The sequence below is a fragment of the Asterias amurensis genome, chromosome 21, assembly GCF_032118995.1.
Source record: "Asterias amurensis chromosome 21, ASM3211899v1".
NCBI classification, from domain to species: domain Eukaryota; kingdom Metazoa; phylum Echinodermata; class Asteroidea; order Forcipulatida; family Asteriidae; genus Asterias; species Asterias amurensis.
In genome coordinates, this window is record NC_092668.1 from 10,423,471 (window position 1) to 10,484,418 (window position 60,948).

General features: G+C 39.6%; 2 protein-coding genes across 2 annotated transcripts; one reads left to right on the top strand and one right to left on the bottom strand.

Annotated features, from left to right (window-relative positions):
* Nucleotides 1-38,098: 38,098 nt before the first annotated feature.
* On the bottom strand, nt 38,099-41,846 carry LOC139953373 (uncharacterized). The gene is made up of 2 exons (XM_071952881.1): nt 40,899-41,846; nt 38,099-38,140 (listed from the first exon to the last, which is right to left on the bottom strand). The coding sequence occupies exons 1-2, from the start codon at nt 41,844-41,846 to the stop codon at nt 38,099-38,101; spliced, it is 990 nt and encodes a 329-aa protein (XP_071808982.1).
* Nucleotides 41,847-50,437: 8,591 nt separating this feature from the next.
* Nucleotides 50,438-52,854, top strand: LOC139953376 (lactadherin-like). The gene is made up of 3 exons (XM_071952885.1): nt 50,438-50,481; nt 51,078-51,246; nt 52,699-52,854. The coding sequence occupies exons 1-3, from the start codon at nt 50,438-50,440 to the stop codon at nt 52,852-52,854; spliced, it is 369 nt and encodes a 122-aa protein (XP_071808986.1).
* Nucleotides 52,855-60,948: the final 8,094 nt, after the last annotated feature.

Consider the following 60,948-nt stretch of genomic DNA (forward strand, 5'->3'; position numbering starts at 1 on the left):
TGCGTGGATTTGGGGGTTGGCGAACTGCTCCCTTTTTGCTGACTAAAAAAAAAAAAAAAAATAGATTGAAAACGACAGGCATGTGAAGTGTAGATGTAAACTTCATCAGTTCCATCAGAGACATGAAGTATTTTTAGATATTGCAAGAGTCCCTGTTAGAATAATAATAACAATAACAACAACAACAACAACAACAACAACAACAACAACAACAACAACAACAACAACAACAACAACAACAACAACAACAACAACAACAACAACAACAACAACAACAACAACAACAACAACAACAACAACAACAACAACAACAGCAACAGCAACAGCAACAGCAACAGCAACAGCAACAGCAACAGCAACAGCAACAGCAACAGCAACAGCAACAGCAACAGCAACAGCAACAGCAACAGCAACAGCAACAGCAACAGCAACAGCAACAGCAACAGCAACAGCAACAGCAACAGCAACAGCAACAGCAACAGCAACAGCAACAGCAACAGCAACAGCAACAGCAACAGCAACAGCAACAGCAACAGCAACAGCAACAGCAACAGCAACAGCAACAGCAACAGCAACAGCAACAGCAACAGCAACAGCAACAGCAACAGCAACAGCAACAGCAACAGCAACAGCAATAATAACAATAACAATAACAATAACAATAACAATAATAATAATAATAATAATAATAATAATAATAATAATAATAATAATAATAATAATAATAATAATAATAATAATAATAATAATAATAATAATAATAATAATAATAATAATAATAATAATAATAATAATAATAATAATAATAATAATAATAATAATAATAATAATAATAATAATAATAATAATAATAATAATAATAATAATAATAATAATAATAATAATAATAATAATAATAATAATAATAATAATAATAATAATAATAATAATAATAATAATAATAATAATAATAATAATAATAATAATAATAATAATAATAATAATAATAATAATAATAATAATAATAATAATAATAATAATAATAATAATAATAATAATAATAATAATAATAATAATAATAATAATAATAATAATAATAATAATAATAATAATAATAATAATAATAATAATAATAATAATAATAATAATAATAATAATAATAATAATAATAATAATAATAATAATAATAATAATAATAAAGCATTTTTAAAGGCGCGCTAAATCTGGTGAAAAACCATTCAAAGGTGCCGGTCCAGATGGAAAGAGGGAAAATTCTCAAGTGTTGGGGAAAGCAAGTGTGAACAGGTGTGTCTTAAGTTGATGCTGAAAGATGGAGATGTCATGTATTTTCCTGAGGTTTTCAGGGATAGAATTCCAGAGCCTGGTTGCTGTAATGGAAAACCCCCTGTCCCCGTAGCTGGCTAGACGAGACCAGGGAACAAGGAGCATGTTGCTGGTGAATCTAAGACCCGGTCTTGTAGTACGGGGGAGTCAACAGGTTTTGAATATAGAGTGGGGCTGAACCTTGGAGTGCCTTGAAAGTGAGAATGATTATTTTGAATTTGATGCGTTGTTTGATGGGAAGCCAATGTGGATTATAAAGAATTGGAGTGATGTGGTCATGCAAATTGTTTCCAGTCAAGAGACGTGCCGCAGCGTTCTGAACAGATTGGAGAATAATGCCTCACAATGACAATTACGCAAGAGTCCATTTTTGTTTGACGTTTAATTAAAACCCTGCTAGCTAGCAACTCTTATCCAAATATAGAATCCGTATACCTAGGATACTACTTGATAGCAACCCACAGTCTGCCAGATGGTCTGGAGATAGTATTTCAACATTCACCTTTCGTACAGGTGGGGTTATGTGTGTCAAAAAAATAGTAATATTATTCTTAAACGACAAACTAAGGCTTGTTTGTGTCCGAGACAGCGGACCAGTACATGTTGTAAAAAACCCATCTGATAATCGACCACCGAATTTTAATTTAAAAATCACTAATCACTGCCACAACATAATATGTTGTAGTGGCACTGAATATATTTGTTATGAATACCAGAGTAGTGCCGCACTTGTCTAGTTGTAGGTACTATTCTTCTGAAATTTTTACAATAATTCCAATCAAAGTTACAACTCAAAGTAGTGACGAATAAACGCTGGTGCTGCGTGGCTGATGAAAACTAAATGATTAAACTAATTATTTTTTTTTGCAAAAGGCTTCATTACTAAAGGACAAAGGAAACCATGGGAACTTTTAAGCCATGCCGGGAAGGGAGAGTGGTGGTTCGATTGAGCCACGTCTTCTTATTTTCTCTCAGACGATGTCAAGGTCGGGCTTGGTTATTCGCCTAAATTATTGGTTGAAAGGTGACATTTGCTAGCAGAACAAAAACTAAATATGAAAGGCTTACCCTGGTGCCCCACTCCTTGTGATCCCTTGTGTTCTGAGTCTCGGGGTAATTGTAAATTAGATTTATGTTTCCAATACTTACGATTAACTTGTGTTATATTGACGGTGTGTTTGTGTTTAGTTTAAACAATTCCTTTGTGAAGAAAAAGCACACTAAAGAAACTTAAAACCGGAGCCCCGAAAGCCGAATCCGAAAAACAATTAAAAGTAAAACAAGGAGTAATAATAAAATCCCTCGAAATATTATTTTATTTCCGTAAATTATATGTTGTTCCCTTAAGAGTTTTCGTTTTCTCACAAGCATTATGAGAGACACGCTTTCGTTTCTTGAAGATACGCACATGTTCCTTCAAGATACGCTTTCAATTTGTCAAGATTTTCACGTTTTCCTTCACCAAGATACGCTTTTGTTCCCTCAAGACACGCTTTCGTTTTCGCGAAATACAATTTTGTTCAGATGAATGAACATACACAGCCTTTACATCGTTTTTATTTTAAGGAACAAAGTAACGTTTCGAAGAGAAATGAAATACAAATTTGGGGGAACGAAAGCGTTTCTTGAGGGAATGACAATACTTTTAGTGAAAACTTACAACATTTTTAGGTAACAAAATGATTTTGTTTGGATCTAGTGTGTATTGAAGGAATCGCTTGTAAAGAAACGAAATGAAATGAAATAAAATAGGGGATTTCATTATTATTACTTGCTGTACCTTCAAAATTCTTTAAATTTTTTGTTAAACTAAACACAATTCCACCGTAAGAAAATCGTAAGTTTTGACAACATAGATTTTATGCAATTAACCGAAAATGCTTCCTACTAAAATGAAGAGAAATACCAAAATAAATGTGCCCTTTCAAGAAACGAAACTAAAGATAAACAGAAAGTCTCGCACGTGACAATCCCCAAAGTAAACTTGTCTACAAGTCCATACAGAGGGCGCACTTGCGATACCTACATTACAACCGATATAAGCTGTAGTTTGTATGTTTTCATTAACATTTTATCTCGAATAAGACTTTATTTCAAAGGGAATTATGTAAAAGAACAAAATGATGTTTATTATTTCTATAAATAAACTATAACGCCTATAAACATTCACTCCACCAATCCCATAAACAAACGTTTGTTACAAATTAAATGTGTATTTGTAATGATTGGTCCCAAATATTTTTCTGATTGAGTAAATCACAAGCTGTTGCAGAGTTGCAAAGGTTTAATAATAAGGGAATCAATGTGTGTTGAAGAGGTTTTCAACTAGTGGTTTAATCCCAACGAGGCCTGGTTCTTGATAATTATACCGTGAAGAAGTCGAGGTAAATTGAACCAGGCCTCGGCGGGTTTAAACCACTAGTTGAAAACCGATTCAGCACACTTTGATTCCCATTAATGAATACCTTTTTGGTTAAAAGGCGTAATAAAGTAAGAAACCCTGTAAAACTTATCCGTTTCCGAGTGCTTGAGCTCTGTATGTTTCCACCTCCACGGTTTGTTCAGTATAGGCCTACGTGTTGAATGTACATGTACGATGTCCGTACGCGTGTGTTTTCCGGTTCCGTTCGTGCGCATGCGCGTATAGTCTTGGTGCATATTAAAGGTTTAATAATTAAGAATTAGGAGTATATGTATGTCAGACTGTCATCAACTGCTGTTAAAATAGGTTAAGACACTAAAAAAACACTCCCTATATTATTGTGAAGGTTTGAACTGTCTAGAGACTGGTATCTACACGGGTAGCTGCGATGAAATAAACAAAGAGGCATTAAACTTCCCCCGTTTATTAGCAGATAATAATAGGGTTTTATTGTAAGCCGTTTAGGGTAACTGTTCCCTGTACGTACAATGTAGCCTCGTGGAAACTGTTTGATGTATACCATTAGTTGAGGATTGCGGTAAAAAAAAAATTGGGATAGAAAAAGCAACGAACAATATTACTTAATATAATTTTTTGTTCAGAAGGTCTGAACCAGTGGACAATTAAATCCAGTACCTAAACCAAAACGTGACTACAGCGACTGATGGCCATGGTTGACTATAATTAAGATTTCACCGTCACAATGGAGTCTATTGTTAATCCCTCTCCGATCAATCCCTTGCAGCAAAGATCGTGTTTCCGATGAATCTGAGCCTCAGGTTTTTCTAACTGTTACGATTTGTACTCAGCATTCCCGTGTCAGTCGCTGATTGGTCAGATTTAATACGTCATAGTGCGTGCGTCAACATCTACAGAAGAAACAAACAACGCTACGTACATCAGTAGATGGTGATGACGTTGTTGATTGAGGGGCACTGATTTAACAGTTATTCCTTGGTACAGCAAATACTCTGGTGGACTCTGACATGGCTCTGTTTCTAACAACTCTTACTCTCTTACTTGTTGCAGCTACCGTTGAAGGTAAGTCTAACGTTATAAAGCCAGTCAATCTAACTGTAATTAATTGTCCTATACAATTATAACCACCCGGTTCAAATACAAAACTGAACACAAAACATAGGTTGACGAATCAATCAATATGAACTTAAATCTCGAAGTTATGCGGTTTGTTTTTATATTTGAAGAAACAAAAATTGTCACGGTTAATGGCACTCGAGAAAAGAGTTTTAATCCGCAGAACTGAGACATTTTATTTATACGAAAATCTTGCAACGTACCCCGTGCTTGTAAACTGTATGTAAATCCGGTATTTTGATCCATTTGTACATGATTGCCTATATACAATTTTTGAATAAAAACATTGTCAAAGTGTTATTTCGAGCCCTCGAAATGACTTCGTTACCACACAAATTTAATTCCTTCCCTTAAACTCATATTTTTCGAGGGTATGTAATAATATATCATCAAAAACGAAGTAGCATTTCGGGGAAATGAAATCAATGTCGAGGTTATAAAAATATTTCGAGGGATGAAAAAGAAAACTAAATTATCTTGAGGGAACATTTCGGTACACCATACTACTTTATAATAAGAGGTAAAACTTGTTTCTAGGGGTGCTCAAATAATCGAGAGCGCATCATTCATCATTTTTAAAGCTCCGAACGCACTGATTATTTGACACTAAAACCACAATAAAACAAAGTATTGGTTTGCAAATATGACGAACCACCCTGCAAATTTTAGTACAATGTTATAATAAGAACTCCCGGCCTGGACCGGAAATACGTTTTATTTGCATCGTGTGTACATGAATACATTAACTATAGGGTATAAACCACGAAAGAGCCACAATCAATTGGGGAATTAAAGGGTAGCGACGAGTTCTTTAACGACCGTTTAAAACAGGCAGGGTTGTTGCCGAGTTTTAGAGGCTCTCGCCTTCAGCTCGGGCCTTTATCACACGGCAAAGACCCTGCAAGGTTTTAAACGGCCGTTAAAGAACGAGTCACTACTCTTTCGTTCCCATTCATAAATGCCTTTTGGTTAAAAGGCGTAATAAATTAAAAAACTCTTTAAAACTTATCCGTTTCCGACGTGCTTGAGCTCTGTATGTACGATGTCCGTGTGTTGCATTGTTATGACTGAGACGCCCAGTTTTCGGATCTGTTCGCGCGCGTTGTAGTCTAGGTGCAAGACGTTCTCGTTTTTCTTTCACATAAAAAATACAGCGCGGCAAACTCACCGACAGCGCCCACATCGCCCATAAAAAGAAACTTCTTGCACCAAGACTAGCGCGTAGTATCTGACTACAACCGATTACGAACAGAGCTCCAGCTGGTCATTATTAACCGTTTAAACACCCCCACCTGACGCGATCTGCACCAATAGGAGAAGCGAAACTGTCTGTGGTATTTATGAATAGGAGTTAATGACTTTACTGTAGATTCAGTAATTCCATTATAGGGCGTTGTTACTAGTGATGCCGTTGTACCAGGGAATTCTGTCCGCTGAAAATACGATGGGATGACTCAAGACTTTTTAATGTGAACGATAAGAGGGTGATTCAAAAGCGGGCGCTATCAGCCCATGATCAGCCACACCGTCACTGACTATTTTTTAATTGGCTGTAAACCCGTTGTGCACAATTACGATAAATTTGAAGGCCAAGGTAGGGTCTAAGCTAGCCCTATAAAAGACTCTTCCTCCAAGCTTTTCACAGATACAGAGTCCTAAATATTAGAAAAAACGTAATGTTTTTGTAATATTGGGAGCTCTTATATAGCGCACGTATCTACCAAACAAGGTACTCAAGGCGCTGAGTATATACAAACTTTCAGAAAGATATGTTATTGAAGTGATGAATTATGAGACCCAAGTATGTAGCACCTTATAAGGGTTCTTTTACATGCGTTACACAACACATGGGACCAACGGCTTTACGTCCCATCCGAAGGACGAAGGACGAACCGCTCGGCCACGACACTTCCCTGTCAGTGTTCATAATTTGTCGCAATATTGGCCCATCATTTTAAACAGTTCTGTCGCCCTGCCTCAAATGCTCATCTTATACAATTAGTGGGTCCATTGCCGGCCCAACGTCGGCATACAACGTTGTACCAACATTGAAATCAACCTTCTTCACTGTTCAATAATTCCCAACGTTGTCATAACCTAAGGGTGCGGTCGTTAGTGTTGCCTGTAAATTAACTGTCATGCCAACATTTGAAATCGATTTGTTATAATAATAAAAGTTAATCTTATAGAGCGCTGGTATCTAAAAAATATATATATTAACTGCGCAATAATATGACAAAGGTTGTGATCTAAGGGTGAGAGGCAAGCCGTTTACGTAAGGGGGCTGCAACCGAGAAACTTCTATCCCCATAAGCTGTTTTTTAACCTGGGAGGAGGAACGGCAAGTTGGCATCACTGGACCTTAGTTGACGAACGCGCTTGTACGGCAGGGGAAGCCTCTGCTGTAACCGAGAAACTTCTATCCCCATAAGCTTTAAACCTGGAAGGTGGAACGGCAAGTTGGCATCACTTGAGCTTAGTTAACGAACGGGCTTGTACGGCAGGAGAAGCCTCTGCAGAATCCTTTCTGAGAAATAATTTCTTACACTGTCCTGGAACCCGCTGTTTCATTTTGGGCTGCCAGAGATTCTTTTCCCGATATTGTAAATTACCATAGGCAGGAACAGGATGATTCAAAGGAGGGCGCTATCAGATGGAGTTTGTACACATTTTGCCGTAGCCTATGGGAGACCGAAACTCCGAGGGACAGAATCTCCTCCAAATTGACCCGGAATCCTGGTCAATTCTGACTCAAGACTTTTTAATGTGAACGATAAGAAAATGGTTCATATTGAATCTTTTCATTATTTTGTTTATTTTATTGCTTCAATGCATAACATTAACTTGCCTTGTTTTGTCTGATTGTAGTTTATGGATGTGCCTGCTACGTGGGTCAGGAACATGATCCAGCTACTAAGCAAAACGACTGGTCGCTAGCCGAGCAGAGACCGTGTGAATGCACTGAGTTTCGTCTGGGTGGAGTGAACATGAAGCCTCAACTTAAGCCCCACGAAGTGAAGATTGGTGAAGATAAACGCGTGTCCGTCAACGGCGTGGGGCAGATTGTACAGTCACCTTACTGCAGTTAGGATAAGCAAAGAAGGAACCAGACTGCAAAAACTGGAATGTTAAATTGATTCTTCCGGGAAGAATCACTTAAACGATTTTCCTGGTATCTATAATGAGACAACACCGTTATGGTACCAAGAGAATCAATTTAACACCCCAGTTTTTGCAGTGCAGGTACTTTTGGTGTCAATGTCAAATGTTAAGGAATTATTTAACTTCAAAAGAAATTCTACTTTTTGCAACACAAAACACAGTGTCCACAGATTTACCTTAAACTTACACCGTTTGAAGATAATGCTAGTAGATAGCTTACCTTAAAATATTAGTTGCTGAGGTGCTGTAGTTTTTAAGAAATTAGAAAAACAATGTCATGAAAATACGTTTTTACCTGCTAAAATAATTTTCGTCTCACGATCACCGAGACGAATTTTTTTCATGACATTGTTTAACTCATTTCTCAGAAACTACAGCACCTCAGCGAGAAGGGAAGCTTTCTACTATCATCATCTTCAAACGGTATAAGTTTAAAGCAAATATGTGGACATTGTGATTTTTTTGTCCTACAAAAAGTAGGCCTACATAGACCCTTTAACTGAAATTATGACGTTAAGTATTATTAACAGATGTAAATATGAATGATTTTTTTACGCCTTGCAGAATGTAATGAAGGGAAATATGGACTGAATTGTTCAGAGTGTTCCTGTGTATCACGTGGTATTTGTAACAAAGTGACTGGTCAATGTACATGTGATCCTATACCTGATTTCAGTGACGCTGTATGTGACAAAGGTAAATAATATATAGGTTTGTCTGCAATACACTTTGACTCTTTGGATCAAATTGAAAAATTGAGAGAATCCTGGATTGATTTAAAGTTCAATTTCTCCACTAATCCTTGTGCCAATCATATCCTGCCCATTAGTATTCTATTTAGACATATGCACCCATTAGAAGGCTGTATTTGAAATTATCATTGTGTTCAATTATGTCACACACAATGGTGTAAAGCGCTTTGAATATTTTTTTATGCAATAAACATATGGGTAGGTTCTTTGAGTTGGGGATGGGATATTTATAATGTGTCGCCTTGCACTAAACAAGTGCGTTTAAACAAACGGCATTGTTATACCTCGGTAACAAACTGTGAAGTTTAATTGGTCGAGAACCATTCATGTGACGCGCAACAGAAACGCATGTAACATGGCTCGACGGGGGCCGGGTAACATGAAAAGTGATGTACACCGGTGTACATCACCTTGATCGTTCCCAGCGTTGGTCAACCGCGGGTTCGAGGGAATTGTTTCTTGTTCGTCTGCTTATTAAACAATGAACAGTCCGTCGTAATAATGTTTGAAGATGACAGCAGAACTTTGAGAAGAGGAATAACAACTATACAAATGTATAACAAACTTGCCGTTTTAAACCTTGTTCCTCTGTACTAACGTTACATCATACAATTGTTGCACGTTGTGACTGGGGTCCATGGGTTTTGTACACCCTCGAGGGAAAATGGCACCCTCGGCTTCGCCTCGGGTTCCATTTTCCCCCTCGAGTGTACAAAACGCCATGGACCCCGTCACAGCGTGAAACAATTGTATGATGTAACGTTAGTACAAAGGAACAAGGTTTAAAATGGCAAATGTTTAATGATAAAATCAACCATGAAACTTTAATGGCGTGTAAACGATTGCTTTCCAGATGACTTTCAGATGACATTGACACGAGCTGATGGTATGACTGCACCTGTTCTTGACACTCAAGCCATCGATGATGTGGAACTCATCTGCACTGTGAATGTATTACCAGCAGAACTGGTTGGCTCTGTATTAATAAGATACCCAGATAGGAATGAATATCCAACCACACTTGATTCCAATCAGCATGTCTATAGAAAGACAGTTATAGATGTACATCCAAGAGATAGTGGTGACTACACCTGTTTCACCAAAATCCAGCCTCGACCATCTGATTCCATCGAAGATAAAACAAGTGTTTACAGTCTCACTGTTGTAGGTGAGTCTGTAGGAATGGACACTGTTGTAACTTGTCCCAAACCCAGTATGATCTTATTAACACTTGACTTCGTTCAGGATTTTCTATTCTTTCATGGCATTTTAACTGTACATTATTGTTACTCTTTCCATATTCGTTCTCTTAACACACCATTGCAGATCTAGATGAGTGTGCAACAACCATGCACCGTTGTGATGTAAATGCCTACTGTGATAATGATGATATGGATGGAGGATACAATTGTGTGTGTTCTGTTGGCTACAGACTTGCTGCTGATGGAGTCACTTGTGAAGGTTAGTCCCGAGTAACAATAGGCCCTACATGTATTTGGTGTTTTCAATAAATGCACCCGACTATGGCAGTCCACAATTGGGTACATTTTGTTATACCATTGTATGATGCAGGAGGGAAACAAACATTACACGAGTAATTTGCGCAATGACATCGGTAACATAGGGCGCGTTCGTTTAGGTTCCCTGGGTCGACCCCGGTGTGTGGCGTTTTTTTTCCTCAAAACGAACGTGGGTAATTATCTGCACACGTTCGTCCTGGAAAAGAAAACGCCACACACCGGGGTCGACCCGGGGAAGCTAATCGAACGCACCCAATGTGGCAAAACTTATAAATCACCGACACTTTGTTGTTCTTGCGTGGACACAGAGAGCAGCTTCCAATCATGCACATGTAGAGCTGGCTAGCATTGGGGATGGCACCATGTGCAGATACAGCACAATCTCATCGTTATGACACCTATTTCTTTTTTTTTTAATAGAAAAATCCTTATCTTGAACCTTTTGTAAACATCTTAAGGTGGTTTTGATGTAACCTTATCTCCATAAAAAATCCATTTGATCTCCATAAAATACTCGAATGTAATTTGTGAATGAATCTTTGTAATACGAGTTTACTTTTTAAATTAATAGATGTAAACGAATGCACTGATAGCTCAAATGGCTGCCACGTGAATGCCTACTGCACTAACACACCAGGCAGCTTTCAATGTACATGCATTACAGGCTACACTGGAGACGGACTGACCAGGTGTACAGGTAAATAACATAATTATACTCGTAATGACACTTATTGCTTTTTGAAAAAAAAATATTGAACCTTTTGTAAACTTTGGGATTTGGGTACTTTTTGCAACACAAAACACAATGTCCACAGATTTACATTAAACTTACACCGTTTGAAGATAATGATAGTAGAAAGCGTACCTTAATATTAGTTGCTGAGGTGCTGTTGTTTTTGAGAAATGAGTAATCAATGTCATGAAAATACGTTTTTACATGCTAAAATAATGTTCGTCTCATGCTCACTGAGACTTCATGACAATGTTTTACTCATTTCTCAAAAAACTACAGCACCTCAGCAAGTAATATTTTCAGGGAAGCTTTCTACCATCATTATCTTTAAACTGTGTAAGTTTAGTGTAAATCTGTGGACATTGTGTTTTTGTCCTACAAAAAGTACCTATCCCCTTTAAAGGTGGTTTTTAGGTAAACTTTTATTTGATCTCCATAAAGTACCCGAAAGTAATTTGAAATGAATCTTTGTAATACAAGTTTATTTATTGATCAATAGATGTTAATGAATGCACTGATGGCTCGAATGGATGCCACTGGAATGCCTACTGCACTAATTCACCAGGCAGCTATTGGTGCGCATGTAAAGAGGGCTTCGCTGGAGATGGACTGACCACGTGTACAGGTATATATCAATATCATCGTTATTACACTTTATTGCTTTTGGTCAACAATACCCTTAAACTTATGCATTCATTTTGCAACATCGCAAACAAAAAGTCATTATTAGGGATTCGGCAAAACTTGTTAGCTTTTGGCAGGTGAGTGCGTTGGATTTGTAACAGAAATAATGACGTAACATATTTGCGGTTTCTTTTGTGCTTCTTAATAAACTTCGACTTTTGCTACCAAATAGTGTAGCAAAAGTCCAAACCAATCAGAAGCGACGGGGGTCAGCGGGTCGTCATACATTAATGACGTTTCAAACTCTATGAATAATTCATCAACAAAACCGCAAAACAAATTGGAAAAGGCCGTTGGCCACTCGCGTGTGTGGTCTCCCGTTCCAGTCGCTTAGAACAGCGGCTCTACGAAGCTGTTCAAGCCACGGAGGTCTTGACAAAAGGCTAGGGAGCGAGTGCCTCGAACTAAACCCACCGACTTTCCTCATTCTGGTCTTCCACGCTGACAATCAGGCGAACTGAAACTACTGGCCTTTGTAGCAGAATTACTGCCCCTCAGTCACTGGTACTGTCACCATATGACGTTACATTGGTATCTTCCACGTCACTTGCAGCCACGGTGAAAGGTTTAACGAACAAGCTTGAGCGGAAATAAGGGCCTCTTTCACTCTGTTGTATAGGACAGAATAAAACATTGTCCTCTATGTGACGTCATGCAGTTGCTTGAGGATGCTGCCCAACGTGGTGATCTTTGCACGTTTTGCAGTGAGGGGCCAAAGAATTAGGCATGACCAATCATGTACCAACAAAATATTTCAGTTTTATTTGAAGTAAAAGCACTGGGTATTTTATTTTACTAATTTCAGAGTGTCCTGTAAATACTTATTCGTGTGCATGGCTGGACCTTCAGCTGCCGATGACGTCACCAATACTAAAGTTCACACTTAACAACCCTGGCTATGCCTATGCCACGGTGTACTTGTCAACCACTGGTCCCGGTAGAGATAACGAACTGATCCTTTTCTGTAAGTTAGTTTAGATTCCTATAGACGATGTGACCTATGTTTACATTCAAACCGCCCTCTGTTGAAAAAACACTGTATACGTCATGTTTCGCCGGGTAAAGGGACACGTAGTCATGGTAAGATTGCGTGTACTTTCTAGCTGGCTGCCAAAACACAAAGGTATGCGCGCGAACCATGTTATGGTTTTCGTGTGACGTCAGAGGTCACATCGTCTATTGGCTCAATCAAATTAACCTTTTCAATATTTAGATATCTAAGTTGATAAACGTACATGAAAGATTAAAAATGAGGGCGAACCCAAGCGATAAGTATAGATCAGGGATATAGATGAGGTCGGTTCAATACCAATCAGTCACAGGAGTGTGCCATCTCAAATGAAACCGTCTGAAATCTGTCCACATCAGTACGTAAAAAATTACCGGAAAACTGTACATCTTTACATAATTCACGCTGAAAGTTTAATACGAGACAGTTGACACAACAGCATACTATTTATTATAACAGTTCATTGATATTGAGGTAAAGAAAAGTAATTAATAGGGATTATTTAAATTGATTCATTCGATCTGTTTTGTTCCCACAGAAATAATTACTACAGAGAAAATAGAATTTCATTTTGGAGGGAACAAAATATTGTTTACAGGAAACACAAAAAATATTTGTTTTACCTTCATGCCTTTGTTCTGTTTAAATATTTGTGTGATACCCATACTGTATTTTCCATAAAACCACACCTAAGACAACTAACAGGAGGATACAACATAATATTTATTCGGAGTATCTTCAAATCAAATAATTACAGACCATGTGGAATTGCTCCTTGGCCATTGCAACGGAATCCAGCACTATTTTGGTTACTTCACATATAATTCTGTTCAGCAGAGTGTGGGTTCGAATCCCGGTCGTGACACTTGTGTCCTTGAGCAAGACACTTATATACAATTGATTCTCTCCACCCAGGGGTTAATGGGTACCTGTGAGGGCAGATTGCGCTATTTATTTGGCGGCACAAGCTGTATACTCCCCAGGGAGCTGAGATGGTTTAAGGAATGATTTAAGGCCCAGTGACCGGGGGTAATAATGTTGAAGCGCCATGAGCGTCACTGCGTGATGGACCTGAGCGCTATATAAGAAGCCACTATTATTAGTTATTATTATGAACTGCTGGACTCTGATTATGGTGGTGTGCCTGATCCGAGCCATGTAGAGCATGAGCGTAATCTGACAAAACATCGGTTGGTTTTTGACTGGTTGGTTGGGGTTGCAACACCAACCGGTTGGGGTTCCAACTTGCAGGAATGTAGGCATAAAAATTAACTTTATTCATTTTCTTTTGATATCTGTTGAACAATGATAACAAATGATTACAATGCTCATGATATTGATTGTTATTATTGTTTGTATTTACTTGAATGCAGCTGTGAGCAGTTCCACTGGTCTCATCAAATATAAGGAATCACCCTCTCACGATTTTTGGGCCACAGGTCAGTTTAAGCGTATCCCCTACACCGACGTACCAGTCATCATCGAGTACTACAACGGTCGCTTTGAGATGTCAATCGAAGGGGTGGAGGATTCTACTCTGACCTATGACGTGCCATCTTCAGCTCAGCCCAGCAGCTGGTTTGTTAGGTTTGCAGGCTTCTCACATGCAACATTTTTTGTTTTCACCGGGCCATGTATTAGTGATTTCGATCCACAGGTCACCTAGTTGCTTAAATGCGTTGACGAATAGATGTAGATGCCTAGGTGTAGACTGGGCACCTGTCTTTATCCGCAAGGATAAAGACATTTACCCGCTACTCAGATCCAGTGATTCCATTGGATACAATGACGTCATTGGATAAACGTGCAGTGTCATGAGCTTTCCATAGATGTCCAAACAGTACACTCCGTTCACGCCCGCCTTAGAATTTGACTGCGTATAATTAAATGAATGCCGTGCATGTACACGCCGGCTGGAGGCCGGTGTCAGATGCAATTGTGTCCGCCATGCAATACTGTCCGCTCCAGACACTTTAGCATATGCAATCGTGTCCGGGGCTATGCAAGAACCGTCCGGCGGACATGTACATGACTGTACATGTACATGTATGTCAAGCGTCAGCGAGCGTGCATGCACTGAACCTACGTATATGCAGCATGAATATTCATGTATTATGATTGCAGCGAATACCCAACGGCCGAACATTTCCCATGTCAGTTATGACATGCACTTATAGCTTGTTCAAAAATGGCGAACGTGTTCCGTCGACCAAGGGCGCTTAATAAACTGCAATGACGGTTTTACATTGCATTATGCATTGCATTACGCAGCAGCGTCCGGGCGGACACGATTGCATATGCAAAACCGTCCAGCGGACAGTATTGCATATGCAATAATGTCCTCCGGATTGTATTGCATAGAGGACATAATTGCATGCGACACCGGTCTCGGGCGTTATTCACGAGCCTGGAAGTGTGACGTCAGATGTTCAGACTAATGTAGATGTCACTAGATTGCCTTATTTCGAAACGACTGGATTTTACTTTGGATTCGGCTCAGGCTAGCTTGGCCCCTCGGTTGTTTCGACAATTGCGCGTGACGTCATTTCGGCAGGGCGCCCTCACCTAGAGGTCAAAAGGAGGTAGCCTGAACATAGGACGTCACACTTCGAGTCTCGTGAGTAACGCTAGAGAACGGCATCAAAAACTGGCGTATGGTTTAACATTTTACCTCATTAATTTCAAATAGAGATACGCTGTCAAATTCTATTGCGGAATTGAGAGCAGTGTACTGATTGGGCATATTGGGTGCACGTTAATCACTGGATCTGAGAAGCTGGAATCTGTCCTCATCCTTGCGGATAAAAAGACAGGGGCCCAGTCTAAAAAGGCGGTTGTTCATTGGCCAATACTGTGCGCCGCGCATACAAATCTGTGCGTCTCGATGGTTTCGTCACCGTTTTCCTTTTAAATGGCGGATTGATGACGTCATTGCATAAGGTCCATACTAACCCGATGCGCTAGAGAGGAAAAGAAGAAGAAGAAAAACATTGATTAAAGAAAACAAAAATGTTAACACTTAGCCGCTCATAATCTTTGAAGGTAATGAAGATCTAATCGTCGGTGCGTATACCGTTTGGGGTGAAAAGAATAGGTAATGTTTTACGTTCCTGTTCTTGGAAAATCTTGCACTTCTTTAAACGAAAACAGAGTTTAATTCTATAATAATTACTTAACTATAAATGTTACATATCGTCAGTTCGGGATCATATAGGTCAAGGCCATTAGTCTAGTTTGATGGGTTTCATAAAAATGTATGCAGATTTTGACACTTCAGGTAAATATAGTTCGTTGCTTTAAATATTTTACTAAAAGTGTTATCTATTCGAAATATATATATTTTTGGATTGCGATTAAAACAAATTCAATTTTTGTTTTGGAATTTGTCACTTCATGCTATATGCAAGATTCATATCTGAAACCATCTCACAGCACTGAGCTGACGATTAACCACGGGTGAAGCACTTAGTTTATGATTATTTAAACGCAAGCATAGATTTAACATTATTTATGATTTCAGTGTATTTCACAAGTCAATGCGTGAGATGTGTTTTGATTTGTCGAAATGGTCCATTCATAGATTGATCGACATTCTATTGGTATGTTTATTGAAAGTTATGTTTTATTGTAATAACATGTCGTATCATTTAAGGGAAAGTAAATGCATTTGTATTGTTTAAGTGTTCGGTTGAAAATTTGAATTCAAATACCTGTTTAGATATCGCCGAAAATCCGGAGCGGTTCCGTCCACGCAAGGAGGATAATCCCAATGACAAACTACACAATCTTAGATGCGTTCATACCAGTAAATGCTAATCATCTTAAAAATGTGGGTCATTAAACTGATGACTTTTTACATAACCTAAATACTTTGAAGTGAAATAACTCTCCAAATGCTTTATACTATCGAAAGCTGCTAGATAGGGCTTCTAACTAACTTCAATTAATTTTTAGAATGATAACCAAAATGTATAACTTCCCTTTAAAGCCATTGGACACTTTCGGTAAACAGTATTGTCCAAAGGCCCACACAACTTATATATAAAATAACAAACCTGTGAAAATTTAGGCTCAATCGGTCATCGGATCGAGTCGGGAGAAAATAACGGGAAAACCCGCCCATGTTTCCACACGTTTCGCCGTGTCATGACATGTGTTTACATAAATCCGTAATTCTCGATGTCGAGAATTGATAATTGTTTCAATGTTTTCTCAAAAATTAAAGCATTTCATGAGTAATATTTCAAGAGAAGTCTTTTACCATTACCTTCTGTGAACCCTGTAAGTTATTTGTAAATCTGTGAACTTTTTTTTTTCTGTTCCGAAAGTGTTTAATAGCTTTAGCGTAGTTAGAAATAACTGGTAGAGCTGGTTAGAAAAATAATTCTTAGTTTCTTGTGGGTTTTTTTGTTTGATGTTTTTGATCGAAATGTTTTCGAGGTGAAAAATATAAGGATTTGTTATTGAGTGATTTAAATTGTAAACGTAATTGTAAATAACCGTTAGTGGTTACACTGTATAAGAACTCCTCGGAAAAAAATTGACCCTCAGTTACTCGTCCTAACTTTGGACTAACCTAATGACACTGGACACTTTGGTAAATGTCACTTGATGTATCTCAACATAAGCATAAAATAACAAACCTATGAAAATTTGAGCTCAATTGGATGTTGAGGTTGCGAGATAATAATGAAAGAAAAACACCCTTGTCACACGAAGTTATGTGCTTTCAGATGCTTGATGTTGAGACCTCAAAACTAATTTTGAGGTCCCGAAATCAAATTCGTGGAAAATTACTCTCTTTTATTCGAAAACTATACATAACTTCAGAGGGAGCCGTTTCACAATATTTTATACTATCAACAGCTACTCATTACTCGTTACCAAGTAAATTTTTATGCTATTATTTATTTTGAGTAATTACCAATAGTGTCCACTGCCTTTAAAGGAACATTCATAAATACCTCAGACAGTTTCTCTATTCCTACTGGTGGACAGCGCGTCACGTGGGTGTGTATAAACCTTTGTTTATGGACAGTAAAAAGTGTTGAAACCTGTGCTAATAAGACAGTTTCTTCATTCCTATTGGTCAAGAGAAACGACCGGGACAGTGCCACATCACGCGATACGCGCGACGCCCACAGCATTCCCTTTTTAGGAGTGTTTACCCGAGGGCGGCGGAGGGCTTTACCATTTCATAGTTGGAGGGGTGTTGTGTTGAAAGAAGTCATTCAACAATTTTATTTTTTGCATTTATTTATGACCAAAAGTGTTTTGAGGTTTTTTGACCGAAAAGGTATTTATGAATGGGAATCAAAGTGTGTTGAATCTGTTTTCAACTAGTGGTTTCAACCCGCCGAGGCCTGGTTCTTGATAGTTTACCTCGACTTCGTCTCGGTAAAATTATCAAGAACCAGGCCTCGTTGGGATTAAAGGAACACGTTGCCTTGGATCGGTCGAGTTGGTCTTTGAAAAGCGTGTGTAACCGTTTGTTACCACCTGATAAATATACACAGACACAAGGATTTGTTGTTGTAGTGAACTCTGCCAAGAGTTAATTTATTCCGTACTCTGAATTCGGTGGTAAAACGCCCATTCATAATAATATAAGGGATTTCCCTTTATTTAATTCCATCCAGTGATATCCACACTCATAAAGAAGTATACCAGTTCCCATTATGATACACTTTGCGACCAATTCGCAAAGGGTCCCAATCCCTCACTTTGCGAACGGTAAATTTCCAATCCGCAAAGGTTCCCACTTCTCGGCGATTTGCCAAAGAAGGTACCAGACTAATTACAATTATTATAATTATAAATGCACTCATTGACTGGAGAAAACTATACAATCTATCTTAACTCCTCGGTGGCAGAATATTCAATGACGGTTCCCAGAAAGACAAGCACCCTTTCCCCAAATGCATTGCTTTGGTTGGTTGAAAAGAACAATGGAACCACGTCTGAATGCGCCCTGACAATCCCAATCGCTTATAGCCCCGACTGTGCAACCTGACTATAATTATGCCTATTTCCTGGTGTTAAATCGGTTTACTGCGTTACGCATTAAACCCTATTATGAAATGCACATGGGTAAAAAGATGTTGTAAAAGTAGAATACAATGATCCACACAAACATGCCTCGAAATTGCACGGTTTTCCTTTTACCTCGTCGACTAACACGGTCGGCCATTTATGGCCGACCGTGTTGGTTCGCACAGTAAAAGGCAAACCTCGCAATTTCGAGGCAAACTTGTGTGGATCATTGTATTCTACTTTTATTCCTCTTCACCACACATTGATTCCCTTATTTCATACTTGGTTTTGTTAACAAAACAGTTGCTTGCAGTGTAGCTCTTTATGTAATCCATATGCATAAACTGACAAGCATTCAGAATGTTGAGATTGATCGGCCATCAGGGCCACGAGAAACCTAGGTTATAAACACAAATGGAGCACTTTGTTTTATTTAACGCATGCACATATTAAAACAAATAATAGTAAATCTTATAGTAAATCTAACAAGTCAATGGGTGAGATGTGTTTTGACATTTTCAAAACGTTCCACTCATAGATTGATTGACTTCTATTTTGGCATGTTTACTGAAAGTTATGTTGTATTGGATACCTTTTCAAAATTTCCACAGATTTTCATTAAACTTACAGGGTTTGGAGATAATGATAGTGGAAAGCCCTTCCCTTCAAATATTAATAACTGAGGTTGTGTAGTTTTTGTGAAATGGGTAAAACAAGTCACAAAATAATTTTCATTTCAAGTGATACGAAAATATTTACGCATGTAAAATCCCATTAGAACCAGTTATGGTATTATACCATAAACATAGCATAACTGGTTAACACGATTTTACATGCTAAAACTGAGACTTATTGAAAACTGAAAATTATTACTTTTACTCATTTCTTAAAAACTACAGCACCTCGGTAAGTAAAATATCAAGGGAAGCTTTCTACCATTATTATCTTCAAACGGTGTAAGGTAAATGTAAATCTGTGGACATTGTGTTTTGTGTTAATGAAAAGTACATAGACCCTTTAATACGGAACGGTTATACGTCTGCACAGGAGAATACACAATCTGAGAAACATAGCTCTTCTCTGAGTCAGACTGTTTGTGCTAATCTTTTTGTCATGGTAGACTTTTCAGATAACACTTGGCTTGTTTGATGGGAAAATGGAAGTTATAGTTGAAATGCAGGTTAAGCTACTAACGACTTTTTAGTTGTCTCTTGGTTTGGACAAAGGCCTGGAAATGTCTCCAAAGGCCCTACTTAGCTCACTGGAATTTTTTTCAGGCGGTTCCACTGATTCAAAAAACGCCGAACTATGGCGATAATGTAACTGTTTGTCATGTTTGGTAAAACAAAAGGTAACCTCGTCAAATAAAACATCGTCATACTTGCCATAGAAATCACAGCTGAAATCTCGAGTGAGATGGAGCATGGTTCTGAAAAGCAAGTACCTGTCTTTGCAGATAAAGATACTAGTGTCACAATTGGGACTCGAACCAACACTCTGTCCTTTAGAAACCACCAGAGTGTGAGTACAAGTGTCACTGGGCTCTAATACGTGTATTTTGCACAAAGCACGGAACCTACGGCTTTACGTCCCATCCAAAGGACGATACAATAATTAGGTTTTTAGCTTTCATAACGCTAGCACAATGTGATAACGGTACCGCGTCTGTGAGCGCAACCGTACGATATTATTGTTTAGCAGGTGTAATAACCAAAGGTTCAAATCACTTACTCCTTTGATAAGCTAACAAAGCTCTTTTTTTTCAACGTCGATCAACCCGGCCGGCTCGAATGCTTGATTAGCTGATAGAAAGTAATGAGATAGCGAATATGAAGCGCAGCGCTGCCTATTGTAGTGTAGTGGAATTGTAGTTATTGCATGGTTGCAATAATTACCAACGGATCATGGGCTTAGTTCATCCTCGGGCTTTAAAGACATTGGACACAGTTTAAAGACTATTCTTCACAGTTGGTGTATCTCAACATATGCATAAAATAATAAACCTGTGAAAATTTGAGCGCAATCGGTCGTCGAAGTTGCGAGATAATAATAAAAGAAAAAACACCCTTGTCACACAAAGTTGTGTGCTTTCAGATGCTTGATTTCGATAACTCAAATTTTAAATCTGAGGTCTCGAAATCAAATTCGTGGAAAATTACTTCTTTCTCGAAAACTACGTCACGTCAGAGGGAGCCGTTTCTCACAATGTTTTATACTATCAACCACTCCCCATTACTCGTTACCAAGAAAGGTTTTATGCTAATAATTTGTTTGAGTATTTACCAATAGTGTACACTGCCTTTAGATCACTGGGGATGAAATACTAATTGCGTAACGAAAGTCTATCTCCCTTTTTCTTTTTTTAAAATCAGAAAATAACCTTACATCACCAGGCTGAAAAAAAACAGATTCTTTAAAACACAAACAACTTGACAAGTCGACTGCGGATGAAATGATCACAAGACCTTTTTATGTTCAGTTAAACTATGTTATCATTGCAAAGCAATTTCCTAAATCACATTCTGTTTCTTTAGAAGCTAATGAATGTATACAAATCTATACAATTATCTGAAACGTAAAACAGAAACTAACAGTCTTGTGCAACCAACACAATTAGTAAATGCAATCGTAGTTACCTACAGTCCATGTAACCAAGATGTGTTGCCGTTCAAAAAAATGAAGAGGAACATAAACCTTATATCTTAAAATGCTAGCATAAAAACATGTCATTGAACAAAAATAGCAACAATATGGGTTAAAAATACACAACAGTACCATACTTCATGTGTTGATTTGAAGGAATACATCACCGTAAAGTTGAAAAGGGGCTGTTAATTGAGTAAAATTGAGTGGTATCTTCTTGCCCGATAACGGTGTTTTCATGGTTTGAGTTTTGTTTTTTCTGTCTTTTGATGAATAAGACCAAACGCAAAAAGAAATATGTTTAAGAATAAGTGTTTTTATCACGACTGGCAAATCTTTTGATTGTCATACTTTCGTGTAAAGATGTTTTGCCAGTGTCCACAATGTTAAAATACTATAGCAATTAAAACAATACAATTACTAGCTGTTTTCATTATTCAACTTCAGTGTAACAACCAAGCAACTCCAGCCGTAGAGCAACGCCATGCATGTACGCTACAGTCTCGATACGCACTATGGTAGCCACGATGCTCTGATCAAACATATTGGTGACTGGGCTCTTAGCATCATCAATATTACCGTCGAACACCTGCAAGTAATACAAATTTAGCATTAGAACAAAATCAGACAGACTGGCAATTTGTTCAGTTGTCAAATCTGGTGTATACAGAATCGTTAACGTTACAATTGAACACCTGCAAGTAATACAAATTTAGCATTAGTGCTAAAACAGACAGATAGGCAATTCGTGCAGTTATCAAATCTGCCATCGATTTCACCAAACTCATCCTAACTTTGGATTAATCTTAGGACTAACGACGAGTTAAGTTCCCTATCTGAAGACGTAGGACACATTGAACCCATCCTAAGTTTGGACGGGCTACTCGACCTAACTCGAGATAGGATTAATCCTAGTGTTTCGTGAAATCGACCGCAGGTGTATAAACTTGTAATTATTTTTTTTATTATACAGATATCGCTTGGGGATTGTTTTTAGTTTGCTTTTGTGGTGTTTCATGGCCAAGTGGGGTTGTCTTTTCATCAGATTTAACTTCTGCTAGCTGAGTCATCAGTAGTGTGTGGGTTCGAATCCCTGTCGCGACATTAAGGTTAAGGGTAGATGTGAAGGCAGAGGCGGGTGTTTGATTCAGCTTAGTGGGCTACAAATTTGACAGCACAGGCTGTGTACTCTCAAGGGAGCTATTAGGTTGAATAATATAAATATAGCCCGTTGGCAAGAGGTAATAATGTTTGAAGCGATATGAGCATTTCTTGGAATTGCGCTATATGAGGGTCGATGCGTACTCTTTAATAATAATAATAAAAACAAGTTCTTATATAGCGCATTTCACAATAAACTGTATCAATGCGCTTTACACTAGTCCCCTGGTCATTGGGCCAATAACATCCCTTTAATCTTTCTCAGCTCCCATTAGGGAGTATACAGCCCCGAGCTGCCGTGGCGCTCCGAAAGCTTTTCATTCACAATATCAACCTCTACCCTCGCAGGTACCCATTTATACCCCTGGGTGAAGAGAAGCAATTATAGTAAAGTATCTTGCTCAAGGACACAAGTGTCACGACCGGGATTCGAACCCACACTCGGGTGAATTAGCACCAGAACTTGAATTCGATGCTCTTAACCACTCGGCCATGACACTCTACATAATACTTTTTCTAAGTATTGTTTGAAGGTTTGAAGGTTTGCATTGTGTGGAGAAATAGGAAGAAACTATTATACACATATTAACTGGCAATGAGGTAACTAGTGTACGTCTATTCCCCCGAGGGACTTAGAGTGACCAGAAGAGTGACCCAAACTAGGCCCCTCTTTTGGTCACTCACAAGCCCGAGGGGGAAGAGACGTACACTAATTACCGAATTTAATAATTTAATGCTAGTCAATATGTGTTTTATAACACACCTCGGTCTTAAATGTGAAACACGAACAAAAATCTGGAAAAGAATGGAAGTTTTGTAGTTGCTGTTCACGGTTCAAGTCAAGAGAGGGCGCTGTAACCAGGCACTATCTTCAAAGACTAGTACCCGGCGGGTACTATTCCCGCAAAACACGCGCGATCACTAGACTATATTAGTTCATCCCACGTGACCGTGTTTCAGCCAACCAGAATACAGAACAAGCAAGAGGTGTGTTATAATAATAGTCTAGTGATCGCGCGCGCGTGTTTTGAGGGGATTAGTTCCATAGCGGGCACTAGTCTTTGAAAATAGTGCCCGGTTACAGCACCCTCTCTTGAATTGAACCGAGAACAGCAACTACAAAACTTCCTTTCTTTTCCAGATTTCTGTTCTTATGACCGAGCTGTGTTATAAAACACATACTGACTGGCATAACTCGGTCACTAGTGTACGTCTATGGACCGTTCCGGCTTTCCACTAAGCTCCGCTCACCGCACACGTGAGCAAGACACGTGTACGAGCACTCCAAATGACATTCTGCACGATTCTGCCGCGCGTGCCAAATTTACGCGCACGCATGACCGAGTTTGTCCTACCACAATCATTGCTATGATTGGTCAAATGGGTGAACGCGCACAGTTTGATTGACAGGCCGGATCGGTCCATTCCCCCTCGGGCCTGTGAGTGACCGGAAGAGCGACCTAATTTATTTAATAGGTCGCTCGTCTGGTCACTCAAATTCCCTCGGGGAATAGACTTATACTAGTTACCTCATTGCCAGTCAATATGTGTATAATAGTAAACATGCGGGAACAGCCAGTCATATGTAAATCTCTTTTGTTTGAGTGTTGGCTCTGAGAAGAGCCTGTTTGATCTCTACTTTTTCTTTTACAATATTTGTTACAGACACAAAAACTTTGCGTACAGCATTTAAAGATTAAGCTGCATCTTTAAGATAATTTGTTTGTGTGTGTGACATCAAGCCTAGACACGTTTTAAGCCTAAATTAATGTATTTACCATAATGTTTCCATAGCTATCTTTGACTCCATTAAAGTCTGAGGATGGTAGCTTCCTATAACTCACTCTGTATTGAGTAACACGGTAGTTTACACCTCCCTGCGTGATGACACCAGACACCACTGCACTTATACCAATATCAACCTCAATCCAGGAATTGGCTGTGAACCTTTATTTAATTGGTATCAAACATAACGAAAATAATTCAAACAGTATAGACCTTTATCATGGCGCAGCCCTCTTGAACTTCTCCCATGGCGGAGCCATCTTGAACTTCTCCCATTGATATCAATGTAACCAAACCGAGGCTTGAAGAACAGAATAGTCTGGTTCCTATTTGCAAAATTATTACTAGCATTCATTATTTTTATTTGATTTGAGGAGCATGACCAAGATGGAGGCAGCATGACATAGGTATATTGTAAGGAATGTTTGGAATAGACAAAACCATGTATTTCTTCGGCTTATTGCTTATTATAGACAGCAGAGAGGTGGGGTAGGTAGGAGATTCTGTTGTCAGAATTTTAAACTGAGTTAATTTAAGAGGAAGTAGACAGACGCAGGCCATAATAACGAAACCTTTTACCCAATAGTTGACCTGACTTATTACTGTTTGATAATATATCCCGGTTCGGGAAAATGTTGATTTGTTTGTCTTTGTAGCTATTATTAGGGACTTTTCGTTTTCGACGACGGATCATGGTTCTGCGACGGTAAAGCTGACATTTGGCGTCATCTGCGCATGCGTCGGCTTTGAGGACGGTCGTCCCTCAATTTCTACGGCAGTACTTGGGATGAATTTTCGTTGTGCTGAAAACGACAACGTTTAGCTGAACAACCATCGCAGAACCATCCGTCGCCGAAAACGAAAAGTCCCTATTGTTACCATAGGTTCGACTGATGCTCACCAGGGCCACCAAGTATATCCATTCAAACGCCCGCTCCCGGCACGATGATTACTTGATACACGTATCCCAGAATCAGGAATGCTTCCATCTTCAAGACCCAAAGGCCCTGGATCAAAACACTCTTCATCTGGGAAAAACAACCAATAATGCAATCACTCAGAAAGACTGAAAAAACTATGCTTGAAATTGTGAATAAATCCATTGTTTTGTGGCCTCATCATCATATCATTCGTCGGATTTCGAGATCCTTACCACTGAACACACGTGGTCAAAGTGTACTCGAATGAATTTTGAGCCTTGGTAAACGTTTCGTGCAGTTGATTGAAGTTTTTGGTATTCCGAGCGAGTATGTACTAAGTTTGCAAAGGTTTCCATTAAAACGTCTATTTACACAAATAATTACTCAGCAAGCAAAAACTTAATCAGGCATAAACTTACATTAAAGCCATTATACACTTTCGGTAAACAGTATTGTCCAAGTCCCACACTTCGTGTATCACAACTTATATATAAAACAACAAACCTGTGAAAATTTAGGCTCAATTGGTCATCGGAGTCGGGAGAAAAAAACGGGAAAACCCACTCTTGTTTCCGCGCGGTTCGCCGTGTCATGACATGTGTCTAAAATAAATCCGTAATTCTCGCTAACGAGAATTTATATTGTTTTACCGTTTTCTCAAAAAGTAAAGCATTTCATGGAATAACATTTCAAGAGAAGTCTTTCACCATTACCTTCTGTAAACCCTGTAAATTATTTGTAAATCTGTGAACTTTTTTTGTTTTTTTCTGTACCGAAAGGGTCCAATGGCTTTAAAGTCACCTGGAAGTGGTATTTTTTCAAAATAAAGCTATTGTTTTACCGTTTTCTCAAAAAGTAAAGCATTTCATGGAATAATATTTCAAGAGAAGTCTTTCACCATTACCTTCTGTAAACCCTGTAAATTATTTGTAAATCTGTGAACTTTTTTTGTTTTTTTCTGTACCGAAAGGGTCCAATGGCTTTAAAGTCACCTGGAAGTGGTATTTTTTCAAAATAAAGCTTTTGTCACTAATATATGTGTTTTGATGAGTGGAATGTGAATAAACAGTTACTAAGGTTTTAAAAAATCAGTTCTTACGTTATTTACAAATTTAAGAGTAGACCCCGACCCGAGAGGGCGCTGTTCGTGACGTCAATCGAGGCAGACTTTGCCTGTAATGCGTAGAGTAAACACAATTGCAAAGTACATGTTCGGACCAAGTCGTGAGTTTGTACGTTTCAACAACAAAAAATTGTTTTTTCCGGCAATGCCGACCAGGTGTATTGCTACTGAATGCAGAAAAACACTTTTTGAAACGTACCAACTCACGACTTGGACGTACATGTACTTTGCACGTGTGTTTACTATACGCATTGCAGGCAAAGTCTGCCTCGATTGACGTCACAAAAGGGGTAGGCGGAGTCAGCCCCCCAAACAACTTTATATATTTTTTAAACATAAAAATCGTGACAAACAATTACTAAAAAAATTGTTTTATTGTTCGTAAGCATATACTCTTATGTTTGAAAGAAAAAAACATTCTATTTCCAGGTGACTTTAGGAATAAATTTAACAAATTTAATCTTATAACTGCATGATGTAAATTCAGTCTTTGCAACATAGCTCAGTCAAAGTGTCCCATTTCATACTCTCATATGACCACAATTTTTCATCCGGAAGCTCAACCTAAAATGTACACATTAGTAGCGACTAAAAGAATTGATCAACAGTTTTCAGTTAAATATTTCCGTCCTTCAGCAACATTTCTCTTGACAAGATTGGTTCTGGGAAGGATTTTCTTGCCGATTATTGCAACCATAATAAAACATACCTTTACGATTACCTTGACAACCAAAGAACACACGCAGTCTTTCGACGATTTTATCCAGGTAGTAGGGCGCCCCCTGTCGTCGGTGCGACACATTTTGAGCAGTCAATCCGCCGAGCACAGTAGCATACTCGCATGGATCCATGCACGGTAAAACCCAGCAGTGAGGATTGTTAGAGTTGGTGTCACACTCTAATCCGTCATGGCAGATTTGAAAGGATGAAACCACAATAACACCTGAAACGTTATTAGAGCCATTATACACCTTCGGAACAGAAAACTAAAAAAAAAGTTCAAAGATTTACAAAACTTACAGGGTCCACATAAGGTAATGGTGAAAGACTTCTCTTGAAATATTATTCCATGAAATGCTCTACTTTTTGAGAAAACATTAAAACAATATCAATTCTTGATATTGAGAATTACGGATTTATAGTAAATACATGTCATGACACGGCAAAACGTGTGGAAACAAGGGTGGTTTTTCCCGTTATTTTCTCCCGACTCCGATGACTGATTGAACCTAAATTCTCACAGGTTTGTTATTTTATATGATACACGAAGTGTGGGACTTTGACAATACTGTTTACCGAAAGTGTATAATGGCTTTAAAGGCCTAGTCGTGCATCTCTGTTTAGTGCAAGGAGCTTTTTTCCAAAACTTAAACAGTTTTCGGAGAACTCTTGGTGACAAATCAGACTCTATTCAGGTACACACACTTGTTTTATCTTGTTTAGATAGTTGACATGCTCTTTTGTCCAATTATTTTTAAACCAAATCTTTAATAAACTCCAAAATGCCCTGATAAATGCGGCAGCTATATAGGGTTCTCTCTAAGACCTCAAAATTCGATCACATTTCACCGGTTTTACAGAAACTTCATTGGTTGCCAGTACAAGGGCGTATTCAGTTCAACGTTTTACTTCTAACATGTAAAGTACTTCATGGATTAGCACCAGGCTATCTCAATGAACTTATTTCACAATACATTCCTTAACGCAGCCTCAGATCATCAAACAAGTGTCTTCTTGTGACACCAAGGACACACACCTCTTGCAAAGTTCCCTGGCCAGGTCCTGGTACTTCTCGATCTTTTCCATTTCCTTCGAAGCTACCCTTGTATCACCTGGCAAAAACACATCTTCATCGTCTTATCTAATAGCACAACATCCGGACGCCTATGTTGTATAACATGATCGGTCTGAATGTTAAACTCCCATAGGATCTTGACCTGGTTGGTCTCTACAACTTTCTCCGGAACATGGTCGTACCATTTCGCAAGCACTTTAAAACCAAACTTCTTACACAGATCCCAGTGAATAACCTTGGCCAGCTTGTCATGTCTTCCTTTGTACTCCGTCTGGGCCATCTTATAGCCTTGCTCAAGGCAGTCGAATTATTCACTCCGAAAAAAGACCGCCGCTGTATAAAAACCCACCCGTATTCACTTTGCGTAAAACCCACCCGTATTCACTGTGCGTAACATCGCACGACACGATGCCCCCGTACACTATCCGCATGCGGAGGCCGTCAGGCCGACAGCCTTGTAGGATCTGTGTTGAAGCCACTGACCTCATTACTATAATAAGCGAAGAGTTCCCACGGTCAGCTCATTACCGTAATGCCCGCGAAAGACGAGACATGTTTACCTCACACACCACCACCACGGACGCATGATAGGGTCCAAAGGTCGTGATAAGGGAAGTGCGTGATTGGACGTCCAAATGAATAATTCATTTGCCTCACATCCTGTGTTGTCTGATAGGTCTGACGAACGATATACATATTCATGAGCTGCATACTAGCATATCCTCGAGCCTCCCCCCCCCCAATTTCGTCCACTATTGGAATTTTTTCAATACAACACATTAAAACGGGAAGATACAGACCCGACAAGGCTGTCGGCCTGACGGCCTCCGCATGCGGTTAGTGGTGTACGAGTGCGATGACTTGTGTGAACAGTATTCGTGCGATGTGACAGTGTGTATACGGGTTGGTCATTCGGTGTGATCGCACACACCATGCACAGGGTATACGGCGGGTGGGTTTACAGCTGCGTCTTTTCGGAGCGAATAATGCGACTGCCTTGAGCAAGGCTAGCCATCTTACTGCATTCGGTAACAATATGAAATACAGTCTCCTTTGTTTTATTTCACATTCTACACATAGGAGAGACGTTTGCTGTCTCTATCCTTGCCTTCATTACATTTGTCATTAGAGACTGGTCTTGCGCCGCAGTAATCAAGCCCTCTGATTCCTTCTTTAGTTCTCTACTCTTTAACCAATTCCATGACTTGCTGCTGGCCACTTCCTCGATACACCTCAAGAACCGGCCATGAAGTGGTTTGTTCCTCCAATATTGATGTATTTCCTTCTTCCTTTCCCTCTTGTACTCCTTCGGCCCAACTTCGTCTGCCCTCGTGTACCTTTGTGCAACTTTCAACAAGCTCTCCTCGGTCCTTCTGACATGACAATGCAAGCTTCTGCGCTCGATGTTAACACTAGGGACCTTTAGATCCGAGTGAACGTGGACCTCGATCACGTCGACCACGGTTGTGGTTTTTTCAAGTGATGTCATAACCATAGTTTTGGGGTCGCGGCTCTATGGGGCGCCAAATGTAAAATTTTTATTAAACGCAATTATTTACATATAAGTCATTATACAACACAGTTCATTATTCATCGATTATTAATTTTGACTTATATTTACAAATAATAAATTTTAAACCACACAATTATACATAAGCTTTGCAAGGGTGATGACATGCACACACCGCAAGCATAGAGAATCACACCGGATTCACCAACTCAAGACAGTCCAAGAACCAAACATAAACACTGGTTTTGAATAGCTTACCATTACCCTCCATTTTACTTCAGCTAAAGAATTTATATTTATTTTCTGTAAATAAAGTGTAAAATAATACGTTTTAATATATATAGGCCCTGGCTACAAAAACTGTCTCCATTTGCAGTGGTATGTGGTAACCCGTTGTCTCCACATTAACAGCCCCCCCCCCCAATACATGTTTTGAAAACACCCTACCTTTGATCTTTTTTTCCTTTAATTTGTCCATTATAGTTGCATCATGCAAATTGCTCTCTAATCCAACCCTTTCACGTTTCCCGGCATTGTTATGCATTACGCCCTACTATAGGTCCAGTAATCCATTATTTCCTACGACCATCCTTTGTACTCATACTCCTATTGGGGTTCGTAGCATAGTGCCTGCCCCTATATACATCCACGATCTTAGGTTAAAGTCACCTGAGCCAAATTTCATAGAGCTGCTCAGCACAAAACTTTTACTTGGCAAAACAAGTCTTCCTTGATAAAAGAGGATTAGGCCTACCAACAAAATGTCCACGTGGTTTTCAGGAAAGGCAAGCAACAGCTGACTACGTACAAGCAATATGCAATTGTGGTCGGTAAGCCTATTTTTATCAAGGCAGAGTTGTAATGCTAAACAAATTGTTGTGCCTAGCAGCTCTATGAAATTGGGCCCAGTGGTTTTTCAAATTAATAGAAACTTTGATTGGCTATAATGTGCCCAATTTTATGGATCCTTCCCTTAATCCATTCCCCCCATTGTCTATAGTAGGAAATGTATTTTTTCCGCCTCGCAAGAAGGTTCAGTTTGGATCGAAAGCTAATTATAAATAAAAGGCCATCTACCCACTCATTGTTGCACGAAGCTTGTATATGTAATTCTACACGCCATTTCTTTTTTTTATATACAAACAATGATGATTGTTAATTTTGCTCATGCAGTTATTTTGATATACATATTGGACAACTTTCATTTTATAGGGCAACGAAAGCGTTCTTTCAGTTATACACATATATTTGTTCGTTGTAAAATGTATTATTTTTAAATACAAGTAAAATAGTGGATAAAATGATTTATGTTATGTGGATAACATCGTTAAATAACTAGTTTACAATTGGCGCCTCATACGACACAACGTGCAGACAACATTCAGCTTTAGATTTCGCATCCAAGACGTCGACTGACACGTAACTACATCTTGCTGTGACTTTGCGCATGCGTCATGTCGTCACCAATGTTGTCTGCACGAGTTGAGGACCCCAAAACTGTGGTTTTGACGTACGTTCGGAAATACCACAGCCGTGCTGGACGTGAACGTAGCCTTTATAAAGGCGCACGCGGCACCTAAATGTCACTCATGCCACTCAAGAAAAGAGAAGAGCGAGAGTAGCGACGCAGCGAAGCGCCTTGAATAAAGGCTAGCGTTACAACGTGAACGAAGTCCGCGTTCACTTAAATCTAAAGGTCCCTACTGTCCGCCAAGGGACGACGAAGTTTGTTCGACCCTCGAAATCAACCATCTAAACGCGCACAACTTCGTGTGACAAGGGTGTTCTTTCCTTTCATTATTATCTCGCAAATTCGATTACCGATTGAGCTCAAATTTTCACAGGTTTGTTATTTTATGCATATGTTGAGATACGCCAACTATGAAGGCTAGTCTTTGACAATTACCAATAGTGTCCACTGCCTTTAAGTACACATTTATAGGATTAATAAACAAAAAGTGGACTAAAGATACTGGTTATTATTATAAGTGTCAATGTCAGCTGATATATCACTATATATAAATGGTGGAAATGTGCCAGTCTTTTTGGTAAAAATATCTACCAGAGCCTCACACCGCTAGTGACATCTAAACAACCGTATGCCTACACATAAGAGTTCAGACAAGCAGTGTCCAGTTTCCTTTGATTTTAGCAAAAGAAGTTGCTCTCATCAATCGAAGGGATTTCTTTTTTACCAAAACAAAAACCACACAAACTCCCGACAAAAATAAATACCTGATAATGCAGAAACCATCAAAATAGCAAGCGTTGTTCCATCCATCTGAGAAATGTGAACACCTCGAACTGTTTTGCAGTTAACGAACCATTGTTTATATACTATCCATTTCCTAATCATGAAAAATTTCTGATTGTCTTGTTGGCCAGGTTATTTTTTTTTTTTTTATAATCAACGTAATCAAGCACGGGAACGTTAATTAGGTAAACCTAGAGTATATGAAGAACTATTCTTAAGAGAAAGTAAACGAACCCAAACACTGCTGATTACAAACATCAGATCTTTTTAGTCCGATGTCACTGTACGCTCGGCATAGACACACCTAGCCTGAACATCTGACGTCACTCTTCAAAGCTCTTGAATATTAAACGATAGAGACCGGGCTCCAGCCGGCGTGTACATGCACCTTTGACCTACATTCTGTTTCACATAGGGTGCGTTCGATTAGCTTCCTAGTATCGACCCCGGTGTGTGGCGTTTTCTTTTTTCAGTACGAACGTGTGCAGATAATTACCCCCGTTCGTCCTGGAATTAAAACCCGCCACACACCGGGGTCGACCCAGGGAAGCTAAACGAACGCACCCTTTGAGAAACGCAGTCAAATTCATAGCGAACGTGATAGGAATGTACTGTTCGGAATCTATGGGTGCGTTCGTTTAGCTTCCTTGGGTCGACCCCGATGTTGCATATTTGTGGAGTGGGTCACTTGGGGCTGGCCCGAGGTGCATGACGTCACCACGGGAAGGCTCACGTGGTGACATGTCTGGGGTTTTTTTCTGGTTCGAGGACGAACGTGGGGTAATTGTGTGCCCACGTTCGTCCTGGAAAAACATATAATACGCAACATCGGGTTCGACCCAAGGAAGCTAAACGAACGCACCCTATAGAAAGCTCGTGTCATTGGATTTTTATTCAATAATAGCTTTGTATCCAATCGAACCACTGAATCTGAACAGCAGGTATCTGTTTGTATCCTTGCGGAGAAGACAGGGGGCTAGTCTAAGACACACCATAATAATGGTAGCACGGTTGGCTTGTGCGAAAAGCGCTCGCCTCTCACCAAGGTGACCCCGGTTCGATTCCCAGTCGGGGCCATATGTGAGTTAAGTTGTGCGTTGGTTCTCTGCTGTGCCAAGAGGGTTTTCCAGACTAACCGGTTTTCCTCCCTCAGTCAACCTACTATTAACCACAAATATCTACCAGAGCCTCACACCGCTAGTGACATCTAAACAACCGTATGCCTACACATAAGAGTTCAGACAAGCAGTGTCCAGTTTCCTTTGATTTTAGCAAAGAAGTTGCTCTCATCAATCGAAGGGATTTCTTTTTTACCAAAACAAAAACCACACAAACTCCCGACAAAAATAAATACCTGATAATGCAGAAACCATCAAAATAGCAAGCGTTGTTCTATCCATCTGAGAAATGTGAACACCTCGAACTGTTTTGCAGTTAACGAACCATTGTATATATACTATCCATTTCCTAATCATGAAAAATTTCTGATTGTCTTGTTGGCCAGGTTATTTTTTTTGTTTTTTTTATAATCAACATAATCAAGCACGGGAACGTGTGAAGAACTATTCTTAAGAGAAAGTAAACGAACCCAAACACTGCTGATTACAAACATCAGATCTTTTTAGTCCGATGTCACTGTACGCTCGGCATAGACACACCTAGCCTGAACATCTGACGTCACTCTTCAAAGCTCTTGAATATTAAACGATAGAGACCGGGCTCCAGCCGGCGTGTACATGCACCTTTGACCTACATTCTGTTTCACATAGGGTGCGTTCGATTAGCTTCCTAGTATCGACCCCGGTGTGTGGCGTTTTCTTTTTTCAGTACGAACGTGTGCAGATAATTACCCCCGTTCGTCCTGGAATTAAAACCCACCACACACCGGGGTCGACGCAGGGAAGCTAAACGAACGCACCCTTTGAGAAACGCAGTCAAATTCATAGCGAACGTGATAGGAATGTACTGTTAGGAATCTATGGGTGCGTTCGTTTAGTTTCCTTGGGTCGACCCCGATGTTGCATATTTGTGGAGTGGGTCACTTGGGGCTGGCCCGAGGTGTATGACGTCACCACGGGAAGGCTCACGTGGTGACATGTCTGGGTTTTTTTCTGGTTCGAGGACGAACGTGGGGTAGTTGTGTGCCCACGTGCGTCCTGCAAAAAAATATAATACGCAACATCGGGTTCGACCCAAGGAAGCTAAACGAACGCACCATATAGAAAGCTCGTGTCATTGGACTTTTATTCAATGATAGCTTTGTATCCAATGGAACCATTGAATCTGAATAGCAGGTATCTGTTTGTATCCTTGCGGAGAAGACAGGGGGCCAGTCTAAGACACACCATAATAATGGTAGCACGGTTGGCTTGTGCGAAAAGGTGACCCCGGTTCGATTCCCAGTCGGGGCCATATGTGAGTTAAGTTGTGCGTTGGTTCTCTGCTGTGCCAAGAGGGTTTTCCAGACTATCCGGTTTTCCTCCCTCAGGAAAAAATCAATTGTTTGATGGGAAAATGGACATTAGTTCAACTGCTTATGATTTCAAAACATGTAATGCAGGTTAAAGTCACCTGGAAATATTTTTTTTTCAAACATAAGAGTATATGCTAACGAACAGTAAAACAATTTCTTTTAGTAATTGTTTGTCACGATTTATATATTTAAAACATATTTATAGTTGTTTTTTTTTTTTGGGGGGGGGCTGACTCCGCCTACCACTTTTGTGACGTCAATCGAGGCAGACTTTTCCTGCAATAGTATAGTAATAGTAAACACACGTGCAAAGTACAAGTACGTCCAAGTCGTAAGTTGGTACGTTTCAAAAAGTGTTTTTCTGCATTCAGCATCTGCTACACCTGGTCGGCATTGCCGGAAAAAAAACAAAAAAACATTTTTTGAAACGTACAAACTCACGACTTGGTCCGTACATGAACTTTGCAATATTGTGTTTAATCTACGCATTACAGGCAAAGTCTGCCTCGATTGACGTCACGAACAGCGCCCTCTCGGGTCGGGGTCTACTCTTAAATTTGTAAATAACATAAGAACTGATTTTTTAAAACCTTAGTTAACTGTTTATTCACATTCCACTCATCAAAACACAATAGTGGCAAAAGCTTTATTTAAAAAAAAACACTTCCAGGTGACTTTAAGCTACCACCCACTTTTAGTTGTCTCTTTGTTTGGACAAAAGCCTGGAAATATCTCCATACTTAGCTCACTGGAAAACAATTCCAGGCAGTCACTCTGATTCAAATCACGCTGAACTATGGCGATTATGTAACTTATTGTCATGTTTGTTAAAACAAAAGGTAACCGATGATCAAATGAAACGTTGCTATACTTGTTAAAAAACTACAGCTGACATCTCGAGGGAGATGGAGCAGGTTTCTGATAAGAAAGTACCTGTCTTTGTAGATAAAGACACTCGTGTCACAATGAGGACTCTGTCTTTTTAAAATCACTTGATGAAGTGAATGCTTTGTTTACGCTACGTTAATGAGATGGCGATGTAAGATAATTCCAGCCTATCCCTGACGGCTATACACTTTCGTATTGTACTACAGCGTATCTGTATACAGAGGTAATTCCAGCCATATCTAAAAGACGGTTCTGATCATATACTCCAAAGGGTTTGCCAGTAAAGCTAATAGCAAGTACGATATCTGCATCCAAGCAAGTTTGGTTCATGAGGATGGACGGAGCAGCGCTGGCTTTCGTGATTGTGACTGCTTTGTCAGGTAGGCCCTACTTAGTCTTTTTTCTTATATTCTTCACAAACCCGTCACTTTCATGAAAAAATGCAGCTCCCAACGTTAAGGAATTCCAATTTTTGTTCGTACTCTCACAGTCTGCCGTGTGTACGCAAGACGCACGACGCGCAAATTTTGAATTGTGTTGTTAACGCTATGCAGTCAAGATACGGTGACCAAGAATTCATGCGTCTAAGCTTGCATCATGCGTCTTGCACGCGAATGTATACGCGTACGCACGACAACAGACAACACTGTGAGAAAACGATCGAAACGGGAATTTTTTAGCGTTGGAAGCTGCATTATTTCACGAAAATGACGGATTTGTGAGGAAAATATGAGGACCAAAACCCACCGCAGAAAATTGTATGCCGCCATGGAATGTGAATCTGTTGAAATTACTGGCCTGTTGCAAGTAAGGTTTAAGTTATGAAGCTGTGAAATTTTTCCGCCCCAGAAACGGGCCTCAATACTTAGGACTCTGGGGTGGGTTTCACAAAGAGTTAGGACTAGTCTTATCTCGAGTTAGGACCAGTTACTCGTCCTAACTTAGGACCATCCATGCAATTTGTATATCTCCTAGGAGTTAGGACTAGTCCTAACTCTTTGTGAAATCGACCCCTGTTCCTGTGTACAGAGAAAGAGTTCTATATAGGGCTAGAACGAGTCACTACTCTTTTATTTCCATTCATAAATGCCCGTTTGTTAGAAAACTTAAAAAAATACAATTACAGACACTTTGACAGTTGAAAATTCGAGGTTTGAAATAAAATTATTTTCTTCAAAAACTTATAGATTAGTCTGTTGCGCGTGGGTTATGTATACGCGCGCGCACTTAGAAAAAGCCTACGCGCGCGCTTAGAAGTAGATTACGCGCTGTAATACTAAATGAATTGCGTTCCTTGTGATAATCTGCGCGCCTGACACGCGGAAGCCAGCCGGTTATAAACACTGGTACTTATCAACCATTTAAACACCCCCCAACTATCTGGGGTATTTATGAATGGTTTTTTTATGGTTGCAAATAACCCTTATTTTGTTGTGATTTTCATTTATGAAGCCCTGTATAAGCTGTCCAATATATTGTCTAATCTAAAGTGAATAAAGTTGTGGAATTATTTGAACTGAATTTAATTGATTTCATTGAACTTTTTAAGCATCATCCCCACATCTGAACTGAATTGACTTCATTGAATTTTTTAAAGTACTAATATTAAACAGAAATGGTTGAAAACACCATGGAATTTAGTAAATACGCTTGAGTTTCAAAAAACGTTTCAAATACAAAAATCTATTTTCTTCGCTTGCTACTTTTGATGTCAAACTGTTCGTAAAATCGTGGCGTCGCGGGTAGCGATATATAAGGGAGGTTTAGCTGCACGTTAGGAGAGCGACGTGAACGTGAACGTCAGAAAAAGTGTTGTTTAAATCTCATGTTTGAAAGCATACGTGGATTTAACACGTGGACGTCATACGTGAGCATGAGAAAGACTTTAAGTGATGACGTCACCTATAGAAACAACACAATTTTGTTTACGTTCACCTTTACGTATTTGCTCGCGTAACGTGCAGTTAAACCTAAAAAATGTTGCCACGGGTATGGAAAGGTAATTGTTATGGGTTACTACGGGTACTGCCCCTTGTTTGTTGCGTGTATATTACATTGTGCTGGCTTGGTTTTTATGTCACAATTTTACATATATTATCAGTCGGCGCACGCGCAAATCGAGGTTAATTTAAAAAACAGGTATTACGTTTTCGAATTATTAAGAGCATCTTTGACAGCACCTTTAAACAATATGCATTGTCGTGGCGAGCGGTTGAAAGCTCCGAATTCAAACTCTGATGTTTCTGATCAGCAGAGTGTGGGTTTGAATACCCAGCCGTAACACTTCTGTCCTTGAGCAAGACACTGCTTCATCCTTCGGATGGGACGTACAGCCGTTGGTCCCATGGGTTGTGTAATGCATGTAAAAGAACCCAGTGCACTTATCGAAAAGAGAAGGGGTTCGCCCCGGTGTTTTTGGCTGTGGCTGCTGTATGCGCTGTAGCATATTGTATACCCTTAAAAGGTGCTAGATAATTGGTTCTCAGAATTCATTACTGCAATAACTATCTCTCTGAAAGTTTGTTTATACTCGCCTTGAGCGCCTTGAGTACCTTGTTTTGTAGATGCGTGCGCTATGTAAGACCTCGATAGTATTATTATTATTAGTAGGCCTACTGCATAATATGAGTCTTATTTTTAGGTGTTGCGTTAATCACGTCCTATCAAGTTTGCTACATCGAATCGGCGTTTCATCCCACCTCCAACAACCGACACTGTTTGGTCTTACTGTTCAACGATCCATGTAAATGTACTGCTATACGCCTTGGTGGTATGACTACATCATATAACCGAGAGAGGGCGCCCTGTCTGGATTACTTCTTCCTCAGCGAGGACCCGGTTGAAGTGAGGGCGTTCTTCAATTGTGAAGGTAATCATTCATGTTAATCATGATTAATTTATTTACTCTTCCGCTTAGCACATCGGCATTTCTAAACCAAGTTTTTTCAAGCTTTTTAAGTGTGATGACCCTTGTAGAGGTCATCCCAACATGACCATTGTAGAGGTCATCCCAACATGACCTTTAAATCATCCACCGAGGGCGAGACTTCCACAGTGCGCTAATCAGCGTGTGCCACACCTATTAGAACCGATATTACTGATACACGATACTGTTGTCTGCATACATGACAGTACGTCGTAAGTTGCTTCAACTGTTTAAAAATAATTTGCTTGTCAGTGAGAAAAGCATATTCGTAGTGATCTGTAAATTTACCCCTACAAAGGTTAGTTGTTTTGTTTGTATAAAGCCAAGCACAGCTAACTATATTCAAGGATTTAGCTAACTTGGTTGCCGTAAAAAGAAATGGAGCAAGTTGGATTTCATCTAAAGTTCTTGTGCCTGCTTGTTCCAGGCATCCATCCTGAGATGAGCTGCAACGTATTTAAAGGGCCAAAATTCAAACCTGCTTCTATTTCGAGTGGTGTCCTCGGTCAATGATACTACGGCTGAGGTTTCTTCAGGTATTCCTGTTCCCCATGCATGTGGACACTTCCCCAGCTGTCACAAAACCAGTGTCCCTTTTCAGCAGATCGACATAGGTCAGATGATAGAGGTTTGTGTTTGATACACGTTCTTCGCTCCCGACACCAAGTACCTGGCGTAGCATTCTGGTGTAGCAACCGTCAAGTTTTTTTTTTCTCGAACGTGAACATCAATGCTTCGCACCCATAGAGTAGCACTGATTCATCAGTCTAAACCAGTCTAAGTTAAAGGGGGCACCAGGCGCTGTTCCGGGGGGGGGGGGGGCTTTGGATATCCATGTCCCCTCGCTCTTCATCAAAAAAAGAAAGGAAAACAAAAGGAGCCAGAATACTAATGGGGAAAATGAGGGAAAGACAAAACAAATATCAGACTTGTTTTTATAACAGTATACATGATACTCTTGCTTGTCTTCGGGAGAAAGCTGCCATTTCCATACATTCTTCTTTACTCTTTTTGAACAAAATGCATTATTTATTGCCTTTCCCAGATGAAGGGTGTTTTGATCCAGAGCCTTTGGGTCTTGAAGATGGAAGCATTCCTGATTCTAGGATAAAAGTCTCGAGTAATCCTGGTGTAGGGAAAGGGCGCTTGAATGGGGATATTTGGTGCCCACGGTGAGTATCAGTCAAACGAAGACAATCAAATCGAAATTCCAAACTATGCGAACAGGGATAATAATCGAAGTTCCATAAAGCGCACGTGTCTACCAACAATGTACTCAAGTCACTACACTCAACAGAAAAATAAGTTATTGAAGTTATGAATTATGAGACCATTTTTTATGTAGTACCCTAAAGGAACAAGTTGCCTTGGATCGGTTGAGTTGGTCTTTGAAAAGCGTTTGTAACCGTTTGTTATAAATTGCATACAATTAGAAAGTTATTTTAAAAGTGGAATATAATGATCCACATAAGTAAGTGCTTTGTGGACAATGAGCATCAGCTCGAAGATGATTCGTTGAGAGATAGGGAGCCAGTGTAGTTGTTTCAGAATGGGGGTGATGGAACAGGGTTTCTTAGACATAGTCACAATACGGGCAGCAGTATTTTGGAGGCGTTGAAGACGGGAAATCTGGTTGTTAGGAAGACTGTAGAGATGAGCATTGCCATTGTCAAGGCGAGAAGTAACAAATGCATGAATGACCTTTTCAGTGGCACTTTTGTCCAAGTACTTACGAATCTTACCAATATTCCTGATGTGGTATGACAACAGACGAACGATGTTGTTGATGTGTGGTTGAAGTGTCATCGATGAATCAAAAATAACCCCTAAGTTCCAAGCTTGTAGCGAGGGAGCTATCTGAGCATCACCGATGGAAATGTATGGCACTGAAACCTTTGTTAACTGCTGACGTGACCCAAATAGAAGGAACTCTGTCTTATCATCATTTAACTTCAGGAAGTTTTGTTGTGTCTTGCAATAGATGCATTGGCGTTTTCTTGAGAAGATTTAAACGTGATGTATAGCTGAGTGTCGTCTGCATAGACATGGTAATTCAGATTGAATTTCAGGATGATGTCACGAATCGGTAAAGTGTACAGTGTAAACCACTGCGGGCCGAGTACGGACGGACCCCCGTGGCACAGAGTAGTTCAAAACAACAGGGTCGGATATCGCGGTGCCAATACATACATGCTGAGTTCTGTTGTGGAGATACGATTTGCACCAAGCTAGGGCTGTGTCCTCTAAGCCAAGGTGATTCTGGAGCCGAGAGAGGATGTTGTGATCAACAGTGTCAAACGCAGCACTCAAGTCTAGCAGGACTAGTGCTGTTAGGTTACCACTGTCCATTGCAGAAAGAATATCGTTGCTCACACGGACTAGTGCAGCTTCTGTCCCATGGAAAGGCTTGTATGCTGACTGAAACACGTCGGACAGGTTGAAAGCATGAATGTGATCAGAAATGCGTGATGAGACTACTCGTTCGATGACTTTTCCAAGATATTTAGGTGTTCGGGCCAACAGCCCGGAACACCTCTTATTTTTGTTCGGTTTTTTTTTTTATTAGGTGTTCGGGCCAACAGCCCGGAACACCTCTTATTTTTGTTCGTTTTTTTTTGTTTTATTAGGTGTTCGGGCCAACAGCCCGGAACACCTCTTATTTTTGTTCGTTTTTTTTTTATTGATACTTCGTTCACTGTGGTTGCTTTGTTTTGGGTGAGTTTCTGCCGTCTCTCTTCTTCCAGGATGGAGAACACATTTATCTTTTCGAAGAGCAATTCGTCAGACGTCTTTGGTTCATCCAGGTAGGGCAGGAGTTCTGTCTTGATGGCATCGCTCCTCAAGCCAGTCAATATCGTATGGCGAAACATCTCCTGCACCAGGTGTGGATCATAGCGGAGTCTTGAATCACTTTCCTGGCTAGCAAAAAGGACCTTTTGACGAATGTCAAATGCCTTTAACAGGAAAGCCTGGGCCGACTCCTTGGCTCCTTGGGTCAGCTGGGAGAGTTGTTTATAAAGATCTGTCGCATCTCTCTCCTGGTAGTGTGCTCTTATAATTCGGCGAAGGCTGGGCAGAGAGATCTTACTTCGTCCTTCCAGGTAGCTTCGGAGTGATGATCCTGGTGCTATAGCTCGGATCACTCCTTGAACGATATCTCTGTCTGGGTAGCTTTTTTCCAATCCAGCCTCGATTTGGTTGGCAAGACTGGTAAAAGAAAGACGATCCTTTTGGCCTGGCTCTCCTATCTGACCGGATATTCTGAACTCCCGTCTAAGCAAGTGGGCCACATCGGTCGGGGTTGCAGATGGATGTGTCGTTGGGGCCTCTGTACTCTCCAGCTTAGGTGGGCTGCTTGGGTCGATGGAGACTGATTCATCTTCGGATTCCTGCTTGAGGTCTTTCATGAAGCTGTCTAATGTCTGGAGTAGCTCCAATCCCCCGTCGTCACTGTCTTCCACTTCACTGTTAATGCGAGTCAGTAGTCTCCGTAGTATCCGAAGACGGCCCTTTGGTGTTTTCTCCACGTCCTCTGCCTCAAGATCTAGATGTGTGCATACTTGGATGAGTTGGTCAATGGACAGGCTGCTGAGTCCAAGGGTTACTCTCTCCAAAGTCTTGATGAGGTCTTCCATGCTGAATGATTATTATAGCTTGCTGGTCCTTTCTGTGTCTGCGACGGCCCTTCGTGTTCGGTGTGGCAGCAATCCCGTTGTACGGCGATCCTCCCACTGGCCGACGGTACACCCTGACTATGGCACGTCCAGTTGACTCACGTTGACCGTCCCGCTACTGTCTGCTCATCTCGTCATGGAAGTCGTCAGCAAGTCACTGATGATCAGGTTCGTATCTCTGGACGAGCGTTGCCATCCTTCTACGCCAGGTCAGGTGCGTTGAAGAATACGCTCATCCCTCTCGTGCCTCCAAACGTTGCACCCGCCAAATTACCAAACTGGCAATCTAAACGGAGCACATTAAAATCGGGTTGATGACCACTGTAAAGAATAATGAAAAACCACTGTCACGATATATATCTAGAAGAAACTCCTTTAATGTCTGTTACTGGTCATCACTGGTATAAGAATCACGTTACATCAACTATTATCAAAACATTAAAGGAACACGTTGCCTTGGATCGGACGAGTTGGTCTATAACTGAGCGTTTATAACCGTTTTTTATAAAACGCATATGGTTGAAAAGATGTTTTAAAAGTAAAATACAATTATTCACACAAGTTTGCCTCGAAATTGCGTGGTTTTCCTTTTACTGCGCGAACTAACACGGTCGGCCATTAATGGGAGTCAAAAATTTGACTCCCATAAATGGCCGACCGTGTTAGTCGACGAGGTAAAAGGAAAACCGTGCAATTTCGAGGCATGTTTGTGTGGGTCATTGTATTCTACTTTTACAACATCTTTCTACCCATATGTAATTTATACAAAACAGTTACAAACGCTTTTCAAAGACCAAATCGACCGATCCAAGGCAACGTGTTCCTTTAAGTACTTGTCAATCTTAAAACTGTGTACTTACTTTACTGAAGATGTAATGCAATACTCAAACTTACTTCTAACAAATAACTAAATTAAATGTACTGATCTCTAAATCTGGTTCAAAATGGTTCAAAGAATAAACTTCATAAAACAACACCTTTAAATGCATACACAATAACTCCTTTCAGCAGGTGTTCAACCTATAATCATTACAATCTTGTCCCTGCAGTAAATGATCAAGGCATAGCTAATTAAATATTCACAAGAAAAATAGGTTTTCTTGCCTACAGCTACTTAAGTATTCACAAGAAAAGTATGTGTTCTTGCCTTCTGATCTCACTTCCTGCCCTACTGCAACACCACCCAATAAACAACTTCAGAGCCACTGCAGGAGGTCGTTCACACGCCGTACTAAAGTTGGTCTAAGTCCACTTAGACCGGTTCGGGTTCAACTTTTGTGCGTGTGAACGCAAATAAAGTTAGACCGGATCGGGTTTAAACCCCAAAACTTAAACCGTCCAGCGAGGCGGTCTAAGTCTAAACCGGTTCGGGTTTATCTTTTAACACTGCGTGTGGACAGAATGACGTCCGGTTTTAACTCACAACGGACGACCCATTGTGTGGTTCAATGCACACGCCCGGGACCCGGAGTGCTTGTATACGGTTTCTGTTGCCTCTGATGCTGAAAAGCACCGAGTATTTATATTACTTTCTTGCCGCTTACCGAGTTGGCGAAACCCTCTCGATCGGTGTATGCAGTTTAACACAGGCCCACGCCAATGATTTATTAAATTCTGAAACAAAATTATATTTTCCAAGCTTTTTTTGTTGAGTGTCCTATAATAAATTGAAACTGTTTTCCATGCGTATACTACGAGCGCAGCGAAGAAGCATATTTCGTAATGCTTCTCACATGTAGAGCGCTGCAGTCCCATAGTGATCACTCTCTGATATCCCATAGTTACCATCACCGATCCCGTGGATGTGCCTTTCTATTGCCATCACCGTTACTAGCGTGCTGTACTTTCAATCTAGGAGAATGAACTGCAGTGGGCGCGAGGCTGTGTGTAGGGGAAATTCCCTACGCCAGCAATATCACCACGTTGTTGGGAAGTTGGGAAAATACTGCAAAGTACATGTATTTACGTAACTTGCACGTGTGTAGTTGTGTTTATAAACGAATCGGAATAAAAATCGCGGCACCAGCTTTTGAGAGATCGCAACTTCCAATCGATTGAAGTACAAACTAATAGTATTTATTAAATTGGAAACAGTGGTATAAAACAAAACACAAAAATGAAACGTATTCTGTTTCATGGAATATGGACAATATTTGGGTGAGTTTTCTCGGCGGTTTGTATCAGTATTTTGTTTGTTTAAAAAAATAATTTCGAGTCGTGTTCATGTTTGTTTTAAGTGCCCATATCCTCCCAACGGTAAAACTGTTACCGCGTTCGATTGAGCCATTTGTATCCAATAATTATGCCCTGTCTGATCATCCAGGGCATGGGGATCTCGGCATACTCGGTGAGTGAATCTGATGAATAAAACCGGATGTTAGAGCAACGGGGTCGCGTCTACTTTGACCTCTTAAAACCGAAGATAAACCGGATCGGGTTTAACTCTGTGCTGTCTGAACGCAATGGGTTTTTATTTTTACGACCACCCCCCGCTGCTCGTAAAAGTTAGACCGGTTCGGGTCTAAGTTAGTACGCTGTCTGAACATACCCCCAGGGTATGTGGTCTAGTATGGGACGATCTTGAACCTCCAATAAACAATGGTCTTTGGCTACCAATATTCTCTATACATGGAGTTCGGTCAAAGTGCTGGTTAACAATACTTCCAAACTAAAATATATCTGAAAGAACACTACAGTTCTTTCCAACAAATACTTCAAACAGAAACTAGTAATGAATGTCTATATTACAAATAAAGTACACTTTAACACTTGAAAGCAAACTTAGAAAAGTGATACCTTAGCAAATAAAAGTAACCTTTAACTACTAAATAAAGTCCAAGCAGTATTTAAAGAAAGCAATTTCACTTCATCTAAATCAAGTCATTATCACTGTCCATTATGACTTAACAAAGGAAACTCTAAAATACACTTCAACTGTCTTCCAAGTCTGAAACAAATCCTTTCTTGATCTTGTAACCTTGGAGTGAAAACTCCCAACTGTCTTCAAGTGACATTGTCTTGATCAAGTTCATAACACAAATCAAATAATGAAGTTCAATAATATAGATAGTTCTTTTAAAAAGCACCATGGAATTAATAAAGAAATATAAAATCAACATACCTGTAAAGAATAATGAAAAACCCCTGTCACGACATATATCTAGAAGAAACTCCTTTAATGTCTGTTACTGGTCATCACTGGTATAAGAATGACCAGACCAACATCCTGTCCAGAGTATGTCTGTGGCACTCTTGGACTACTCCATTAATTCTAAAGGTAGGGTCAAAGTTCTATTACAAAATTAAAAGGGGGGGGGGCAATTAATCTCTACACTTGGAAGGTGTATCAGTTTTGCCATCTCTACACATAAACATTGCACGTAGGCATACACACAACGTGTAGTGTATTAGTGGTGCAACAGAGTCACGCTCCATTGATCATCCATAGAGCGCGAAAAAGCTTCATGAAGAATAGTCTTCCTTCAAGGCGGTTGAAACATACATGCCCATTACAATCTTTTCTACAGTCGTCAATATTTCCTAAGTTCATATTTATAAAAGCTACATAAGCTATTTTGACAATCTATACATCATATGAAAGGGCTTTACGTACTTTACAGAAATGGATATGTTGGTGAACTTTCGTTGACCTTTTGACCTGTTTAAACCGCAAGTGACTGTGAAATGATTTGAAAGGGCGTTGTTTAATGCCTTTTAGGTTGAAATCATGGAGGAGTAAAGAAATATACATCCTTTGATGCTTTACCATCACAGCATACAAGTCTGGCAAAGGTCTGGTTTAAAACAAATATTACCGATGACATCACCAAACATCTTTTACTAGAGTAATCAGGTTGTTTTGACAAATTTTGCAATTTGAATCATTTATTACAAATCTTGAGAACAAAGCAAGGTGTAACTATTTGTTTTTTAATCCAGGCTTTTACTCCCGATAACCGAACACCTTGAGTTTGTCCACAAACTCTCAATTTCTAGTTTAAGTTTGCAACTGGTCTGTAGTTTTTTAATACCTCCTTGTCCATGTTTGGTTTTTTGATGAGCGGTCTGATGTAGAACACTTTGAGGCTATCGGGGAAACAACCGGAACTGAGTGATTCGTTGACAAGATTAGTGATGTAGGGTACAAATATATCGATGTTCTGCTTTATCATGGATGTTGACACTGGATCCAGCTCACAGGATTTTGAAGGAGATTTCATAATAACCCTTTGAATCTCAGCAACAGTGGCAGGCTCAAACCCAGATAGTCTACACTCTGGTTGAAGTTGTGGCAATGTCTGCAGCACGTTGTAAGGGACTGATGAAAATGATGCGCGGATGTCTGAAATCTTGGTGACAAAGAATTTCTGGAACTCATTTGCCAAGTTCTGGTCATTGTAAGTGGATGGAAGGGCGGGGGTTTTGGGCTTAAGCAACAACTTACTAATTATCTTGAACAGCTTCTTTCGATCTCCTGAGGATTCTTGTACTTGAGATGAATAATGGGTGATCTTTGCCTGGTTGATTAAATTCCTGACTTTTTAACATTGGTTTGCGATATTTTTGTCGTTGTATTTCCAGTTTGCCATTTTTCCGCCATTTCCGCTCCAGTTGACGACAGATCTTTCTTGCTGTACGAATGTCATCATTAAACCAGGAGACTTCAGTTCGGACCTTGACTGATCTTGTTTTCCAAGATCTTGAGTTTTCTTGAGTTTCCGGAAACCTCAGCATGAAGAGATTCAAAAGTTGTGTATTGGACGCCATTACTTTTCACAGAGACAGATAAAGTAGATCTGTATAGTATTGCAACTCCTCCACCAGTCTTGTGAGGTCTTGGGATGTGATGAAAGTAGTAGCCAGCAGGGGTACACTGACGACATATCAAGTTATCATCTGGTCTCAGCCATGTTTCTGAAACGGCAACAAGGTCAAGATCTTTCTCCAGAACAAAATTAGCAAAATCGTCATACTTGTTACAGATGGACTGTGTATTCAGAGCACAAAGGCTGAGTTGAGATTTGGCTAGCGTCACTGGTGCTGGAACAGATGGGGTTGTAACTTCGGGTATAGTGGGTTTATGAACAGTTCTGCGGCGACCAGCTTTTTTACCACGATGTGTAGGTCGGTAAACAGTGCTGGGATTTACAAAAAGGCCGAGGTTCTGCAATGTCAACATACAGGAAGGCAGCAGAGTTGTAGCACGTGTGGATGGAGCATAACGGAGACTGAGAAACTTGTTTCGTGAGTAGGAATTTGCAGAGTTTGGACTAGCTTCTGATGAGTTTGAGTTACTGATGAGTTTTTAAATTACCTCGTCGACAAACACGGTCGGCCATTATGGGAGTAAAATGGTTGACTCCCATAAATGGCCGACCGTGTTAGTTCGCGAAGTAAAAGGAAAACAACGCAAAAAGCAAAAGTGGCAAAAGTGTGTGGATCATAGTATTCTACTTTTAAAACATCTTTCTAATCATATGCAATTTATAATAAAACGGTAATACAAGACCAACTCAACCGATCCAAGGGAACGTGTTCCTTCAAAAAGGGGTTTACAAGGCGCATTCAGCAGCCACAGCCCGGGACACCGGGGCGAACCCATTCTCTTTTCGGTAAGTGCACCGGGTTCTTTTACATGCATTACACACCATATGGGACCAACGGTTTTGCGTCCCATCCGAAGGATGAAGCAGTAGTCCTGCTTAAAGGAACACGTTGCCTTGGATCGGTCGAGTTGGTCTTTGAAAAGCGTTTGTAACCGTTTTTTATAAAATGCATATGGGTAGAAAGATGTTGTAAAAGTAGAATACAATGATCCACACAAACATGCCTCGAAATTGCGTGGTTTTCCTTTTACCTTGTCGACTAACACGTCGGCCATTTATGGGGGTCAAAATTTTGACTCCCATAAATGGCCGACCATGTTAGTTCGCACAGTAGAAGGAAAACCACGCAATTTTGAGGCAAACTTGTGTGGATCATTGTATTCTACTTTTAAAACATCTTTCCAACCATATGCATTTTATAAAAAACGGTTACAAACGCTTTTGTTTTGACCAACTCGTCCGATCCAAGGCAACGTGTTCCTTTAAGGACACAAGTGACGCAAATTGGGGATTCGAAACCACTCTCTGCTGATCAGAAACAGCAGAGTTCGAATTATTAACCGCTCATCCAAGACACTTCCAGTGATAAATCAAACAGTAATAAGTCTGATCAACTATTTAGTAGAAAGGTTTGGTACCACCTAATTGTTCCCAATTTCAGTTTAATATTAATAAAAAGTATTATCCAAGGTCCACACTTCGTGTACCACAACTTATATATAAAATAACAAACCTGCGAAACTTTAGGCTCAATCGGTCATCGGAGTCGGGAGAAAATAACGGAAAAACCTACCCTTGTTTCCGCACGTTTCGCCGTGTCATGGCATGTGGTTAAAGGCAGTGGAGACTATTACGCTAACTACTCAAAATAATTATTAGCATAACACCTTTCTTGGTGACGAGTAACTGGGAGAGGTCGATGGTATAAAACATTGTGAGAAACGACTCCTTCTGAAGTGCCATAGTTTTCGAGAAAGAAGTAATTTTCCACGATCTTGATTGCGAGACCTCAGATTTAGAACTTGAGGTCTCGAAATCAACCATCTAAACGCACACAATTTCGTGTTAAACAGGTGTGTTTTCCTTTCATTATTATCTCGCAAGTTTGATGACCGATTGAGCTCAAATTTTCACAGGTTTTTTTTTTTATGCATATGTTGAGATACACCAACTGTGAAGGCTAGTCTTTGACAACTACCAATAGTGTCCTGTTGGGCTAGTTTTACTTCCAGCCGTTTAAAAGTAACTTACTTAACCAAATTTAAATCTTTTTTTAAACAAAATTATTAACGAATAATTGACGAAAAAGGTCATGTAATCAAATTATCGCTACAAAATGTAATTAATTGTCAAAAATCTAAGGTAAGATTCGCATTCAAAGAGTCCGTGTAGCGGAAGCTTGTTATATGGTCCCACGGAGTGGAGCAATTGGAACGTAAGCCTCGGTGCATATCACGTACCGCACCTGCCGTGTCTCGCGGGGGGCTGGAGGTGTAATCCCAGGCGCTATGAACTCCCAGCTTGCGGGTCTCGTCGTGAGCCTGGGTCTCGTTGGGAGCCATACATCAGAGTACATGTTTGTCATCTTGGGTTTGTCAGTTGGTACACACCTCGTGTCGATTCCGTTATTTCTTATGATCGCTAAATGCTTTGTTTTGTTGCATGACTATAGTTTCTTTTTGTCAGGAGTTTTCAGGTAATTAAAAAAGATTGATTATGTCAAAACGTAGGGATACCGCATTTTGTTATATTGGCAGTGTCATTGTGTAGCTTAAAAAATGTTTTTCAAAGAAGAAAAAAGGATAACAAATAACGGAGCCCGGATCGTGAAAAAGGACAGGTGAATAAGAATTTTGTAAAAGGTTGAAACAAAAATAATGATAAAACAAAATTTCATCAAAGCATTAATTTGTTAACAAAATATAATTTTTTAATTCTGTGAATGGAGTGTTATTTTTGAGATTGTTGAGGTATAAGCTACGCAGATACGCAGCTACGCTTACGTTCCTTCAAGTTACGCTATAATATCAACAGGTACGTTTTCAAGCCCGAGTCAAGCTACGCTTACGTTCCAAGATATGCTTACGTTCCAAAAGATAAGGTTAGGTTCTAAGCTACACAGCTACTCAGCTACGCTTACATTCCAAGTTTTGCTTACGTTCCTTCAATTTACGCTATAATAACAAAAGGTACGCTTTCAATCCCAAGTCAAGTTACGCTTACGTTCCATACGCAGCTACGTTTACATTCCAAAATACCCAGGTATGCTTACGTTCCAAAAGATATGCTTACGTTCCAAAAAAACATGGTTATGGTCCAAAAGATATGGTTACGTTCCAACATCCAAAGCTTCTCAGCTACGCTTAATCCAAGATACAATTAGGATTCAGTTACGCTATTATCGAAAGGTACGCTTTCAATCCTGAGTCAAGCTAGGCTTACGTTTCATACGTAGCTACGTTTACGTTCCAAAATACCCAGCTACGCTTAAGTACCAAGATATGCGTACGTTCCAAAAATATGGTTACGTTCAAAAAGAAATGGTTATGTTTCATGCTACGCAGCTACTCAGCTGCGCTTATACAATCCAAGATATTTTTAGGTTCCAGTAACGCTATAATCAAAAGATACGCTTTCAATCCCGAGTCAAGCTAGGCTTACGTTTCAAGATTTGCAGCTACGCTTACGTTTCAAAATACATTCTCACAAGGACGCTTTTGAATCCCTCAAGATGCACTCCCCCCCCCCCCGATAATTTTTGTTGTCACTGTGAACAGGGCCCGTTGATCAGTTTCATCTGTTTAGCAGAAAACACTGCTGAAAAATTGTCTTTACTGTTTGAAAATTTAGTCACCAGCCAAAAGTTTTCAAATTCAATTAAAATTTGGCTGGTAATCAGTTTCAGCTTTGCAATATATTTTTGTGCTTAGCAAATCATGTGCCACTATGAAAGGTATTATGAAATTGGGTCCTGGCACGTCGGGGAGCACGTAACGCCACGATCGCATTTCAAACTGCATCATGGCTGTGCGGTAGTATGCCTAGTTTATTGAGGCCTGGAATGCTTTATTTACTTGTTCCTGTCCCATCATATTCTGGGTAAGTTTTTTTTTTTTTTTTTTTACCTCCATAGGCGAAGGATTTGCCTGATCCGTTTATGCTGGTTGTATGGATAGACTGGACCCTATGCTGCGTCATAGTAAAACGTTGCTATAAACAAAGCACCAGTCTACTTACAACATTGTGCGACAATGTCACGAAGATTTTACAGTTGCAACGGCTGGAAACACGTATACACTGGCCTTTTACCGCTTTGTTTTTTTTTTAAATCATTTTTCGCTAAATACGTGACATGTTGATGATTTCTTTTTTTAACAGCAACCATCTATAAAAACATTATTTATGATTCTACACCCCGAAATTGCGTAAACGGTAAGCCGGTGTGTCCCTTTAAGAACAGCATCGTCTAGTCCACTCTTTGTATAAACAGCATACCGAAGCAAAACATCAATACATGGTTGTGTTTATTCGAAATAATCCTTAAAATATCGTCTGACTCATTCTCATTATGTTTGATACTAAAAAGGTACGTACGCGACAACTGGATTGAGGTTGATATTGGTGTGAGTACATTGGTAGCTGGTGTCATCACGCAAGGAGGTGTGAGTTTCCGTGTTACTCAATACAGAGTCAGGTACAAGAAGCTACCTTCCTCGGACTTTGATGACGTCATACATCGCAATGGATCCATTAAGGTACAAACACATAATATTATAAAGCCTAAAATGAGAAAATGAGTTGGGATCGATTTCAGCCGTGACACTGTGTCCTTGAGCAAGACACTTAACCATTGCTTCGGCCTTCGGATGGGACGTAAAGCCGTTGGTCCCATGTGTTGTGTAATGCATGTAAAAGAACCCGGTGCACTTTATCGAAAAGAGAAGGGGTTCGCCCCGGTGTTCCTGGTTGTGGCTGCTTTATGCGCCGTAGCACCTTGTAAACCCTCATAAGGTGCTAAATAATTGGGTCTCAGAATTCATCACTGCAATAACCTATCGTTCTGAAAGTTTGTATATACTCAGCGCCTTGAGTACCTTGTTTGGTAGATACGTGCGCTATATAAGACTTCGATATTATTATTATTATCATTATCATTATCATTATCATTATCATTATCATTATCAGTATCAGTATCAGTATCAGTATCAGTATCAGTATCAGTATCAGTATCAGTATCAGTATCAGTATCATTATCATTATCATTATCATTATCATTATCATTATCATTATCATTATCATTATCATTATCATTATCATTATCATTATCATTATCATTATCATTATCATTATCATTATCATTATCATTATCATTATCATTATCATTATCATTATCATTATCATTATCATTATCATTATCATTATCATTATCATTATCATTATCATTATCATTATCATTATCATTATCATTATCATTATCATTATCATTATCATTATCATTATCATTATCATTATCATTATCATTATCATTATCATTATCATTATCATTATCATTATCATTATCATTATCATTATCATTATCATTATCATTATCATTATCATTATCATTATCATTATCATTATCATTATCATTATCATTATCATTATCATTATCATTATCATTATCATTATCATTATCATTATCATTATTATTATTATTATTATTATTATTATTATTATTATTATTATTATTATTATTATTATTATTATTATTATTATTATTATTATTATTATTATTATTATTATTATTATTATTATTATTATTATTATTATTATTACTATTATTCACGCACACACTCGAGTGTGCATACACCTGCAACCGCGGACCTCCTAGTGTCCCTCTTGTGTTTCACCTTTTTGAAACAGCTCCCATTGGTTTCGTAGACCTTTTTTCCAACTGTGGACCTTTCCAAAACCGTGGACCCTATTGTCCTCTTTTGTTATATTTGCCCGGTTTGAATGCGTTTACCTACTCACACATTCACACACAATATTAACGATTGAGCCAAACAGCACGGGTTTGTATACAACTGCTTGTTTTTATCTGTAATTTACGCTAACATTTCTTTGTTTATAAATGCTGACTTAAAACTGTACTCAAGTGTTGTTCCCAACCTGCCTTGGTATCACCATTGATTGACTTTATAATTATTCATTTATATTACTTACAGGTGTTCGAAGGTAACATTCAGGATGCTAGGACCCCAGTCACCAATATGTTTGATCAGAGCATCGTGGCTACCATAGTGCGTATTTTGCCCGTAGCGTACAAGCATGGCATTTGTCTACGGTTGGAAATGCTTGGGTGTCAAACTAAAGTTAAATAATGAAAACAGCTCATTTTTTTCTGTAATACTATGTTGTTAACCTTTTACCATGGTGGACTCTACAGATAACACTCTGCTTGTTTGAATATGGGAATCAAAGTGTGGTGAAGACTGAGGACTTCGTCTCGGTAAAATTATCAACAACCAGGCCTCGGCGGGTTTAAACCACTAGTTTAAAACCGATTTAACACACTTTGATTCCCATTCATAAATACCTTTCCGGTAAAAAAATCACACTTTTTGGTCCAAAAGTAAAAAAAAAAAAAATCTCAAATTATAATTGTTCAATGATTTCTTTCAACACAACACCCCTCTAGCTATGAAATGGTAAGGCCCTCGGGTGAAACCTCCTTTAAGGAGATCGAGGTGCGCGTCGCGCGTATCGCGTGATGTGGCACAGGTGTTCCAGACATAGACCTTTTCGCAAATACTGGGGCGCGCGCGTAAAGCTTGGAATTAGGTGCATTGTGGTCTAGCTGGTAGCAAAATTTGATTATATCTATCCCACAATGCACCTCATTCAACAGTCTGCGCTTGCGCATTGGTATTTGCGATAAGGTCTATTGCTATCTATACGCCTCTCTTAACATTAATGCATGAGGTACGTCACAATACGATCTCAAAACGAGGCGATGGGCGCAACCACTGCAAGTGATGGGGAACGTGCGCCCATAGCCTCATTTTGGGTACGAGTTATGACGTCATGCATAAATATTAAGAGAGGCGTATGCTCTCGAAGATAGGAATGAATAAAACTGCCTTATAAGCACACGTGCTAGCACGCGTGTCACGCCCATGTTTAAACTCTTATGTGTTATCACCCGTTTAAACACCCCCACGTGATGCCATCTTGACCAATTATAATTTAATAAACTGTATTAGGTGTTTATGAATGGACATTACAGTTCATCTATGGTTTTAAAACATGAAAAGAGGGTTTAGGTCGCAACCACCCACTTTTTTTTCTCGTGGTAGGAACAAAAGCCTGGGCCCAATTTAACAGTGCTGCTTAGCGGCCAATTTAGTGCTTATTGTGCGATATCCATTTCACAGCGCTGCTAACCGTGTACACGAAAACGCATGCTAACCTCCCGTTGCTTACCGCACGAAAATAAATGACGTCACAATTCAAATTCACGGTAAACATGCAATACGGCCGCCCAATTTGTCTACTAACCTGTGAAATATGCTACCAACGGCTTAAGCAGATTTTTCTGTCACAGTAAGCAAGCAAACTTGCTTACCGTTAAGCAGCGCTCTGAAATTCGGCCTTGGTCACACTGGTTTAAAGCCATTGGACCCTTTCGGTAAACAGTATTGTCCAAGGCCCACACTTCGTGTATCACAACTTCTATATCAAATAACAAACCTGTGAAAATTTGGGCTTAATCGGTCATCGGAGTCGGGAGAAAATAACGGGAAAACCCACCCTTGTATCCGCGCGTTTCGCCGTGTCATGACATGTGTTTAAAATAAATCCGTAATTCTCGTTAACGAGAATTGATATTGTTTTACTGTTTTCTCGAAAAGTAAAGCATTTCATGGAATAATATTTCAAGAGAAGTATTTCACCACTACCTTCTGTAAACCCTGTAAGTTATTCATAAATCTGTGAACTTTTGTTTTTTTTCCTGTACCGAAAGGGTCCAGTGGCTTTAAATAACGCCAAATTATTGCGATTATGGAACTGTATGTCATGTTTGGTACAACAGAACGTAACTGATGATTAAAATAAAACGTTGTTACTTGTTATAAAAATCACAGCTTAGAGGCAGTGGACACTATTGGTAATTATTCAATATAGTTATTAGCATAAACTGTTAATTGGTAACAAGTAATTTGGAGCTGCTGATAGTATAAAACATTGTGAGAAACGGCTCCGAAGTAACGGAGTTTTCGAGAAAGAAATAATTTTCCATGAATTTGAATTCGAGACCTCTTTGAGGTCTTGAAGTCAAGCATTTGACTCATCAAACACCTTTGTACATCCATGGTGTGACAAGGTTTTTTTCTCTCATTATTCTCTTGCTACTTCGACGACAACTTGAGCTGAAATTTTCACAGGTGGGTTATTTTATGCATATTAAGTTGAGATACACCAAGTGAGAAGACTGGTCTTTGACAATTACCAATAGTGTCCAGTGTCTTTAAATCTCAAGGGAGGCGGTGTACCAATTAATCAATCATTTCCATAACTATACAATTGCGAAAATTGTTTTTGGTAAAATTGGGCGGCCTGCTTATTAACGCCTCTTTAAAAATGTTTCAAATTTTGTCAGGCCGTCTTGCCTTTCGTGAAAAAGAGAAATTGAAAATTGGCTCTATAAGTAACTTTTGTAATCAAACCCCCCAGTTACAAAACGAGTCAGTTGTACTTTACTATACACAAATGCAGAGGGAATTTCGTCCTATAAAATGTCAACTTTTGATAATGTCGGTTCACTGTGTTTTGCTTGGTAAAAAAAAATACCCGTGCTCAATATAACAAAGCAATGTGTATCGTAAAGAACACAGTGCACTTATCGAAAAGACAAGGGGTTCACCCCGGTGTTCCTGGTTGTGGCTGCTGTATGCGCCGTAGCACGTTGTAAACCCAATGTGCTAAATAATTGGGTCTAAGAATTCATAACGGCAATAAACTATCTTTCTGAAAGTTTGTACATACTCAGCACCTTGAGTACCTTGTTTGGTAGATACGTGCGCTATATAAGACTTCGATATCTTTACACGGGATTGATGCATCATGCCAGCCAATCATAGCAGCTCGCATTGTTGCTTGTTCATACTACAGCCATGATTGGAGAAGCAAATCAAGAGCGTCTAATGAAGAACGTGTACGTTTGGGTTAACAAATACTACAAAACGCATTCACAATTATCTACCAATTATTGGTTGGTTGAAATTGAACTACTGAGAGGGGAAAACAACAATGAAGACTGAAATTAAAAAGCGGTTTGAAAAGCTCGCTGGATTGGTGTTCAACAATAGTCTACAGTGCAATGACCATTGGAACGATCATAAGGCAATAATAAAAACCCATGGGTTAGATAGTTATCTCTTTATGGATATTGTTTGTATATCTTGCAGTGCACAGCATGCGTCAGAGAGAACACCCACATTTTGACCAACCAACACAAAAACCGCTGCGCAAAAACCACGGCGAGTGGGCTCGCGCAAACCTCGGTATAGTTAACGTACTCTAACCCTACTCTCAAAAGAAACCTCTATTGTATGGGAATACTGAACTTATCAAACAAAAAATATGATTTAAATCAATGTCACAACATTCAACATTAATAAAAGGGGTTCGTTTTGAGTAAAAATTATTATTTATCGAAATTACAGCCGATTATGATCCATCGGTACGAGTCTTCCCATGTCTTTACTCTGTAGCTGTGTTTATCTATACCCATCTCATATTACGCGATCACTTGTAAACATTGGAACCGTAATCTGTCTATTGAAGGCAGTGGACATTATTGGTAATTACTCAAAAAAAATTAAGCCTAAAAACCTACTTGGTAACGAGTGATGGAGAGCTGGTGGTAGTATAAAACATTGTGAGAAACGGCTCCCTCTGAAGTATAACGTAGTTTTCGATAAAGAAGTAATTTACCACAGGTTTGATTTTGAGACCACATAATAAGATTTTGAGTTATCGAAATCAAGCATCTGAAAGCACACAACTTCGTGTGACGAGGGTGTTTTTTCTTTCATTATTATCTCGCAACTTCGACGACAAATTGAGGTTTGTTAATTTGTGCATATGTTGAGATACACCAAATTGAGAATACTGGTCTTTGACAACTACCAAAAGTGTCCAGTGTCTTTATTGATGACACTACGGAATGCCTTGCTCCGTGGGTGACCATTCAAATATACAAAATTAAACAGTGGTTGGATCTGATGATATTCAGTTCTATTTTTAGGCCGCGCCACTTGTTATGTCATGGCCGAGTGGTTAAGAGCATTGAATTCAAGTTCTGGTGCTAATTCACCGGAGTTTGGGTTCGAATCCCGGTCGTGACATTTGTGTCCTTGAGCAAGATACTTTACTATGATTGCTGTTCTATACCTTGGGGTATAAATGGGTACCTGCGAGAGTAGAGGTTGATATTGTGACTGAAAAGCTTTCGGAGCGCCACGGCAGCTCGGGGCTGTATACTCCCTAATGGGAGCTAAGAAAGATTAAAGGGATGTTTATTGGCCCAATCACCAGGGGACTAATGTAAAGCGCATTGATACAGTTTATTGTGAAATGCGCTATATAAGAACTTGTTGCTATTGTTATTATGCCATCTCTCTATTCATCTATCGGACTCATGTTTTGTCAATAATCTTATTAAAGTACTGTTCATTGTAGAATAGAATAAACTCAATCCAGTTTCTTCTTTATCCTTCTTTTGAAGTCAGCATTGTGGCCCGTCGTCGGCTCACTCTTTTTTTTAACTGAGCTAACGTGAGATTAGTTTGCCTGGTTGTCTTCTGATCAGATGGAAATGTCCCTATTTAGACATTTCTTTATATACAGAGTAAGATTTACATCATTAATGCTTCATGACTTTTAATTATCGTCGATGACGTAAAGTCGACTTGATGGCGAAACAAAAAATACATGTCAAAATGTTGCTCATTGGTGATGAAGTCAAAGCATAGTAGCATAGTATATAAACGTTTGTACATTCTGCGGAAGTTAAGGTGTTTTGCATTGCCGAGATGGACGAAACAACGCATGTTATTCTGATGGTCACTGCATTATCAGGTAATTATGAAAAGAAGGCTGTTGTTGTTTTTTAAATATAAAAAAATTACCGGTGAATTTAAAGAGCTTTTGCTTGGGGAGAGACAATACTAAACATGCGTAACATTGGGTGGCGTTGTTGGCTTGTGCGTAAAGCACTGGCCTCTAATGTAGCCCTGGCGGCCTTACACTTTTGTTGTGTACAGAGAAATAGTCCTATATAGGGCTAGCCTCTAATGCTACTCTCACACTAGGGTGAATGTGCTATAGCGAACGTGCTTACAAACGGAACTATTTAACAGTCGCTCAAACTTCGCAACATTCGCCACAAATTTACTACGTTCACAAGTCATTCTCCACCTCCTTACGAAGATCGGTCACTTTATGCTGCTCTCACACGGCGAATATGCTAGCGAATATGCTATCGGAAGGACATAATTTGACAATCGCTCAAACTTCGCAGCATTCGCCGTGTCTTCGTAAGCGTTGGTAACAAATTTCGGAACTTTCACAAATTATTTTCCCCCTCCTTACGAAGATCGCTAAATTTACAAACCGGTTTGTTAATTTCAGCGAATGTTGCGAAGACGGTCATTCGGCATGATTTTTGTAAGCATTGGTAATGTTGGTAATGCGTGTGTAAGCGTTTGCAACGTTCGTAAAGGCATTGGCAAGCGTTGGTAAGCATTCGTAATATACTCGTAAGATATTAAGGAGAGGGCCGACCGAGGACGATCAAGGGGTGAGACCGAGATGAAAATATTCACTATCCAACCACCATTTTGGACGAATTATACGCGCAGTTCAAATACATTCGTCACTCTGTCAGTAAGAGCAGCAATGCGAAGCGCTTTCGTTTATTCAGCGAATGTTGTGAAGACGGTTATTCGCCATCGATTTGCGTAAGCATTTGGTAAGCCATTGGTACTGTTGGTAAAGCGTGCGTATTATGCGTACTAAGATATTGGTAAGGAGAGGTTGAGGACGACAGAGAACATCAAATCAACTTTTGGGCGAATTCATTCCGTGGTCATAATGGGTTGATGTGGCTGGCAGCAAAAGCCTCCTTGCATGCCTGCTTCTCGAACACGTTGTGGCCGCGTCCTTCGCAATTCAGCTCTTAGCTGCGAGTAAGGATGATTAGCCTCCCAACTTATTATTATTATTAGAGGGGACACTACTCATCCTATAATCGCTTGACGTCAGACTAGAATTAACCGCGGAACACTTCCCTGAAAAAAAGCTACCTGCAAGTTGAGGCACTGGTAGACATTCGGAGTTACTTAACCTGGGTTGACCTCCTGTTTTTAAAATTATTGTCATTAAAGACACTGAACACTATTTGGTATATGTCAAAGACCAGTCTTCTCACTTAGTGTATCTCAGCATATGCATTTAATAACAAACCTGTGAAAATTTGAACTCAATTGGTCGTCGAAATTGCGAGATAACTATGAAAGAAAAAAACACCCTTGTCACACGAAGTTGTGTGCTTTTAGATGGCTTGATTTCGAGACCCACAAGTCTAATTCTGAAGTCTCTAAATCAAGTTAAAATATTATTTTAGTGGACAATTGTTTCTTTCTCGAAAACTTTCAGAGGGGGCCGTTTCACACAATGTTTTATACTATCATTAGCTCTCCGTTGCTTGGTATCAAATAAGTTGTTATGCTAACAATTATTTTGACTAGTAACCAAAAGTGTTTCCACTGCCTGTAAAGGCAATGGACACTATTGGTAATTACTCAAAATAATTATTAGCATAAAACGTTACTTGGTGACGAGTAATGGGGAGAGGTTGATGGTATAAAACATTGTTAGAAACGGCTCTCTCTGAAGTGACATAGTTCTTGAGAAAGGAGTAATTTTCCACGAATTTGATTTCAAGACCTCAAGTTTAGAGTTTGAGGTCTCGAAATCAAACATCTAAACGCACAAAACTTCGTGAGAAAAGGGTGTTTTATCTTCCATTATTATCTCTTTGACAATTACCAATCGTGTCCACTGTCTCTAAGAAGATGAAATTGGCATATTATGGCCCTGTATGGCGCCACTGCACACGCTGCAGAATTCTTCAACAGCTGCTTTAACGGAAATGATACTTTAACTTGTTGATTATGTGTTTGTATACCATTTAAATGTAATTTGGATATGCCTACACTCCTGAATTTTTCGTAATAACGATTTAAAAATCAGGCCCCAACATCAAGGTTTTGAAAAAACACCTCTCTGCCGTTGACGGCACGCGTCAAAATGACAATGCTTTGACGTCATGTCTGGGGGAGTTTGCTTTGTTATACCTTCACGCTGCAACTTAGCGGCTATGCAAATCGGAGCTCCCAACTATGACGTAACATCCAGAAAAGCGCTGGATAGGGGTATTCTGGATGAGTATTTTGTCCACAATTGAAGTCTATTTATAGCCTTACGACTCGATTTCCTTTTTGATTGAAAACTTTTAAAAAGAAAATCAGCAAAGTTAACATTTGACATTTCCGTTCAAGCAGACGAGACAGAATTTTACTTGTACCGTGGAGATACTTTGCTGGTATAAGAAGCCACTACAAAGCTTCGTTCGCCAAAGCACCATTATACAAAAAATTCTGGACCCAAACACATGTTTTCAGTAGCAGTTAAGATCAATTGCCGAGGACCATAATATCGTTCTGCAAACTTGCTCAAAAAAATCGGGGAAACTATTGCTACTTTGTTGTTGTTTGTTTGTTTGCTTTAGACCTCATGATGCAAGGACGTTAAACTTCCGGACGAAATTCTCCATTGAAATAAACAAACAAGAAAAGAAGACGGCATACGCACTTTTGGAAATTCTATCAGAGATCTAGGAAAAATAATTTCTTGGCATTTTCGAAGGACGAAACATTTTGCTGCAACAGCAAAACATAATTATTAGTTCCATCCATTTGCAGTCCAGTTTCTCAAACAGCTTTTTTGACAGTGCCTCCCAAGAAACCAATCGCAGTGGCTGCTGGAAATAATTGGTTCGTGTGATATGATCGACTGTAAAAAGAAATTGTTACAACAACACCGGTCTCACGTTGTATTATTTCATTTCATGTGTTACTCTAGTCTCGTCCCATCAAGCTTGCTACAACGGATTGAAATTTGATGTCACCTCTAACAATCCACACCGATGGGTCTTACCGTACGAAGATCCATGCGAGTATGCTGCTGTACTCGGCGGACTGATTGCTCCAAATGCGTCATACCAACAGGGGGCGCCCTACTACCTGAATAAGATCGCAGTTAAGGCCGGTTTATAGTCGGTCGCGCGACGGTCGGGCGTCGGAAATCTTGACGCGCGATCATAAAAAGACACGGTTTTTAGGCCTCAG

Excerpts from the sequence above, each read along its gene's own strand:
- LOC139953373 (XM_071952881.1), bottom strand. The coding sequence starts at position 41,846 with ATGGAAGACCTCATCAAGACTTTGGAGAGAGTAACCCTTGGACTCAGC. Across the intron at positions 38,141-40,898 it reads AAGCAACCACAGTGAACGAA|AACGCCCTCACTTCAACCGG; the intron begins GTATCAATAAAA and ends TCACAATTGAAG.
- LOC139953376 (XM_071952885.1), top strand. The coding sequence starts at position 50,438 with ATGAAAGGTATTATGAAATTGGGTCCTGGCACGTCGGGGAGCAC. Across the intron at positions 50,482-51,077 it reads CCTGGCACGTCGGGGAGCAC|GTACGTACGCGACAACTGGA; the intron begins GTAACGCCACGA and ends GATACTAAAAAG. Across the intron at positions 51,247-52,698 it reads ATCGCAATGGATCCATTAAG|GTGTTCGAAGGTAACATTCA; the intron begins GTACAAACACAT and ends TATTACTTACAG.